This window comes from Stegastes partitus, unplaced genomic scaffold, assembly GCF_000690725.1.
Source record: "Stegastes partitus isolate 25-593 unplaced genomic scaffold, Stegastes_partitus-1.0.2 Scaffold1513, whole genome shotgun sequence".
Lineage (NCBI taxonomy): Eukaryota > Metazoa > Chordata > Actinopteri > Pomacentridae > Stegastes > Stegastes partitus.
In genome coordinates, this window is record NW_007579244.1 from 1 (window position 1) to 58,348 (window position 58,348).

Below are 58,348 nucleotides of genomic sequence, written 5' to 3' on the forward strand. Positions count from 1 at the left end.
AAGGTGGCGCTGTGGAGCAATTTTTCTATTGAGGTGTGTATTGTTCTTCCAAATTATAAAATTTTTCACCGGGTCTGATGTACATGGCAATTTTGGTGAGTTTTCGAGATGTTTAGGGCCTCAAAAACGTGTCTCTTTGGCACGAATAATAATAATCCAAGCAGTTCCAATAGGGTCTTCGCACCCTTTTGGGTGCTCGGACCCTAATAATCACAAGGGTTTCAATAGGGTCCTTGCACCATTAGTGCTCGGACCCTAAAAATAAGATAAGTTATATATACAGTATACACTAAGCTTTCTTATGTTAATTTATTGCCTTAGAAAACAGTCAAATCTCATTACAGCTCAGCACAGGAATTCTAAAGGCTGTAGATAAATGTTCTATAATGATATATACCGATGTTTAATGAAAAATAGAAGGCATTATAATAAATGTGATGTATTAACTAACACTGAAGGAGAGGTGCAAGACAAGCACGATATAAAATCAACAATAAAAATAAAACCACAGGTATAAAGAAAGCAGATAAGACAAGAAAGAAAACTACAAAAACACCACCACATAAAAGGAAGGTTTTAAGAGGATACTGACATCAACACCTGGGGAAACCTGTTGAAAAAAGTACAATCACTATCAATGCCACCTACTTTAAAGGAACTTAAATTATATTTTATACAGCTTAAAGAACAGCAATGCAGCAGATTTGGTTTGATTATTGTTTGTTATTTATGGTGCTCAAAAGACACTTTAAAAAAAAAAATTTAGTAGTAGAACCTTTTGCTGCAGTTTCAGCATTGAGCCTGTGTGGATCGGTCTCCAGAACTGACTGCAAGGGAATCTTGACAAAACAGCCACAAATTCTCTTTTGGACCGAGGTCTGGGCTCTGACTCGGCCATCCCAGATATTCACCTTGTTGACATTAAACCATTTCTGCAGTTCTCTTGCAGACTGCATCAGGTTGTCCTCCAGGACATCCCTATAAGTTGTTGCCTTCATTTAACCCTCTACCTTCCAGGACCTGCTACTGAGAATCATCCCCACATCATGATGCTGCCACCACCATGCTTCACAGTGGGGATGGTGTGTTTGTGATGATATGCAGTGTTCGATGTCCACTAAACACAGTGTCTAATCTGACAGCCAACAAGTTAAATGTTGGTATAAACAGACTAAAGATTCTTCTTCCAGCTGATTTCAGAGTCTTCCACATGATTATATACTTAAAGTGAAGCACAGAAAGAAAGTGGGATGATTTTTTTTTTTGCTAAGAGCACAGTGTCTTGTATTTCATATTCCTCTTAGTCTTAAATTGTGCAACTGAGAGGGTAAAACCTAGAGAATTGTGGGCTACGTTAAGCCCCCATGTTTCATTTTTTTTGCCATTCATTCAGTTCCATAAAACACCAGAAAAGTCAATAGAAAGGCAAACATACATCCAAAAAAAGACATTAGACAGAAGATTACTCTTAAGCTTTTATTAATATTTAAGTTTGCTTTTTTTTAGGATGTTCATTGTGTTACACAGAGAAATTAGTCACACAAGTAAATTTGATTGTATTCTCTTTACTTTTAATCTTTTTTTTATCGTTAATTATATTATTCTCCCTTATAAGCGCTAATGCTAAAAAAGTTACACAAGAACTATCACACAGATAACTAACTTGTGAGCACATCGGGACAGTAAACTAACACTTCATATAGATAAAACAACCAAATAAAAATAAAAAATAAAATCCAAAACATTGAAGGGGAAAGAAAAAATATGAGCAAAAGCAAAAAGTAAGAGACGAACAAAAGACAAAATGGACAAGCATTTACAATCACACAGCCCTGCTCAACTCTCCAGAAAGAAGAAGTACCGCTTCGTTTTCCTTATTTGGTAATTTTCTTTTCTAGGCTCCATCTGTTATCCCTTATTTGGTAGATGATCCATTTGTTATCTGCTATTAATTTCAGCCTGGGATGAGCAAAACATTTACATTCTACACTTCAGCCCTCTGGACAGTCACCAAAGTGGCATCCTGGTTCATCATCATCATCATCATCACTACCGTTACCATCACCTCCAAGCTCAAACGTGACGCCCTTCATTAACTTTCCTTTCGCTCTCATTAAACTCATCGCTCCATCTCACCTTCATCAAGGGTAAGGAGCACTAAACAGACGCAACCTCCATCTGACTCATAAAAACATTACTGCTTATTAAAGAAGAAGAAAAATAAAAATAAATCAGATGCTAAGCTGCATCAGGACATGCTTAAAAATGCACATGCACTCCAATGATATCAGATTGGGTTCAGACACGGGTCCTTGGCCTAATGGCTACACGTCACAGGGCAGTGGTAAGCTTTGTTTGGAGGGAATTTTAGCTAAATCGAGACACTATACATGATCCTAAAAAGGTGCACATTTAGCCTCACAGCGTTTCTGATGACAGATTTTGGACTAAAAATACCCCCTATTCTTTCGGAGACCTCAGTTTTGGCAGTACGCTTAAGCTTAAAGTTCAGATATTGGCCGATCGAACAAAAAGGAGAACTTTTACCTCTTATGACAACAACCAACATTTCTATAGTTTTTTTTTTTCAGAGTTTGGTGGCAGTGAAGGGGCTGGTTCATTGTCAATAATAAGTCACAGGGGGTTTTGTTGGTCTCAGAACTGACTACTAAACTTCCCTAGAGGACCCTGGTCTTTCCTCCGTCTTTGTGCTTCCCGGATACAAACACTCCCACACATGTACTTCAGAACAATCACCTTTTCTCTCTTGACCCTCCGTCGCTTGAACAAAGTTGAAGGAGTGTGTGTTCATTTTACCTCACAGCGCACATAAACTCAAGTATGCCTGCTGGGTTTGTTAGGAGGTATCCATGCGCGGGCAAGGCTAAGAGATTACAACCCAGGTGATAAACACAGTGATCCCTTCTGGCCACAGCTGACATGCAATATCCAGACTGGCATGCTACTGCTGGAGAGTAGCACTCTGGCGTGGATATTAGGACACGCAGTGCAGCAATATTGGAAGCACTATTAAATGTGCGACTAGTGTTAACGATAGGGTGCGAGCTAGCTGCAAAGCTAAAAAAAACAACAACACCCTCAGTCTCACCTATGCTTACCTTCAGACCAAAACAGCACACACATTCTCACAACTCATTAGCAGAATATAAAAGAATAATAATATTCACAGGGGCTGATACCAGGCATGCATCTTCCAAACAGTCTAGGAAAACAAAAAAACAAAAAAAGCTTCCGGCCCACTTCCTCAAACCCAACGGGGGGGTAAATAAAACAGTCACTTATAGACAAGGGGGGCAAATGGAAGACATAAACAACCTGGCGACATCAAGGAGGGAGTAGTCACTATAAATGCTCTCATTGGCTGTTTCCACGTGGCCGCTCAGCCAATCAGTAGCCGTCGGCCCCTTGCTGAGACAGGTTACAGATAAGAAAATAAAATCCAATCGAAGAAATAAAAATAACACAATAAAAACTAGCTTAAAAAGTAGTAGACACACATTGTTGTAAGTATCTCTGCTATAGTATGTTTTTTTTTTCTTTTTTTTTAATCTATGTCATTTCATTAAAGAGAAAAGTGTTACGTTTTTTTTTTTTCTTCTGTTATTTCATCATTAGCATCATCATCATCAACAACATAATCATCAGCATCAACAACAATACAGTTTTCAGAATTATTACTATTGGTTAAGGTGTGCGGCGTCTATATTTGTCATCTATAGGCTGCACTCTGTGTCTAAATTAAAGGGCTCTATTGGCTGAAAGAGGCTCCAGTGGAGGGAGGGAGGGAGAACTGGTCGCCATTCTTCACCTCATCCCTTGTTTAATAATCTCTTTTTGCCTTCAAAAGACTGCACGTCTCATATTTACTAGAGAACAGCCCAGTCTACTGTGTTTTCAGCTGGAAGGGGGATGTGAAGGGTTGGACTTGTATGTGGTGCAAAATGTGGAGGACAGCTTTCTATCGTCCACTGAACTCACTTCACTTCCCTTCTCCCTCCCTCGCTCTCTCAGCTTCCTATTCTGCTCCTGTGGGGGAATGATGGGAGTTGTTTAGTGACAAATAAGTAAGCCATTCGTCTTGTTCCTGCATTATTGTCATGCTTCATCTTTCCCTTCCTTTTCTTTTTTTTATTTTCTTTGCTCCCTCTCTTTTCCCACTCTCTCTCTCTCTCTCTCTCTTTCTTTCTTTCTTCGTTCTATGTTATTTCGCTTCAGCAGGACACCTCCATGGTTTGGGAGGGGCTGGGCGGCATCTGTCCGCCCTGCGAGCCCTGCGACAGGGTGCGGGAGCGAGAGCGGGACCCATCCATGGAGTAGGAGGAGGACAGGGAGGTGGTGCGGGAGCGGGACAGGCGGGTCATGCAGGAGGAGGCCACTGTGGAGAAACAGAGAAAGAAATGCAGAGTGAGATTACATGTAGAAAGTACAGAATATATAAAGTACAACACTGTGGTTACTGTGCATTTTTAGAGTCATCGTGTCCGTGTGTTTTTTCTGTCTGTTAACAGTCCAGCGCTTTACAGGAGAGGAGTCTGAACCTGAAACTTCATACATGACCTCAGTATGGTCCCTTCTCTTAGTGATTAGATTTTGGGGTCCATACATGCATTGGTGACCGCTACAGAAGTCAAAGGTCGCATTTCCCCAACACAACTCTGTGTGACTGAAAATGCACAAAAAGGCATAAGTGTAGTAGACTAACTTAGGAAGACATTGGAGGCCTATACACTGGTGATGTCAAGGTCAAAGTCAAGGTCATAAATCTTAGGTGCTTAGCCGTAACGTAAATTACAGCAAAACGCTTCCCGTCCATGCAACATATCTGTGTTACATGACAGACTGAGCTCTTGTTACATTATGGATCATTTCAAGGCAAATTCAAGGCAAGTTCATCCTCAAGTAGGTGCACAGAATCAGGTCAACATGCACACATTGGGCAGCTATGTCCATCTACTGAGGGCTCTCTAGTTTTATTGTCATCAGTCGCCTTAAAATACCAAAATAAACACATAAGTACCATCTCTCAAAACTTTCTGACTTGATGTTTTTAGCTATAAAAAAATATTTTAAAAAACAGTTAATGGTGTTTATTAGGGACTATTTTCAACAGCGGAGTCACACATTATTGGTGCTGCTGAATGTGGGATTCCAAATAATCTCCCAATGATGATAATTTAAGTTATTTATCTTTTTTGTTTTTAGTTTTGTGTTTTGGAAAATTCCTGCTAGTGTGAACATGATGAAATCTATTGACAATACTGTAAAACAGAATAGTGCAAGTTATATCCTTTTAACAAAATGCACATTTTTAGGCAAAGCTGCACACAACAGGCAATGACACATGGTTCATTTGTTCATTCTGCTTTCTTTAAACAAGGAATGTATTGACATTTGGGGGCCTTATTCAAAACACAGCTGAGTTAGAAACTAAAGATGTAGGCGCAAAAAAAGAGTTAAAACTAGCAAAAATAATAAAACCTATACAATACTTATAGAATTTAAAACTTTAAGCAAATAAATCAACTAGAACAAGAACAGCTGGAGGTAAAATAGGACAAAGTTTCAAGCTTAAATCGCCTGAAGCACAAAAATAAATGTAGATTTTTGTGCATGTCGAGTAAAACTGGATTTTCCAACCTCAGTCAAAACAGACGGCACCTGCAACATCATCCAATCAGCGTGTTGGTTGAGGGCTCACATTAGGAGACGGTAAGCAATGAAGTTACGTAAGAGGGTAAATAAATAGTAAGAGCCTTAGAAATGACGAACACTCAGAGTCTATCAGGACTCACAGAAAGCGAGGGAGTCCAACCTGAGTACACAGCTCCCAGTGATGAGTGTTAAATGATAACAGACAGCATCCAAGAGCTCAACAGTCACAGCATGTGTGTATAAATGTACGCATTGCGTCGACAACAACATGTCAGCATGAAACACATTAGAGATGATATTTAAAATGTGTGCAGAAACTTTAAAATCATTGATGAGAGCAGAGAACTTACTGTAGCCCATGCCTTGGATGAAATACTTGAACGCCTCAGTCAGTTTAGCAGGCTGCAAGCAAAAACAAGATGAGTTACATACTGCATCAAAATGACTGTTACCTGGTGATGATGCATGTGAGTGACCCCACGTGGCAGCACAGAGGAAGTACAAGACCACCTCGGTGAGCACTCTTCATGGCTGCTGCCTCTTTTGTCCTCCTCTTTAGTGTTAACACGGGACGGACGCTGAACACGTTACTTTAAGACGCGACTGGAGTTTCTGCTGCTGGTTCAAATTCAGTTATAATCACTTCACGTGCAATTAAACAAACTGGGGATGCATGATATTGGATTCTTACTGATACATGTGCATATTTTTAACACCCAGTTGCACGTGACATCCCGTCTCTCCCGTAGTGGAATTAACACATTACTATGTCTGGTGCAGACATAAAATACAACACTCACTGGGAAAAATATGAAAACTGCTTAAACCTTCACGTGAAACATTTCAAATGTACTTTTATGAGACATTTTTAAACAAAACTGTAAAATTTCAGCCTGGCAGGCATTACTGGCCTGTCCGTGAGTCGATGCTGATGTTTCATTTTAAAGCAGCCAAATCCAACAGAGATGTCCTCATCAGACTATTTTTGGGCGCTCATAAAATTTTTAGATATGATTTATCTGGATAACGCACACGTCAAGTCTGCTACATTAGCTGTTGTACCTGGTTACTGTTCGATACCAAGCAGAGAGCATTGTGGAAGTTTAGCCAGTGGAGGAGCACTGAGATAAAGACTTCTGAGAGTTTTATTGACCTTAGGCCAGCAGAAAGTGTCAAATTAAGCATGGATAACCGAGGGCAGTATTCCTACATCACAGTGCAACATAATGACGAGTGTGATAAGGTTAATTTTCTCTGATTACAGGTGTAAGATCAAGGAGGCCAAAGAAATCAGGAGGCGAGCCAAAGACACCATGAACCGTGATGAGGGGGCATTCATGCTGTCCCACACATGGGACCACATGGACATGAGACCACCTAGCAGCAGGAGGCGTGGCCCGTCTGGCAAATCTGACAGGTTGTCAGGCGAGTCACGCCTCCAGGCAACCATCAGCTGATAAAGACACGTCACCACAGACGTCAGATGATATTTCTGTATAAACATAATGATTGGCTAACAATTCCCATGAGCAACCCCCATCTCCTTGGTTCATGATGCTAGAAGATGTTCGAGCACTTCAGCCCCACTGACTGAATGTGTATATTTTCACATTAAAATCTTGCACGGTGCAGCTTTGACATCCATGTTGTGTATGTTATAATTAGCTATGTTTTAAACTATCATGTATTCTGAATCTGTATTTCTCACTGAACCTGTGATTCTGTTTTGCTTTTTTCTACTGAGCACAATGTACGTCCCTGAAGACAACATGGTCGGTGATAACTGGGAGGCAGCGGACACTCCTCTTTTCTATCAGTTACTTTAGATACACGCCTTTTGGACAGCACACACACACTTTGTATTGATCCAAGCAGGTTCTGTTCACATTTCAGTGAATTTCCATGTGGCTAGCCTGTTCACATCACAGTAACTGGCCAATTAACCTCGGTTGCGTACAAGTCCAGCCTCTACTCAGGGCAGGCCCAGCTCAAGGAGATATCTGTAACCTGAACCCGCTGGACATGAGATTACTCTCTGTCTCTCTGAATCCAGCGCTGCCTCACCTAAATAAATTCTACATCTGTGAACTGAAGATTTCTCCAGTTCGTTCTTGGGCTTCCAGCTAAAGAATCGAGCGAACAAGTATCAGCAATGTGTGGTATTTAGGAGGTTTTCAGGTGTTGTTCTCACCTGAGTCAGCTGAGGGAGGCCTCCAGCGTCAGCCATCTGTGATGAGAAACAACATGTGAGTAACAGAACAGAGAAAGAGAGGCTGTATAGATGCAAACTAAACAGACATGGCGTTCACCTTTAGGAATGAGGTTGTTGTTGGGTCCATCTTGCTGTTGCACTCCACCTGGTGGTCACACAAAGAAAAGCTGTTTTTTTTTTCTACAAAACATGCATTAAAACAAATTTATTTTCCTATTGAAATACATTTTTATTGCTTGTTAAACTTACGGCAGCATCCTCGTACGGAGCTTGGTCGCCCACCACCAACATGACTGGACACCTGAGGGAGCCACAGGTGGAGAGTTCAGGTCAGACAGGTGGAGTTTAAACGACTTAGAGGTTTATGTTTAAATTTAAAAAAGGGTATTTACTTGAAGGTGCTGTTGCGGTCGATGTTCAAGTCTCTACGACTGGAGGGAAGAAAAAGATCCTGGTCAGTGGTGGTTTGATGTGTGGAGCGTGTTTGTGATTGTGTGTTTGTGTTTGTTTACCTGTTGTAAGTCTTCCACAGGAGCTCTATGTTGACCCCATTAGAGGCTTTATTGATACGGTCTCTGTGGGACTGCACTAGATCTGTGTTTGATGACAGCTCCTCCTGCAGAATGGGTTCAGAATTAGTTGAGTGCAGCACAAAACAATAAAAAAAATTATCCAACTCCATGACCAACAACAGACGTAAGAAATTTGTAGAAAACGATGTACCTGACTGAAGAGGTGGGACAAGATCTGCTCTGTGAGGGAGGACGTCACAGAGCTCAGCTAAAGAGGAGCAGAGAAATCAATAATATAATATAATATAATATAATATAATATAATATAATATAATATAATATAATATAATATAATATAATCAATAGTGCTGTAGGACACAGACCACACATGAAGCCACGTAATTCTATAAACACATCTAAACTTGAATTGATGAAGAAACCGCCTCAGGACTAACTGGATTAAAATACCACGTTTCTGTGCGCAAGACAGTCCGGACTCATTCAGCAGAAAGAAGGAAACTAAGCAGACGCACCTTCTGAGCGGCCCAGTCTATCCATCCTCGAGCGTTGGTGTCGATGTTGATCAGAACCAGACCTTCCACTGAATCTGGGTTTGCAAGCTGACGAGAGAAAGGAAGCGACGCAGATGGTGAGTCGATAAGGAAACCGAATCACTTCAGATTAAAGATGAAATATTCAATGTATGCGTAGAAGCGCCGAGACTTTCTGTTCCGGGTTTAAACACACTTTGGCTAACCTCTATAAACACATATGTGCGTATGAATAGAGAAAGATTTGTACTTTCTTCACACACTGTTTACCTGCATGAACCACAGCCGACTGAAACATGATGGATGAATTCTACTCTGACATGAAAGTTTCCAAAGCCTTGTCCTTTGCCTACAGATTCTGCATTCGTACATGTGAATATCTGTTCTATGTTATTTTATTTTTTATTTTTTGTATTTTAGTATTTATTTTATTTATTAAATTGTTGTTCCATGCTGCTTTCATTCTGTACAGCACTTTGGTCAACCCCGGTTGTTTTAAATGTGCTCTATAAATAAAGTTTGAGTTGAGTTGAGTTGAGTTCTGGGTATTTTTAACAATCATTTAGTGAGTCTCTATTTCAAATGAGGAAACATTTCATTGGAAGAAAACTGTAATTTGGGACTAATTACTGTAAAAATAGGGACATTTACTAGAGTTTAATAGCTGTGCTGAGTTCAGCTGTTGATTTCCAGATGTAACTTTGACATTTAAACCCATGTAAATATCTATTCAGCATTTCATTATTTCAAACTTAAGTATGTTTGCCTGTATGGAAATGTCCAGTATTAGCTCACCATAAGGCACCACGCTCTAAGTTGTATCGTAAGTATTTTCCTTCTAATTAGTACCAAATAGCAGCTTTTTAAGAAAACATCCAAGAAAATGACAAACAAGCAACATAACTTTCAAATAAGACACTGGCACTGATTCCACTAACATGAATGACAATCAAAGATCAAAAGACATGAGTTCATTTCAGCAAACACCTCGACATGCTTCTATATTCTGTTTTAACAAAAACAGCGGAAGATATTGACCGCTGCCGTCTTTACGTTAAAGAAACACAGAGCTCTGCGAAGCGCTGCTGCAGACAGCGAAATGAGTCAACGTGACAGCTTTAACAAAAGACGACGCTCACCGTGAACTTGGAGAGGATGTAGGCTCCGGCTCCCACACCAACTCCGATTACAGTGCGGAAGCTGAGGAAGGAGACACAGAGTCAGTAACACGTACACTGAATACACACACATGCAGGTAAACACAGAACACGCTTTGACATGAATCAGCTCCAGATGGAAAATGCTGATTAGTTGCATAATTATCTAAACTATAACTCACTGGTTGAGTTTGACCAGGTGGAGTCACATGAAGTGTTAATCTACATGGTAAATGTTTCTTTTAATCAATCCCAAAGAAAATGAATGAATGAATAAAATAAAATTTATATTCAGATTGTTAAAACGTTTAATGACCCAAAATGTACGAACAGTTGATGAACTACCTCTGCTGTATCATCCAGTGTGTCTGAAGCTTCCAGCAGCGGTGCAACACCCATAATAAAACAGACTTTAATAGCTTTGTCTGGCTTGGCTCTGAGACGAAAACACAACCCCGACACGTTGATTCACCGACCTGCTGTGTGGGTGCGATGTGTTTATGTCAAAATAAATACCGTTAACTCACTTGAAAAACTGCAGGACAGCAGGGATCATCTCTGCTATGGTCTCCATGGACGGATACTGGTAGCTGCAACGGCAAAGTGGAACAAATGAGCAGAAAAATGATCAGCTGGGACTGTTTTCTAACCTTAGATCTCACTAAAGTATCTGCAGCGACCGGACATAAAACGCAAGGAAAGAAAATGATTTCATGAGCACGCGCCGTGGCTCACTTCTATCCGCTGGGGATTTTAAACAAGACCTAAAAGAGAATGAGCCTCAATCTGCGGAATCAGCGGCGGGAGCTAAGGGTCACGGTCGAGATGCCGAGACAATGCACGCAATGAAATCTTCCTGAGCCACTGAAATAATCAGGAAGAGGAGCGATAAAGATGTGTGGAGAGAGAAAAGGGAAGGATTTTGTTTAAACCTCTGACAAGCGCGCATTGGAGAGCACAGAGGGGGGCACATGTGAGAGATGTTAAATATTTTTAGAGGAGATTAGGTTTAAGCCTGCACAGAAGATTGTTTCCATGTCTGAAAGTTTACTTTAAAAAAAAGCGAGGTCACTGCAGCCGTGATGAGTGAACGTCGTACCCTGCAGGGTAGGCAGCAGCCCCCTCCTCCTGTCCCGGGGCGTCGACGTGGATCAGGGTGAAGTTCTTGACGATCTCCTGCATCTCCTCGAACTTGAAGAGAGTGGAGAAGCAGCTCTTACCTGTGGAGACAGGAAACAAGTGCATGAGAGGCTGAGACAAAGATATGAGACCATGGAGAGGCTGAAGAGGGATACTCACTGTCCAGGCCCACGTCGTGGAAGGTGAGGATGGCGGGCCTACGGGTGGTTCGTGTGCCGTGGAGGGTCACGTGCAGGACGCCGTGTGGGGTCTCAACACTGTGCTCCTGCAGAGAGAAACGGAGATGGTTCGTCCAGATGAAGTTAAGCTGGTTGTTAACATTTTGGGATGGACTGTGTTGTTTTTTTGTGAAGAGAAACGTTTTATTAACATTCTACTACTGATTATTTTGAGTTGGTCAGTCGCTCCTCGATGCAGGGGAGGCCAGCTGACTCTTCATCCTGCACTAAGTTCATAGTGGCACTGCACAGATGTTGTATTATTCAGGTCCGACTACATCCCTTCATAATGGCGTGTTGTCTTTTTGAAAAACTGCCAGAATTACATCATTTATTAGAGATATATCAACGTCCACATCGGTATCGCCCGATATGAGTGTTTTTTCCAATATATCGGTATCAGTCCGATGAACAAATTTAGCCGAACATCAGCGCCTTCGTCTCTACGTTTGATATTGCTGCTATTTCACAGATGTTTTTACTTAAATGGTCCTTTAACGTTAAATATGTTAAAATAAGTTTAACTATGTTTTACTTTTGTTAGGTAATAAAGAAGATTATGTGGTCTAATTAGTTTTCACGTTCTCACAGTGATCACTCATTTTTCGGTGTGAACAAAAACTGAATATCGACATCGGTAATATCGGTTATTGGCGATATTAATAGCCGATACAAAGATGATGCCAAACGAAATGAGCTGTATTTTTGAACAATGACAATAAAGCTTCTTCTAAGATTTTTTACTAGTAAAAAAAAGAAAAAAGCTACTGCAACACCAATAATAACATAAAATACTTAACCCAAGTTAATAAAAACATTAACAATAAAGTCAACGCTTGAACATTTACCAAATGATGCAGATGTCAAATATGTACAATATCATAAAACACATTTTGTCCTAATGTATACTTCATACGGTCTCACCTGTCCTTGGTCCAGGAGTATCCTGGCAGCCAGTTCAGCATCCTGTGACAAACAGAGGAAGGTCTTATTAGCAAAAGCTGCACAATGGACATGTGAATAAATCACTTTAGACAGAAAAGCAAGAGAGAAACTAAGAATCAAAGAGAGGGCAATATTCACTTCTAAAACCAACACAGAATCCATGATGTAATGAACTCAAGCCTGCAGGAAACTTCATACGTTGTTCTATTTTTGTCTTGTTTAAGCTTTTCAAAGAATCTTTATAAAGTTTAAAGCTGACTTCTTCTTTCTTTTAAGTGCCCATAAATGAAAACAAAATCTCCAAGAGAACAATCTGAGCTTTATGTTCTTTCTTTTCTTTGTCCTTTCATGTTAAGCGACGTCTTGCTTCTTAATTAACGCCCACACGGGGAGGACGGGTGGCTTAATGCTGCTCAGGAAGCAGCACAGAATCTGTTCAGAGGAGCAGGTGGCTGTTGCATGCTGGGTAATGTATGGAGGCAGTCTGTCAGAGGGTTTTATATGCAACCTTTGGTCCATTTACCCAATCGATGAACTGTTCGCATCACGAGTTCTTAGAAGTGAGCAGAGTGGGTCGTTGAAGTGGACTCAGTGAACAAAGGAACTTCAAATATAATGCAGGACGTCCAAAACGTCATTACAAGGATTTGTCGGTGTCACACGGCTGATCTTAAACAAGTTTTCCTCCTGTTCTCTTCCATCCAAGAATGAGCTTTTCAGGTTTTTTTTCATTTTCAGGAACTGAGCACATAATCAGTGAAAAATTGTACCAAAATAAAGGTCGTCCACACCTACAACGATACAGCACCTTTCAAAATAAAAGTTTCTCCTTTTATTGCTTTCAACAGTAAATGGTGGTCCATATAATTTGACTTTTTTGACAAGAATTGAGTTTTACAAAGATTTTTTCAAGTCAAAAAGAAACAAATTTCTACAAAGTCATGGTAATTAAAAATACATAATGTCAAATAACGAGTATTTAAAGCGACTAGTGAAGGAGGCCACGAGACAATAATGACAACTCTGAAGAAGATGCAAGCGTCAGCGGCTGAGATGAGAGACTGTGCTCACATCAGCTGTTCATCACCAGTTACATGAACAGACAACACTACTGGGTAAGGAAACTCATGATAAATCTTTAATAAAGTTCATCAGAAGGCACGTGGGCGACTCTGAAGTCAACTGGAACAAGAAGGTTCTTTGGCTGGATGACACCAACATTGAACTTGCTGGCCGTTAGACTGGATGCTGTGTCTGGTTGACACCAAACGCTGCACATCGTCACAAACACAACACCGTGGCAGCAGCATGACGTTGGGATTCTTCTTGGCAGCCCGCCCTGGGAGGCTCGAGAAGGCACAGAGGAAAATTAGGGGACGACAACCTAATATAGTCTGCAGGAGAACTGCGACTTGGGAGAAGGTTTGTTTTCCAGCAAGACAAGAACCCGAATCACAGAAATGATTTAAAGACGACCAAGAAAAGGTCCTGAAGTGGCTGAGTCAGAAGTCAGACCTCAATCCGACTGAGACTGAGTTTGAGCAGTTTTGCAAAGAAGAACAGTGTAAAAAAAACAATTATATGGACGATGATTAAATGTTGAAAGGCAATAAAAAGGAAAAACCTTCCCAGTGGGGTGAATGTATTTAATGCAGGAGGCTCCAGTTGGTCAAAGTGAGTTTTGGCGACTTGTTGCTGTTGTGCAGAGAAACAAAAAGAGAACCAGAAGGATGTGTGTTCACAAAACTCTTAGCAGACGTCTGTTACAAGAAGTCAGATCAAATTTTATTCCTACTTTGAAAGCCAGTAACAATCTGATGGTATCTGGTCGAAAGACTCCAGAGACCCCATCAGCACTACAGACCGTTTGACAGTATGTCTTTAGTAAACTCACATTTTAATGTAATTTAAAGCTTATTATTTGGTTGGATAAGCCACGACTGCGTGACTAGAGCACCTAAAACTACTCTGTGCCATCAATGAGCCACAAATTAAAGACGTAGAAATTGAAGATGTACCATTAATATAAAGTTATTCATCTTATTACTGTGATCAATAACAATATGAATAATAAGAAAAGAGCTGAAAGTAACTGTTTGCTTATTTCATGACGTGTGAACAAACTTTATTGCAGATAAATATGATGAAAACGTTTTTTACTAACGCTTGCTCGCGTGTGGCACAAACACATCTTCCTGAGCACTATGCTTCACACAATAATGAACTATTTTATTTTCTGTTGTACAAAAGACAGAAAAGCAATCAAGTACTTTTGTATCAAAGACCAGGATGTGTTTTGACTGGCTGTTAATGTTTCCTGTTGTTCATCAGGTCGTTGTTATAGCTGTGGTGTAGAATGAACCATTTGAGTTAAAATGATTTTTGAAGCAATATAACTACAGCTGACATTGTGGTAATTACACTTGCTGTGGATGGCTGCTTTTTCTATAGGATTAAAAAAATCACTTGATTGATTAAAAAACTAATTGTGATTGTCTCATGTATGTACCTTAACGCAAAAACAGCACAAGACTTTCAACTCTTCTTCAAGCTTTTCCTCTCATATGTGAGGATTTTCTGATTTTCTTAGTTTTAAATCACAAAATGACAAAGTAAGACGTTTGAAGGCGTCACTTTGGGCTGCATTTTTTACTACTGTAAAATAATCTATTAAAATAATTGCTAGTTGCAAGGGCTGCAAGGTGGTTAGTGGTAAGTGGTTAGCACCGTCGCCTCGCAGCTAGAAGGTCGCCGGTTCACGTCCCGGTGAGGACACCCGGGATCTTTCTGCATGGAGTCTCCATGTTCTCCCTGTGCAGCGTGGGTTCTCTCCAGGTTCTCCGGCTTCCTCCCACAGTCCAGAAACATGTTGAGGTTAATTGGTGATTCTAAATTGTCCGTAGGTGTGAATGTGAGTGTGCTTGGTTGAGTCAGCTGGGATAGACTCCAGCCCCCCATCACCCTAGTGAGGACTAGGCGGTGTATAGATAATGGATGGATGGATGTTAGTTGCACCCCAAACCAGCACAGTTCACAGACTTCTTTGAAAGCCAACGTAAAAAGGGCGCCCCGGTAGCTCAACCAGATGAGACGGTGACCCATATTCAGAGGCTATAGTCCCAGACACAGCGGTCGTGGGTTCGACTCGGATGTTTGCTGCAGGTCTTTCCCCATTTTTCACCCCTTTCCCTTTCCTATCTGTCCTGCTAATAAAGGCAAAAAAAAAAAAAGCCCATAAAAGAAAATAATTTTAAAATGAAGCGTTGGAGATGAAGGTTTTTATCTAATAACAAATTCAGTGTGTGAATACGCTGCACTATAATTAGAATATAGAAGTTCTGCCTCCTTTTTATTTCATACTTTCTGAACCAGTCTCTCTCTCCTGCCTTTGTCCTTTCACCAGCTCGACATCAAATCAAACTATATAATCCATTTAGCCCCTTTGTAAATCTGGGTTGTTTTTGTTGTAGCCCTGCATTTCCCCGTTTTCCCACCAGGTGTCAGCAGTGAGCAGCAAACCCGTCGGCTCTGCAGCGCTGCATCTGCACGGCAACATCAGCGCAGCAGAGCAGAGGAGCTGCTATCGCTCCCTCTGGGCTTTGACGTCAACCCAGCAGATATGAGCCAGCGCTGCAGCTGTGCGCAAACACACACAGCAACACACACTCTCACACACACACACGGGCGTGCACACAAGTGCTTGGAACACATGTTGTCTCATGTAGGTTCTGCTCAGACTCAAACACTTGCAATCATGCGCATATGTGCAAAGGACACATGGCAACACTGCTCTTGTTTTTCTGCCTCTTGGGACACACACGCATGCTCTGGCAGCTTTCTGTGGTTCCAGGTCGTGTCCATGTGTCGTCTGGATGACGTTAAATCAGCATATGTGCACATTTTTGCATGCAGCCTACATTAAAAGCAAGTTTCTGCACATGGTACCATCTCTGACCTTGGTGCTGTCAGCCTGACCCGTGAGCAAAGGCTTCTCCTCCGTGATGGCGATCTCCTGCATCTCTGTTGTCATGGTGTCGCCTCCTGTGCAGGTAAAACACACCATGATGTTATTTTCACTGTCATCCTTCGACAAGCACTCACACGCGGCGCACAGATGTGTCAAACACGCCGATTTATGCACACACAGGCACACACCGAGTGATTAAATACTGTATGTAGCTGCTATCCCCTGGGGCGTTGTTTGGGCTGTGGGACCTTATGAAAGTTAATCAGTAATTAGTGCCAGCAGAGATGAGCAGAGAAGGATTGTGGGGCGGAAGAAGCTAAAAGAGAAGAGGAGGGGTGCATTCTGGATATTTTACAAATTCTTAGCAAACGATTCTGAGAAATGGGTGAAGCAAGAGGACTGAGGGCAGGTGGAATAATGTGACACAAGAAGAAAAATAAGAACGAACAGCCACCTGAGGGGAGGACTGACAAACAAGCGCCTGATAGGGGAAAAAAAATTGCATTACATTTCCTTTATCTGAGGAAGGTTAGTCGAGCACTTAATTCCAGACACCTTCACACTTTTTCGGTGGTCGTCCACCGCAGCAGCTCGCCCAAGGGCATCTCAGAGGTGATTGTTCAGAGAGGAAGAGCGTTTCATTCCTCCACCCTGATCTCCCCACATGTCTGGGAAGTGAAGCTCTGACAGTTGTGCCATTCTCTTCACGCTGAGGTGCTGCTTCACCCTTTGAGTTTCTTAAAATGTCACCCAGACTGAAAGATGGTCCTGATCATGTCGGCTAAAGAATTAGTTGACTGTGGTATTTATTTTGTTGCACCGTTGGCATCTTTGACATTCAGGTGCTACATCAGTGACATTTAATAGCCAGATAACCGCGAGTTTATCGGGTTTCACGCAGCTCCCTCTGGACTGTGGTGTGTGAAACATCTTGGGTCTCCAGCGTTCGCCAGTTGTGCAAATATGGTTGCCTGAATGTTCAGAATTGAGCAAGACAGCCTCCACAGGTCACGGAGACTCCAGTCCAAATTAGCCTTGCTACCTCAAGCTTAGCACCTTCTATCAACAGTTCAGACCGTCGCCTGACTTGCCCCCGCACCTTGGCCCACAAATTCAACAAGTGCCAGACGAGGGCCGGGCCAAGAGAACAAACAACCTCACTTACACAGGAAGTAGTTCTGCTGTTACAACAATGCAAAACACACACGTTCAAAGAAATCACAAGAGGGGTCAAGGAATGACCTCACTTTCATACATATGGAATCAAAAAAAAACAAGCAAAACCAGGACCAGGTTCAGAGTGTCTGGCCTGGACCAGGTGTACCCAGACAGGACCACACACCAGTTTGTCAGAACTTGAAGCAGAACACTGGAAGTGTGTGGAAGAGTTGGGGGGCTACAGGGTTGTGGGTGTTTTCAATTTACAATTTCATGTAGCAGATGCTTTTATCCAAAGCGACGTACATCTGAGAGTAGATCACATTCATACACCATTGGTGACAGAGCTGCCATGCAGGTCGCTGCCTGCCATTGGGAACAGATTCAGGTTCAGTGTCTTGCCCAAGGACACTTCGACTGTGGAGGGGCGGGGGATCGAACTGCCAACCTTGCGATTAGAGGACAACCTGCTCTAAAACCTGAGCCACAGCCGCCTGTTTTCAGACTACAAAGCCCACCCATCGGTCTCCATCAGGGTGATCTGTGGTGCAAACGGGGGGTGACGGGAGGCCCAGGTGGCCCCGGACCAGCATGCCCCAGCAGACCTGCATGGCGTCCAACAGTGGAGGATGAAGGGGCTCCATTATCAAAGTATGGAAGTCCGTCTATGAGCCAGAGTTTTGTTGTGGAATAAACTTGCAACAGTTTGCATTTCAGTGAAACTATCAAGCATTCTATCAAACGATATTCTAATTATACTGATAAAGTGTCAGTCGGTGGTACGATAGACTCTCGTTTTATGACCCAGACCTACATCAGAAGATCTCCGTGAGGCAGAGACTGTGCAAGTGCATCTGTATCCAACTTGTCTGTACAGTGGGACAAGGTGTTCAGTTTGTCGCCCACGGCTAAAAAACAAAGAACGGCAAAATATTCCTGCAAAAGCGACACTATAGTTTTCAATGTTTCGTACAAATTTCAGTCAAATGCTTTGCTATCATCATGGGCCGACATTAAATTATGTATACTTGTACTTCATGGCTGTTTGATTCAGATAAAAGCAGCTGCAGGCTGATATGAACGGTGCAACAATCACGTCATGGTTGGCAGTGATACCTTTCAGGTGTCTCGTGAGCTAGTGAACTAGTGCAGCCCCACTTTGTCATTTTGTTCTGGAACCGGGTCTGCACTCACATGAGGAGAACTTCAGTCAGCAGGTGCTTCAGGAGGAATTTGGGCATTTTGAGGTTCACCTGTGTCCTACTTCACTTCGTCGCTGCATTGTGACGATCAGACTTTTTAACTGGAGCTCGACCTGAATCATAGAAACAAGCCAGTGGAAGCTGGAAACACAACAAGCGTCCAGGCCGGTGGTGTGCAGCGCAGACGACTGCTGAATCCTTCAGTTTGTGTTTCTGCTCTCGAGTGCAAAGCTAGCTAGACAAATTGTTGCTTAGAAACAAAGGAAACGGTTGACGTTGTGTCATGTGAAGCAACTAAATGTCTGCACAGCAGGTTTGCATAAAAAGAGCAGCTTTGTGTTACTGCTGTCCTTCATTCCTACTGTGTTGCGTGCATCCTCCTGCTGCATCGTCGAGTCATTTAGGCCTATTTCTAAATGTTGCATTTGCCTTTTACAATTTGTGTTTGTCCTGTTTTCAATGACTGCTTTTGTAGACTGCGAACAAAAAAACCCATCAGCTTTGAATCTGCATCAACAGCGTATCAATACAAATCTAATGCTGTAAAATGACCCACGCTGAGCTCCCCGTTAGTGGCACGACAGCGTTTTGAGTCGTGCTTTCAGACTTTATTAAGTCAAAAAGGAAATATTACAAAGCAAGTGAGCACACTCAGGTTGTTATTGTGTCCGTCTCGCAGCATCGTGCTCGGTCTGACATTTAAACCTGAGATATGGGACCTTCTGACATGGCTCTCATAAAGCGATGACTGTATTCTATCTGCACATTACATCAGAGGGGGGGCGAGGCCGCTCGTTGTGTGTTTCTGTGTGTCGGCGCTCGTGTTTGTGTGCGTGTGTGCACTCATCAGAAAATGAACTACGGCCTCGGGGGAGTTGTGTCTCTCTGGGTCTCAAACGGAAATGATTAGTCACCGAAGGACCCCAACACACACCAACACACACACACACACACACACACATACCAACACACACTGCTCCCATTGTTCAGCATCCATCCTCCTGCCGTCTCTTTACATTCATCTGTTTATTAGCCTCCCAGATATTGCATTTGTCAGTGTCTTTTTTCTTTCTCTGCTACCTCTACCAGTGTCTTTGTGTCTCTCTCTCTGTCAGATTCCAACCAAAAGGCACTCGACGAGCAATCCTCCACCAACTACACTCGTTTTTGTAATACTGCAGCCTCTGTAAATACTGTTGGTCCTGAAAAATAGACAAAAAAATGAGCATAAAGTTAATAATCTAATGGAAATGCTGCAGCTGACGGATCTCTGAGCCAACTATCAGTTCATAAAACTGCTCCCAAATCCATTCAGTCGCCACCTATCGCTTTCCTCATCAATTAATCCGCTGAATGGAGCCCGGCTGGAGTTCAGGCAGCTCACTTCCTGGTCCCACGTTCCATATGTTGTCCAATCGTGTATGTCCGCTTTCTATATGTGACACTATCGCATATAGGCGGCCCATCTGTGCATTTATTCTGTCTGCACATTCTTCAGTCGCTCTTCTGCATCATCGCCAGCAGCTCTCTAATATCTTAAATGTTTCTTAAAGTGATGAATTCATTTTTATGAACATTCATTTAAAATGTAATCAGTTTAAAATCTTGGAAAACAAAGAAAAGTAACAAATCATGAAGGTTTATGAAGCTGGAGGCCGTAAATGTTTTGCCTGACAACTGAGCCGATTAATTATCTTAATCATTGTAGATTGATTTTCTGTCACTTGACCGATCAGTTAAACGACCACTGATTGACAGAGACCGAGATAAATACCACAAATTTCTATTGGCGAGATATTTAACCACTTAAGAAAATACACACATACTTAAAATTATCTTTGTCTGCACTCCCATAAAGTGTAAAACACCATCGCATAAGAGTGTCTCAGTGCACAATGAAGACAAGCAGCAGAACTAACAAACAATTCAAGTGGCAAATTAAAGAAACACAAATTAAAATAGTTGGAGATAAAACAGTTAAAAGCAGCAGACTGCAACGGGAGGATTAAAACAAATAGAGGTGTGGAGCCGAGCAGATAAATTAGACGCTGCAGGACAAACAAAGCGTTCTAGATTTGTTCTAAATTGAGAGGTTAGACGGCTTCATAGGAAAGAACCTCAGGAGAGGATCGATTGGTCCAGCACCAGGAAGCAGAGCTCTGGTAGATGCTGCTGTACGCTGCTCGTCCGTGTAGTGCTTCACGGTCAACTCTAGTCTGTTTCTGCTAATTATATAAACATCTGAAATACTTCCGGATCTCCAATGAAGCTAATATCGACAATCACATCCACACATGGCAGTTAATTGAGACAAACGCGACAGCCTGAGCTCAGCGTCCTGCTCCATGTCCAGCGGCTTCATCAGGCCTGTTTCTGGACCGCGGCTTTGCCAAAGACTTTGGAGGCTCCACTGCAGATGAAGTGCCTTCAGCATGAAGCACATTAACACATGCAACGATGCAAACGCGTGACGCAAGCACTTAGGCTGGATACGACACTGAAAAAACAAAATCTATTTATTAAAAAAAACCGAAAAGCAAGAGGGGCAGAAAAATAAACTAAAAATGATGAACGACTGTTTTGTCCAAAAATGGTAGAAAAGCTAAATTAACAGCAAATATCTGTAAAATAAGGATATTTTTAGCTGATTTAAATACAGTAAAACAGGGTTATGCAAACAAAAAGGCAGGGACGTGGAAATGTTTTTTTTAAAGATTTTCTCTGTCAGAAATCAGGTAAAAAGTACCACCAGCATGTGATTCTTTTTACCTGATTTCTAACAAAGACATCTCTCTTTTCTAATCCACAATCTAAATGTAGTTCGTTAATCTCACACTGGTCCATGTTCAAGCAGAGGAAATGAAAGCAACATCCAGAGCTGGTCGGACTTCAGCCTCAAAGACACTCGAGCAGGCAGCTTGTTGACACGCAGCCTTAATCCGGACTACGATGGGCTCTGGTTTCTGTTTCGCCCGCTGCTGTCACTACAGACCAGCCACTCCCACCTGCCCTCAGAGGACTGGAGCACATGAGGCCAAAACACTGAAACACAGCACAGGCTTTTGTAGCATGTAAACCGCTTCTCATTTCTCTATTTTAATCCTCCTCTGTCCTCTATGCTCCTGCTCGTGACCCGGAATCGATCTCAGCGCACCATCTCGAGGGATTTCTCCATTCCTAGAACGCACTTCGAGCTGCCAGAGGAGCTACAGGTGAGGATGCACAGGTACATCCCCTGCAGGAGTCTCTTCCACACAACATCTGTTTCATTTCATTTCACTTTAAGCAACAGCTCTGGAGCCAGGATGTCTCATTTTGGTGAATACCAGCTGCCTGGAAGCTTCGTTCCTCGTGGTTCTTCCTCGCCTCCTCCACTCGCATCTCAGGAAGGATGCAAGCAGAGGACTCGAGGGAAACCATTTTGTAATGTTATTAACACATTTATAGTGTTGTTCCTAAGCCTCATATGAATGTAGTGTGATATTCACTCTCCTTTTAGCTCTCTTTTGGTCTCCACCACCTCGTCTTTTAGCTGCTATAACATTCCACGATGCTAGTTCGCCACTGGCATCATCTGTAATCTGTTTTTTAGCCGACTGAGCAGTTAGGAACCAGAACAATAAAGTTAAAGATGCTAAAACACGAAGGGAAATGAAGATTTTGGTGATAACTTTTTGTTTGTTTGCCACTACACTATATTACATGTTGTTGTTTCTGTCATTGTTAATAGAAAAATGTCGACTGGTGCAGCTTTTAACCATTAATTAATTATCAAAATCAATGTTATATAATGATCTGTTAAATATTAATCAACAGTTTGTTTCAGCACTAATGTAGAACACATGTAGGACGTTACCATGTGAGCAAACGTCCATAAGATGTAGTTTAAAAGAAAGAGCCAAAAGCTACCACCACGAAGTTAAAGAATAACCATCTGACAGGCTCAGAAACCAGGTTTAGGATGAACTGATCCTCTGCAGGCCAATTATAGTCTGAACAGGATGTCACAGAAACACATTGATTCATTAAAATGCTATTAATTATGACAGGGCAGCTTATTAAAATGCAATTTGTGACATATATTAACCCCAATTCTACCTGAATTCCCAAGCAAATGAGCACATCTGTCTCATATTTTTTGCTTGTAATCTTATAGAACCTTGTCAATAGTATGAACAGTTGGACAGAACACGTGTAAATGGAAGGTTTAGGCCTCTGAAACATGCACAGTGAGGCAGGTTTCAACAGCGCTTGTTGTATTTAAATGTTAAGATTCTCTTTTGAGGCGGCTCCGGAGTCTTGGAGGTTCAATCAAGAGCAGCCAAAGAATATTTGAAACCATTTCTTTTGCTCAAATCTGACTAAGAGAGCCAAATTAACAACAGGTTGTGGGTCGGAGTCCTTAAAAAACGCCACAAAGAGCTAAAAGCTACCATACGAAAGTTAGACAATAAACTGTTCTGCAAAGATGCTCGTAAGAATTCACAAAATATGTTTCGTATTTGTTGTACATGTAATAGTAATGATAGTATTTGCTGTATTACATCAGCTCTTTCACTTTAACATAACGCTGTGGGAACACTTAAAGATATTTAACGTAGGCCTGTGGAGATAAAAGCCACTTTAGCTGAATCCTGATGAAAGATCTCGTGGCGGTGAGAAATAGGAGCAACTAAATTACGTGCTGCCAAAAGCCTGCAGACGGACGAGGAGGCAGAAAGAAGCAGTCACGTGACCACACTGTGCGTTAAGCAGCATTGATACGGGTCTCACGTAGCTCCACCATCGTATTTAATCTGCTCACACACACACACACACACACACTGGTCCACGTACAGTTTCCTGACGCTGGAACGTTTTAATCAGCTCCCTCCATCATCCATCCATCTCTATCTGGGCCTCTCTGAGTCAGTGTGTTTCAGAGCGTGTAATAACTGCTAAACTGCACAGGAGGCACCGTCTGTCACCGCGGAAGGAGGAATACAATGATGGAGGGAAAAAGACAGATTTGCATGAAGAGCAGGACGGGAGGGAGGCTGGAAACCAAGGAGGAGAACATGTTCGGTCGCTGAGAGAAAGAGAGAGAGAAAGCTTGCTTCTCATTTGCCTCAACGCTGCTTCCACATTTCAGCTGTCAGACAACAGTTGTTCACTTCATCTGCTGCAACAAACAGGTTCCACGTCTCAGATATCAGCCCGCCTCACATAATTGCTGCGGCTAAATGAATCCGAGCTCGTTTTATTCATAATCACACAGAGCGGTGGCCTTTCATTCCCGTTAGCGGGCCACCTCCATTCAGCCTGTCACAATCTGTTTCTGTCAATCCTCCTCGTCCTCCTCGTCCCTTCCCCCCCTTCGGTTTCCTCCTCATCCCGCTCCGTCACGCTGACTCCATCTCTTCGTCCTTTGACGCAACGCAATGTCATCACACGGGAGCCGTGGATTCGGGCTGCCAGCGGCCGCACTAAACTGTGCAGAAGCTGATTTGAGCTGCATCAGACCTGGGAGCTGCCAGTCTGCTGATGCTTCACTGGAAAGCTTGTGCAGCCACAACACAACACAACACAACACAGCACAACACAACACAACACAACACAGCACAACACAACACAACACAACACAACAACACAACACAACACAGCACAGCACAGAAACGAGCATCAGACTGTTTTTGTTTTCTGATTTTAATTCTAGCCTTGGAGTCCGTCTCCTCTTTGACTGATCTTTGAATTCATCCAGTCAAATTCTCATTTATATGAAGTCATTGATTCAAACTGACAAACTTTATGTTTTTAAATCACAACTTTCTGAATTTGTTAAAGGTGGTTTGTAAGAAAAAGCAAGGGGCGTCAATTTCAGTAGCTGCAGATTTAATCCAGATAATAAATAGATTTTAATGGTGGCATCATGTTCAGGTGTAGCTTCTTTTTTTTTCTTCTATTTTTAAATAAATACTTTTTTTCTGTGATTTTACCTAAAATTTGACAAAATGGGGGGAAATCGTTAAAATAATATGTTAAAAAAGTGTGCAAATGTGCGCGTTTATATAATATATATATATTTTTAACATTTTTTCAGTCCTTTTTTTTGGTTCAAGTAACAGCAAATATCTGTACAACAAGAGTATTTTTGCTGATTTAACTACAGTAATAATTGTGTAATTCAACAGTCAACCAGTTTGGGTTTTTATCAACACAAATCATACTTTTTGTCTGTGATCTTATTAGTAATTATTTGTATTTTACCAAAAATAAAAAGGAAACAACCATGAAATACCATTAAATATTGTTCAAAACTATTTTTTACAGTGTACTGTGGGAACATTGTGGCCCAACATGGTGGGATCTGTAAATATAAAGGCTTAGTTTCAGCTAAAGAAAACACTACAGTGTCTAGTTACAGGAATGAAAATCTAAATATAAATGATTTCTACTCATAGATCCTCCCTAAATCCACCACACTGATGCTTTAAGGTCCTTGAATCACTACCTGGAATGAAGAACTTGACTGCGATCCCTAAATGGTGAGAAATAAATGGTGATAAATACACACTATTAGTTTGTTATCTGGACAAAATGTTGGCTAAATATTCACCACTGCTACTTTTTTTTAGTTTGGCATTTACCAGGTCTAATAAAGGCAGCCTCGCCTCGTTGTCTCCGACCTACTCAGCTTCTACATTACTGCCAAACGAATCACCACAGTCGAATAAAAACACTACAGAGCGCCACAAGCTGACGTGAGCCGCCCCTTCAGGCTGGATGCACCTGCTGCTGTTCAGCGCTGCTACATCATATGTTCACTGTTCCTCTGCAGCATCGAGAGGCTCCAGCTCACAAACGCTCTGTGTTCAGGAGCTGAACTGCCAAAAAACAAACAAACTGAAAAATCCTCTTGGTGAACAACACTTCAACAATACTCAAAGTCTTTTGGGCAACACAAGGCTCAAACTTCCTGCCAATGATTCGCAAGCAGCTCTGGCAAATTTTCATTTTCATATCTGCACTGATTTGTTTTCCGTCTGTATCGTTTTCCTTCAGATGCATGAGGCTGTCAGAAGGGACGGTCTGACTGAAGCTGTGGTCTGGTTCAAGGTCAGGGTCAGTCTTCTGTTACTCTCTATTTTAAGTTGTCATTATACTGACTCTGTTACACACAGCAACTTCTGAGGAAACCAAAAATGTGTCTCTCCATTTATATAGTTTCAGTATCTGTGATTTGGGCGTGTGCACATCGAATGAGGTGTGATCTGTCCTCATTTGCAATGACCAGATGATTCACACAGTTTAAGGGCTCTTAGACACACAGTTGTTTCTTATTCTGCTCCTTTGAGAGTCATTTTTGGTCACACACCTGTCTGAGCTGCAGTAACTGAGCGGAGACTGGAGGCTTCTCTGGGCACGGATCTAAGATATTCACTTCAATTTTAGGGTTCTTGGACACACAAAGTTGTTTTATTTATAATTTTTGGTCACACATCTGTCTGAGACCTGTGACTTTTCTTCCGCCTGGCATTTAGAGATCACTTGTAGTGTCCATCGATAGGCAGCGAGTGAGGAGTTTTGTGTACAATATTATTCATAATTTGCTTCAAAGTACTTGAATACAGAGTTTTCATTAAAAACGTTCAGTCGGTTAACGTGCAGGCTTTGCATGTGCACTGCAAACTGAGAAAGGAACTAGTAAGAGACACTAAAAAGGAAGGTTTAGTCGCAAAACTTAAATGCAACGTCAGCTGTCGGGTTGTAAAATTAATAGAAAATTAGCCAGGATCAAGATGTTGAGCAAGATGATGAGCTTTCTACACCTAAATGGTCGTGATTTACCACAACATGATATACAAAATGCTCCGGGCACTCCGAGAAAAAAGAAAAAAAAACCCTCTTGGTTTCAGCTTGAATAAATCTGACATCAGAGCTGTCTGAGCTGCTGAGAGGAGACTAGAGGCTTCTCTGTGCACAGACGCCTTCTTCTGCTGCAGCCTGCATGTGAGGCGTTTAGGGAACACCAGTAAAATGCAGCGTCTGAATTCAGGAGCAGAAGAAACTTATTTCAAGTCTTATTCCGACAAGCAAGAATGTAGCCCAGAGTGAAAGCAGCACTCTGTTTGTTTAGAAATTAACTTTTTTGCGCATAAAATAAATGAATAATTGTGATGAATAGGCTACTCATGATCTAAATATTGATCAGAATTATCCTGATTAGGATTTCAGCCTGAATCAACTCTAGTATGGAAATGTTTCTGCTGCAGGAAGGATGATGTCGACTAAAAACAGGGACTGCGTCGGCAGTGTCTTGCAACTGTTGGCGACACAGGAGGCAACAAGACTCATTTAATTTACTAAAAAACTAAATATCGGTCCAACTTTGTGCAGTTTTACTCCAAACGTGTCGTCTAAAAGAAACTCTGAACAGACCATAATAGAGAGAGGTCACCCAACAGCCACGGTTCCTGCCAGCTCACTGAGCTGCCAGCAATCAGGAGAAGCCATTTGTTCCACTTTTTTTTCTCTTGTACAGTAAAAAAAATGCTTTCATAGACTGGAAAACCAAAAAAACCTCAACGCAGACAGAAATAAAAGTACTTGAAATTGCTCTGATATTTTCCTTCAGTCACTCATCAGCCGCTAGATTGTTGTTTGTGGCGCTGATAGAACAAGTCGCTCTCGAAAAGAAAAGCTCTCTCCCTCCATCTGCCCTCCTCCTTCTCATTTTAATCTCTTTGCTCTGCACCCTTCCCCGTCTCCCTCCGTCCATCTTTTGTCACGCCGCTGACTTCTCGTCCGTTCCTGCCAGTCACCGCTCCTCGTTCTCCGTGTCACTGCGGGTCTTTGTCTCATCCCTGCCATCCTCTTTCTGTCTCGTCTGCTTCGCCACCCGACGGCGAGCGACGAGGAAGAAATGGGCAAACATTCCAGCGAGCCGCCTCCTTTCTTTCATTCGGTCTCACTCAGCTGCCAGCAGTGTTTGCAGCGCTGAACAAAGAGGGGCACCCAGACACTTGGAAACACAAACCCAGACACATAAACAGTGGTCCAAAGTAGGGCACTGAGCATTAAGGTCACCTAAAATGAGAACGTAGGCTTAAGGCCGAAATGCTGGAAGGTTAAACCTGCGGCATTCGGAGGACGCGGGCGGGCGTCGCTATCGAGAAGGCGAAGAGTCGTAAAATATTTGAGGTCAAACACAGGATAAGTAGAGACCTTCATACTTAATTCCTCTTTGTCTTTTCAAACATCTTCATGACATTTGAGAAAGAAAAAAAAAACTTTGGGGCTTCGTGTTCTACAGATTGTAAATGTCACGTCTTGCGTCATAAATGTTTGAGTTCACTGTCATGATGAACACGTTTAAGCAAATTTTAATTAAGTTACTGAGCTTTTATTTATTTTCTTTACATGTTTAACTCACCTATTCTTCTTCCCAACTTTAACACCATTTTTCCCAACCCTCCACTGCAGGACTTTGTTGAAATGTTTTGACACCATTACTTGAGTTTTAAACCCCCTTTTATCATGTAAAATTGCAGTAACTTAGATTCTGGCAGCACAACATGGTGTGAACCCAACATGCTGTAATGTGGGAAACACCGAATCTATGTAAATAAAAAGGAGGAAGTGCATTACGACAATGCAGACATAGAAACCTGAAGAAACTCTATGTGATGTGGTGCACATGCATGTCACAGTTAGATGTGTGCAACATGTGCCAGCAGTAACTGGAAGTCAGGAGACTGTGATGCAGCTATCAATAGCTGGACCACAGCGCACTGTCAAGGATGTTTTTTCAAGTTTTTTTTGGCCACAACACACGATCACGGCTCCCTACTGGCTCTCCTGCTTGTTCCTCTTCCTCAAAATGAAAAACAAGTTGCTGTTTTAAACACAGTAGATTCAGTGCCCATGATACGTTTCCATAAGTGTTGCAGGAGCACGTGGAGCAGTGCATCGCTGCACAGGAGGGATACTTCAGTGTGGATGGCAGCTAATTTAAATCGGGTTTGGTTCTTGAATGGAGGTTTTTTTGTCTTCTATCACACCTCATATTGAGACTATTTGCCTACGTTATATATTTATGTTAAAAAGATGAGTATTGCAAAGTAACTGCTGGCAAAAATCAAGTTTTAAGCTACAATAACACTTGTATGGTACATTGAATTTGGCCAGTTGACAAACATATGTATATTTTTTCTCTTTTTTTTTCTTTAAAACAGCTAGTCTCTATTATTACTTGCTAGTGTGTTCGTCACAGCATTTTTGTTTTCAGCTAGTAGCAGCTCAAGACAAAAGTGCAGCAAAACTGTAAAGTTATGGCCCCATAAAAACTAAACAACAAGCTCAAGAAGCAACAGTAAAACTGGAGGAAACGACAGTGAAATGGCACAAAAACAGGTGGATGTGGTGGTCACAAGTAAAAACAGACCACATCTACCTGTGATGGACGGTCAGGGTGGTCAGAGGTTGGCCAAAAGATAGAATCTGCAGTTTTTTCTTAGTGAGGAAAGAACGAGAAAATAAAACTCTGACAAAGATGGATATAACATACTTTGGATAAAAAAGTATCGGGGTTCTGTTCTAATTTCTGCTCAAAAACAACCATTCTCACAAGAAAAAACATTAAAGTTTGATGTTGCTGGGGTTTTTGTTGTTGTTTTTTGGGGAGTTTTTACAATGAAAAACTAAAATCACAGGAGATTTGCAGGTTTCACTTGACAATAGCGAAATGCAGACACACAACTTTATCACCCTGCTGACACACACACAAACAAACACACACACACACATATATATATACAAACCCGGTGAGGAGACCCAGGTGTTGAGGACATAAACACTCCTAGGACTGAATCTGTTCTCTGTCCTGAAATAAATCACGTTCGTCTGCAGTCCTTCACTGCTGCCACAGCTGGGTTCCACTACGGCAGCTCAGAGCGGACAGCGGTGATGTGCAGCTCTGGTCCGTCTGCTGGGGTCACAGCGTCCTTCTTTACAGTTCATCACAGTCATACAGACGGTAAACACATGAAGAAAGTTCTGCTCTTCACTCGCTGTCGCTGAGCTGAGCATTAAGACGAGGAACAGCAACAAGCAGATAGTCCAGAAAAAACTGCTGCAAAAGTGATGAAAGTGAGCGACTGTTTCTTGGCTGGACACGGTGACTTCCTTGAGTCCTGTTGTCACTGTGAAACCTCCTAACCTGACATTCCTTCTACAAATCCATCTTTAAATGTGTAAGTAAATTCTCGTAGATTAATCACAGCTACTGGATTTGCTTGAGTTCCTTGAAGACGACCAGAACTGATGAAGGCTCTTGGATGAGAGGTGAAACGTCTTCAGGGAACACAAGCAAGTCCAGTTGCTACGATTAAACTACGAGAACAACCATGACCTGGATGACTGAGAATCTTCACAGACATGCTTGTAAATGCAAATCATGAAAAAAAATTGCAAATACTGCTTCTGTTTCTTATTCCTCGGGCTGCAAAAGCTAATTTCTACATGGAAATCAATGAAGCTCCATTAGATCACATCCTCATAGGGCACAGCAGAACAGATCGACATCAGACTTTAATAACCCTAAAGGGAATTCTTGTGTCAGATATTGCTAAAATAATAACATAAGAAATGGAGTGTCTAAAATAAGTAGAAAAGCAATAAGATAGAGCTACGATGCAACACTGAAATAAAATAAGAGCAGAATAAAACAGAGAAAACTAATGCTGGCAATCATGCTGATGTAATGTGTAATATCAGACATGATAATGAAATATTGCACCTAAAAATGAGATGAAAACGAAGTACTGCACTGAAGTACTGCCCCCCATGTGACTGCCAGAGGCGTCAGCCAAAGACAAAACATAAGTTTCTCTGAGCACCAACTTGCTGAAGCGTCTGGGAGAGAATTCAATTTGTGCTTTGATGCAAGAAACAACCTTATCAGTGAGGGAGCAGCGGCTTACCGAACACATGGCGCCTCCCATTCACAGCTGCTTGTGTACATTTCCAAACACTCTCCTGCAGTCAGGTTAACTATCGGGGCTTGTCGCGGGGGGCCCGTTGCTAGGTCCGCCGGACAAAACGCAGCGCGAGAAAAATGAGCGACAAACGTCTGGAGAGAAAGGAAGCACAACAGCAGCCGCCATGGAGACCCAGAGAGGAGCCAAAGCTGCCCTGGTCTCCTCGCAGAGCCAAAGCCTTCGCCTCGCTCTGGGCTCTTAGAAAAGCCTGCTTTCTCTCTCCGTCTCTCAGCACATCACTTTGGCCTCTTGTCTCCTCGAATTCTCTGTCGTCCATCACTCAACGGCTCGGCTCGGTTCTTCTTTTCATTTTCAGGCCACCTATTATTCCCTCCATCATGACCTCACCTCCACTCAGACATCCAGGCTCTGTCTGTCTAAGGAGGTGGATAAACACTCCACAAAGGTTGTTCACTGCACATGATCCATCACAGCCTGAGAAAGATCACTGGGAAAGTAGCTAGATTAGATTATGAGCTAAGCTTCATGGGTATTGATTAGTCGATTAAAAGAAAAGTAATCAACAGCGATTTTTATTACCGATTGAGGTCCTTTTTTGAAATTAATCCAAATTAAATTTCATTTTTGCAACATAAGTCACTGCAGCCAGTCATTGCACACTTTATTGCAATGCAGTTTACAGTTTAGTTTAACATTTTTGTAATAAATAAAGACTTCATTAATTGAAACAGACAAACTAAACCCAGACAGTTATCTATTTTTTGGGGGGGTATCAACAGGTTGTGCAGAATCACAGTACGACAAGTGTTTTTTCTTCATCTGATAGTTACCTTAGCTTAGCATAGCAGCAAGAGTCACTTTCTTACACTCATGTTAGCTTAAAACAAGGATTACTTCCTGTGATGAGTCCAATTCAACACATCTGGAGCAAAACATTTTAAAACACCTTTTCACCTTCCAGCTTTGATTTCACATTTCTTTTAATAGAACACAAAAAGTAACAGAGAAGTTTTCTATTGTTTCAGCTCCTCTGCGATATGGAGGTGGTGTTGAAGCATCCAACATGGTGGGTGAAGTACCTACATGTATTTATCTATGGCTTTTTACAGTCTGAGTACTGCTAATTAGATGCAATATCTGTGTGTGTGGGCACTTCATCTACTTCAGTTTCAACAGCCACTTGCAGATAACAAATTGTGTGCTGGACTTTAAGTTTCTCTGTGATTCTGTGCATGACTCTGTGATTTGAAATCTTGGGGTAACAGAGGGACTGCTGATGTTACTTATTGCTGCTCATTTGTTTTTTCCACAGCTGGATGCAAGAATGAGAGACGTCCATCCAAACACTGAATTCAAACTCTAGCTGTCTGTAAAGTGGAACAAACACACAACTGAGTGTGTGGGAACCGTCAATGACTCAAACAGTGTTAAGATTCCAAAAACGAACGTCTAGTGGGACTTATCACGAGCTTCATCAACTTTTGAAGTGGGAAACACTTACATTTCCCGATGGAAATGCAAACTTAACCACACAACAGTTCCTCCCAAATGTTGAACGGAGTTGAGGTACGGATGGTTTAAAGTGCTGGGTGGTAGTTAGGATGCAGACCACATGGGTACAGGTGCTCTGGGCAGCAAATCCCTGGTTAGAGACCAGTTGCAGACCATTTGCTTCATGCCATTCCCCTGCTCTCTCTCTCTCTGCACATTCCTGTTCTCTCCATACCGCCACTATGAAATGAAGGCATGCAAAGGCCCCCGAAAAAAATTTTACAAGAGGAAAAAGAAACAGCTACTGATGCACAACCTACACTGTTCAGGCTTGCTGAGAAAGGGAAAAACGTGCCCTAAAGGCAATGAATAGTGTACCACAGAGGACCGCCTGTGTCTGAATGCAGATTTCAGTTTCATCCATCCATGTTGTTCCACTTCTCCGGGGTTGGTATGTGGTAGCAGCAGCTAAACGAGGTATTCCAGATGTCTAACTCCACAGCAACCCTTTTCCATTTCCTCCTGGGGGATCCCAACGCGTTCCCCGGCCCAATGACATGTGTAACACCTCCCGTGATTTCTGGGTCTATCCCAAGATCTCCTCCCAGGTAGACGTGCCTGGAAAACCCTAAAACTTCCATCCTAATTGGACGCCCCAAACCACCTCAGCTGGCTTTATTTCAACATGAATTTATGGCGTCTTTACTCCAAGCTCCCTATGAATGTCCAAGCTGCTCACCCGATCTTTAAAGACCAAACCGAGCCTCCTTAACACCTGGAAGAAACTCACGTTGGACACTTGTATCGTTCTTTCGGTCATGAGCCAGAGTTCCTGATCATAGGTTGGCGTTATAACGGTGCATAACTGTTGCCGCTGCACCAATCCATCCGTCCATCTTGCATCCCATTTTCGCATCAGTTGCGAACAAGATCCCGAGATACTAAAACTCCTTTACTTGGGGCAACAACTCACCTCCAACCCAGAGGAAGCAATCCACCCATTTCCAGCAGCAGGTCTACAACTTGGAGGCTTGATGCAATGGACTTAAACAACCACATGTAGTCTAGCTTCTCTGTTATTTTATGTAATTTGAAATTTTCTATCAATGAGTTAAAAGACATTTGAAGACGTAACCTTTGGCTCCAACCATTATAAAACCCAGACAATTCAAATGTTGCTCCTAATCAAAGCTCATGAGATGAATAATTAGCAATGTTATTAATTTCTTTGTTAATTTAATGCATTGTACAAACATGAACTTTGAGGATGTCTAACGCACCAAACGGGGAGAACAAAGTGCTTCAACGACAATGAACAAGCATTGAGCTTCTTGCTTTGTGTCCTGCTCTTTTTGTTCATCTATGAAATTCAAAGTCTCCCATTCAGCTTCGTTCACCCCCCCGAGTGTTCGGTTCGCCCGCTCAATAGCTGTGAGAATGTATCAGAGTGGAGCATGAAGTGGGCCGGCAATTACCTTGAGTAATGACGTGACTGTACAGCAGACAGCGGCTCATCTTGTTCAGGTCAGATATGCGAACGCTTATTCAGCTATTTAAAATAAAGAAAGAAAGACTCAGACGGCTGAATCGATCGCTTCGATTGGGGACGAGGGTCCACAGACATCATCACATGCAATCAGACACACACACACACGCTAATTGACCTTCGAACGAGGGTAAATTGATATGTGGGAGCCACTGGCGGAGAGCTGATAGAGATAAATAGGCTGGTGATGGCATGCTGAATTTCTGCTGCAACCAAATATGAAAGAGCCTTTCTTCAGGCAGAAACTCCCAAAACACTTGGCTTTAATAATACATTCATGACTTAGACATAGTACTTTCTGCTGATTTTTTTTGGTTGTCTTTTGAGCTGTATATATATATATATATATATATATTACAGCTATAATGTCCTAAATCTTTTAAAAAATAAAATAAAATGGAAACTTTTTTGGATTATTTATTTCACAATAATTTAAAATCATGTTTTTTCAACATTTTTCAATTAGGTGTTACCAATACTAGAAAAAAATGTGGCTCTACATACGCATACATTTCATGTTAGACAGGATGTGGCTGGAGCAAGTCCAATTTTTCGCAGAATTTTTAAACAAAATGTGTCGAATAAAGTACTTTAGATGAAATATCATGATTCTGAGCTTTGATTCGGTTAATTTTTCAAAAGAAATCGCACGTCACGGATGACTGGTTCAAGAGCCGTCGGACTGTTGAACATTTCTTTCTGTTTTATCAGGTCCAGGCTTCGATAAATGGTGTAATTTTAGCAGCTATATTCAAAGATAACACAAGTTTGGGGTTCAGAGGGGGTAAAAACAGGCTACAGGGAGTAAAGGCCAAATACTTTGGTCATATTGTTTTGTTTTCTTTCTCCACCACACAAGCCACACTGACGAGCTGCACTAAACGAATCACACCAAGATGGCCGCCTGCTACTGCGTCATCACTGGTCCATCCCAGTATCCTTTGTTTACAGCTCCTGTGCCTCTGTAACAGCTGAGGGGGGAGCTGCCTTCATGAAATCATTATTAGAGCAGTTACTGTGCAGAAACACGACCAAATGATGTCAGTCAGCGCCGTGAACTCAGATATGAACATTTAATGAGGAGGATTACCATGTTTGTGGTTGATTATGCAGATTAATTTAATATGTATAAATGAATAATAGATTGGCTGTCCAGACCCAAAGGCTAAATGTACACTAAACATCTCCTCCTCTTCAATCACAGCGTCGGCCTGTAACAGAGCTTATAGCAGATAAAAACAGAGCAATCATGTGCTATTATTACAGCAGGTGTCACATCGCACTGATTGCTGTTTTCTGTTAGCGGCTACAGATGGCTGCAGAAATCAGTGAAGGTCCCTGCTCCCTTAAGTCAGGTTGGATTTCAGCCTTTTTATTTTTATTATTATTTTTATTTTCTAACTGTGGGGGTTCATGGTGGTCAAATTCATCAATATGTCAGGACTCTGAGCTCCACTCATCCTGATAAATGTTCTAATCGATGATTAACTGTTGATTTTACTTCTCAAAAAGCTGAACATATCCTATTCCCATACCCTACAAATGGATAAACTGGTGCAAAATGTAGATATTTTCATCAAAACATGCACTCTACATGGAATCTCGAGACCAATTTAACTGATTCACTACTTTATGACTCCTTGTGGTGAAACGAAAAAGTAAAACCAAGTCAACTAACCTGCAGCAAAGAAGAAGAAACGCAGGGAAAATGACAGATAACTAACTGAAAATGACAACTTATTAAAGCTGAATATCAATAATACACAGGAAGACACCACAATGCAATGAAAATAATAATAACATATCCTGCTTTTTGCTTTAAAGGGGTATTTTTTCTACTTCAATTACAGAAAACACGTATCGTAACAGTAACGTATCGTGACTCTGCAACTACTGATGTTTCCCATTTTTGAATATATTCTTGTGTCTCAGGAAATATTGTTAAACTTCCACTAGAGTTCTCAGACCAACAAAGAGACCCTTTAAAATTGCTCGTTTTGTCCAATCATCAGTCCAAAAAGTGTAAATTTACAGTGTCATAACAAGAAGCAAATGATCATAATTTAGGAACTGAGGATGTGTTTTTAAAACCCGACTGAGATGATGTTGACTTTTGGATTAGACGCTGAGTTCAGTGGGCGGTTAAACATTGATTTAAGCACATTACAACTCCAAAAGGGGGCTGCAAGGTGGGTCAGTGGTTAGCACCGATGCCTTGCAGCTAGAAGGTCGCCCCGTGCAGCGTGGGTTCTCTCCGGGTTCTCCGGCTTCCTCCCACACAGTCCAAAAACATGTTGAGATTAATTGGTGATTCTAAATTGTCCGTAGGTGTGAATGTGAGTGTGCTTGTTTGTCTGTCTCTAAGTGTAGCCCTGTGATAGACTGGTTACCTGTCCAGGTGAACCTGCCTTCACCCTGAGTCAGCTGGGATAGACTCCAGCCCCCCGGGACCCTAGTAAGACCCTATTAAGCGGTGTATAGATGATGGATGGATGGACGGACAACTCCTTAGTGCTCCCTCTCCTGTTCATAAACAGCCTGTCATAGCTTGATAATAGAATCCCTTTACATTTAGTCACTCTGTACTCACTGCTACACATGTCTTCCAAAGCCCGCTAGTCTGCCTGTCCTGCCCACAGTGTTCCCCTGCTGGAAGCTGCTGCCAGCGGTTGCAGCCACTGGTTTCTCTGGGCTTTGCGGTCTGAACACACCTACGACACACCTTCCCACCTTCTTCACCTACATGATGCACTGCCTGCTCCATGGGGGTCCCGTCCAGTGGAACCTGGTCCACCATGCTTCCACCGTGCAGCAGCTCCGCCCTGATCATCCTCAATGCAGCTTCTGTTTTTAATGTGTGAAGGTGAAAATATTCCTTTCATCCTTATTTGCTAATTTAAATGTGTAAATTTTTTGCATGCAGGTTTTTTTTTTCTGCATCAGTGAGACATTCACAAAGCTGGTGATGTGATACACTCACAATATTATGTGTGATGTAAACACTGGATGGTTGATGACTGACGGGTCTTACACTGGTTCCCCAGCCACCTGTTCAGGCAGCTTGTACCTGTCCACTCCTGTCCTACAGCTATACCTTCACCTCCTTCCTCCGTTGCTAGGAGAACTGCGACACAACCTCTGACAATCCACTCAACACCAGTAGCCTCACATGGACAGCGTACGTGCCGGCAGGGAGCAAAATCATCCCCGCTTACATGTTTGTGCTGTTCATTTTGTGCCCCGCTCAGCTCTTCCTCTGCCCCTGGATCTATTGACACACACTCCCGGTTATGTAACACACACGTATTGTGAAGCATCACCTCTGACGGCACCAGACTGGATGCACATTTAAACACATTTAGGTCACAAACCGCAACCACACAGTTAGAAGAAGGAAGATGCACTCCAACCTGAGAAATATGAATGGAGTTTGGGCAGAGCGTTTGTCTATAAATAGGGTGTTGTGGAGGCCTGTTTGGACTCGTGGGAACAGACAGGGCATTGTGCTGGCCGGCCTATCTCTATCTGGCCTCTAGCCATCAGGCAAAGGACTGAGCTTCCCCCCCACGAACACACACACACACACACACTGGCCTGGATGCTTACATATGGAGACCGCTGTAATCTCAAACACCTACACAGTATAAAATCCATACGGGCTGACCCAGATGCTGAGACTCTTACGCTCACAAACGCCCGCGCAGAATATAAAAAATAAAAATCCATATTTGTATACCCAGCAACATGTCCAAGACACAACCGTGGTCCAAATCTGAGAGAAACAAGCAAAAAAAAAAAAGGTTCCTCACATGGTCAGAATTTATTCCGACTAGACTGATTTCAAACACCCACGCAGCGAGCGTCGTTCCACGCTGTCTCAGTCATCAGCTAATGCGCTCTTCTTCACTGTACAGACAGTAAAAACACAACCGAGCTCGCGTTACAAAAACCCGTATGAGAGCTCAGTGCTGCCAAACAGAGAAGGCAGGAGTCATATCAAAGCAAGTGGCCTATCTTCAGCTGCACAGGCAATGTTTCAACACAAGAGCTTTTATATCCCAAAGTGTTTTTAATATTTAAACTGGCAATATATTTCAGTGTCTAGGAATTAATCCAGAAGAATATTATTTTCGGGGCTTTGAAAAACTAATTTATGAAGTTACACTGACAAGAATGTCTTGAAAGTCCTTCAGTGGTTTCACTCGCTGCCCAAGATGCGCCGGCATGTCCTGGGAAAAGGCTGAAACACCGACTGAAATGACTTTGCACGGTTGAAACTGCAGGTCTGAGTGGGAAAGCATGTTCAGCAGCTTTGGTTGCGGTCCAAACAATTCGTTTTTAGTAGCCCGTGAGCTCAAATTTCAATGTTTGTTTTACATTTTTAACGGTCTCTCGTGCCAGGCCGGCCGGGATTTAACACACTGAGCTGCATCTGCTGTCAACAGAGAAAAATCAATGTTTCAGTCGCTGCCAACGGGCAGAAGTGCAACAACACTAGACAGTATTAGTTACAGTAGCTGCACTCAGGTGGAGCGTACAGGACGCAACTGGAGCGTGTAAGTAAAAGACAGAAGGGAGGTTGCATTTTATACAACCCATCAATGCAAGACGACAGATTCAGCTTTTATCTTTTATCACAAACCACAATTGATTTGAAATTTAGAGCATCATCTTAATTTACAACTAACTCCAAAACCCACAGGATGGATCAGAGCCAGATGCTGCAATAACAGAGAATCAACTGTCAGTTACTCATCTGTGATGTTTGGTTCCCAACCAGCAAATGTAACCAAATAAAAGCTTCAAATTGTGCTATTTCGTCAAAATTCCTTTTTTCTACATGTCTTGTTTAAAATTTAACCAAAAATAGAGCCTTCCCTCTAATCAGAACCTGTAAAAAATGAAAAATTCTTCATTTCCTGACACAACTGCGACGCCTTCAGTGACTTGGTTGTAATCAACAGTCATGCGGCAAAAATTCAAGGACTTTTTGGTGGGACTCGGATGAACCATAGGATGTGCTGCACTGTAAATAAAATAAAATCTATGAAAATACAATTTAAAAAAAAAAAAAAATACTGTAACATTCAAAATCTGTAAAAACGCAGGCTGCAGTTTTAACCCATGTCAGATGAAAAGTCCCGTAATTTTCTCTACGTTGCTGTTGCTGAGTCAGTAAAGGCATCACCGTTTAATTTTTTATTTTTTTTTACAACATCTGACAGAGCAAACAGTTTGTGGAGATCTGTAGAATAACATGGTTTAAACGAAATGTCCCCATTTTAGGGTCAGGTTTGGTCACATTTTCTGACTGAACAGCACGTCACACAAGATTAGTTCAAAGACTGTTGGAAAGTTTAACATCTGCTGATTCCTTTTGCTTTTATAAATTTTGGGCTCGATAAATATGATTTTGTAAAGACAACATATGTGTGAGCAGGTTTTGGGGTTTAGAGGGTTAACCCATTGTTATTTAAAAACATGTATTAGTTAGTGCAGTTTTTATAACTTCCCTCTCATTTACTTTAAAATGATCTTTGTTCCAGTGGCAGAGAGATTAAAACTGGCTCTGCTGTGAATGAAGAGCGGTCCTTCCACTCAGCCTCAAACAAATCTGAAGCTCAGAAGAGGCAATTACACCCACAGACACCAACATCATCTCCATAGCAGCATCAGCACTGAAACGCCATCAAACACCAACAACACAGTCCACTTACTACAACAATACTTCCCATTTACTCAGCCGCTCAAAGCTCCGCTCGCTGCTCACGCTGCATCCCGGCGGGGGCTCATGCGCCCACCGGCTGGCAGGAGAGCGCCTCGGTGTCGACGACACCTCGACAGAGACGAACACTGTTTCCGAGAAGGCGAGATGACAACAGCGTCGACGTTCCTGATATTCTGGGACCTGAATCCACCTCTGAAGCAATACTTGGAGTCCAATTATAGCTGTTTACTGGCCTAGTTTGGCTGCATATCCACACATTCATCTACCTTTCAACACCGTTATCAGCGACTTCAGAGCAGGAAGGAGCCCTCGGAGCTACTGCGATTTAAGTTGAACGTGCAGAATATTTGGTCAGTTTATCGTCGCTGCTCAGTTTAAGGCAGGAAATTAGCTCCATCACTTAATACTTTCAAATAATATAGTGTTTTATTGTCAAAACCCTTTGGAAATAGATCATGGAACAGGTTTCAGAGGTGTCAGAGGTGGATACGTGTTAAATTTTCCACTTTTCTCAGGTATTCAAGGTCAGAAATAAGCCGCAGTTTGAACTTCACTCCAGCGCAACCGCTCTAGCAGGTCAAGCATATCATCGTTCCCTGCAGTCGACACTGATGGATGGGCAAACACGGCGGGAGTAAATGTTAATATTGGTAGAGTAAACAGGCAAGGTGACAGTGTGAATATGCTCGAGTAAGTTTCCAGCGATCGCAGAGCGAAGTGCATTTGTGCTTCGGCAAACGGAGCGAGTGTGCAGTGTTTAATGTTCAGAATTACAACCCTTCTTCTATTTTTAATCATCCGCTGGTGCCGTTGTCTCTTTGTTTCTCAGCGGGCAACGTATTTCCTAAACTCTCAGCATGTTACCAGTCAAACCTTATGCAACACGATGCATGTTGGGAACCCTGTGGATGTTTGAGTCGACCCTGTCTGGAGTGCAAAAGGTCAGACTGTCACCGACGATCCAAATGAGCACTGGCAGAGTCCGGTGATGGCACAGCGAGCCTGTAATGAGGTCAGGATGGTCAATAGCCACCAACAGGCTCAGTGGTGCAGAGAGAATTTAACATGGCTGCTGAGGTTAACAAACACGGTCACCATCCACAGTCGTCTATTTATCCAAAGCACAATGTGCAAAACGAAATCCACAGCGAACGGCTCTTCCTGATAGTTTCATTTAGTCTCTGGGTGGATTTACGAGAGTGTGTCAGCTCAGAGGAAACTGTTCCCGTCCGCCACAGTTTAATGATGTCAACAACTTTATCTCCTTGGATTATTAGTCTGGCCCAAACGCAAACGCTCGTCGATGCAGCATCGGACCAGAGGACAACTGTTCCAGCTGAAGATTTATTTTCGGCCCTGACAGATGCAAAACTTAACAAACCTCCGCTGTGACACATCAGCTGTCTCCTAAAGCGACATCGTCCTCGCTACAACCTGCTGCCTTGTACTCAGAAAGAAAGGCAGCAATAAGATGAAGTCATTTCACTCTTTTTAGTACAATTTCAATCCAAATGTATGTCGACATAATCATGTACAACTTCCTCAACTTGTTGGGATTATACTGTATCTGAATCTAGAGCAGGGATCTCCAACTCTGGTCCTCGTCAGCTACTGTCCTGCAGGTTTTAGACGTTACAGTAGCTGACGAGGACCGGAGTTGGAGATCCCTGATCTAGAGTATGTCAACAATGAATGACACATTTGTGTGTTTAAACTTCTGATTTAACGAGAGTTCAATAAGGAGCACCACAATCTTAAATGCAGGGATCAACAGTTTATCAACCTGGCTGATTATCAGAGTCATTATTCAGCTTTTTATTGCAAACTTTAAACAATTTTCTTACTGAGGCAGCCGAACCATCAAGACTCAATTAATCAATATCGCAAAATAAACTCAGTGGACGTCACGTTGTGTTCTGAGGTCGCTGTTTTAAAACATTCGTGGCTACCTCGACCTGTGTCATGTATCGAGCATCACTCTAACAGCCCTCTAATATGGCATTAAGCAGCACAGGAGGCTTCATCATGGCGCCCCTTCACTTGCTGAACCCCCATAATGCTCTCTGCTCACCAACCCAGAACCACCTCCTGAGGTCGCTACAAACACCAACAGGCACTACAGCTGATCTACAACATCCAGCTTCTTCTGCCTTATCGGTTGATATATTTTTAATCCATTGAATTAGTGAAAACTATTAATAAATTATTCATCCTTTTCCCCGACTGATTCCCAGTAAAGTAAGGCTCTGATGCAACAAACCATCAACACTGAATAAAGAACAAATTATGACATTTCTTCCTGATTAAACACAAGAAACAAAAGACATTTTAACTAAATACGGTGATGGAGTTTGTGCTATTCTAAATTTTAACACTAAGATTTTCATTTTCAGTTCCAAATACCGTAAATTCTGGACTATAAGCCGCTACTTTTTTCACACACTTTGCACACTGCAGCTTAAACAACGAAGTGGCCTCGAGACCAAAGTGACATTGAGAACGACAACGAAAGAGAGACTGAGGAAGTGTGTGACGAAGTAATTCTGAGGCTGTTCAACTCTGACACTGAAGAAGACGACTTTAGTGTTTTTTGGAGGAAGATGAAGACAGCGATCAGTGACTTTTCCTGGTAGGCGGCTGTATTTTTTATTTTCTTAACCAGCCGTGTTACAGGAACTGTTCGGGAAAAAGCATTTACGGTATTTGTGTATGTTACTGGTACGTATTTAATTAAAAGTTTAAAAAAGTCTTTCTGTGTAAATATCTCATGTTACAACGTGGACACCTGCAGCTTATAGACAAGTACGGCCTCTATACGTACAAATTAGTTTTCTTTTAAAGTTAGTGGGTGCGGCTTATATTCAGGTGCTCAATAGTCTGAAAGTTACGGTACTGATTATCAGTCTGTTTGATTACTAATAATCAATATCTGGTCTGCAAAAAAACCATCGACCTCTTACGAAATAAGCCAGAAAAAGCCCAATTTCACCATTTTAGTTTAACTGATTTCCTCATGATCTAAAGCTTATTTTATCAGCTTCCTGATATATTAATTGAAAAATAGCTTCAGAACAACAGAAGCTGAAAAAATCTGATTTTTATTGATTGCTGGTGTGTTCTTTACGTAGCCGGCATCACTAATCCATACAAAGAAGAGGCGTCACTGGTATGTCAGTGTGACACAGTTCCTAATCATAATAATGCTAAAAATGCACAGCAGAACAATCTGTACTCGTGACCTCTATAAATAACCCATGATTTATAATTTGCTGAAGCCGCTACAGATTAAAGGGCCAGAAATCCTTTGAGGTCTATAAGCATGTCTTCCCACTGACTCAGAGCAGAGACACAGTGTGGCTCCGCTGTGTTTAGTCCAGCACAGGGATGCAGAGAAACGCTCATCAAGCTGGTGTCCACTTGAAGCTACAGAATCAAAGCTGTCTAGACGAATGTGTGGCTCAGAAATCAAAGCGCTCATTGAGAATTATTGATGTCTTAAGCATGTACACGGGGGTTTAAAGCTGCAGCAGATAAACGGCTCCATATATCACCGGGTAGTTTAGACTAGAGGCTTGTGTTTAAAGTCTTAACGTGAGGAATGACTGCAGCGACCAGATATATTTAGCAGAGCAAAAATGAACATGGATCTACAATATGCAATGGCGCAAATGGAAAACTCTCACAAAATGTAGAAAACACTCTCTCTCTGTGCTCAACACGCTTGCTCTTCAGAGATTCGTAATGAGGTTTTATGATATCAGAGATTTCTGCTTCACCCCAGAGGCGAACGCAGTGTTGTTGTTTGTGCTGCTCGGAGCGCCCAAATGTGACATTGTTAATGTGGCATGAAAAATGTGAGAGAGGCTACTCGCTCACAGAAATGCCAAAGCTTTGTGCAGCTCAAATAAAATGCCATGCACCTCTATTGTACCGGGGCACAGGCACAAATGTCAGAGGCAGATTTCTCCAAATCGCAGCTGAGATCTGTGACCCTTTAACCCCCAGTTCTTCCAGTGATCCAATGTCTTCCAGGAGGCAAGTTTTCCATCTTATCTCCACTAACTCTGCCACAATAATTTCATTTGAGATCAGCTGCTGCCCCAAACAGCTTGATGAAAACATGGCTGCTGGTGACACCACACCCACCATTGATTCCAGCCATCAGACAACACACTCCTGTTTGTGCGCTTCTTCATCTCCGCGCAGCTTCCTATAATTTGGGACAGCTCGTGCACGGCCGCCTGCATTTCCACATCTCAATTTCTGGAACAATGTCTACTCTCACAGGAGCCCGTCTGCGCGTGCACGCTGCAGTCTGCGCGTTATCAGCAGGGGCTCCACTTCAGTCACAGAGCAGCGAGGCCGCGAGTCTCCAAATGCGCTATGACTCACTGAAGCTGCGTGCGTGCTTTGGGTACGTGCGTGCGTGCATGCAGCTCAGTGCAGCACAGTCAAAACCTGTGTGAGGACAAGTGTGTGTGTGTGTGTGTGTGTGTGTGTGTGTGTCCTTGGTTTGGCACGACACACTGAAGCAAAATATTTCCTCTTGCGCGCGAGGCTCCGACTATAACATGATCCATAGAGAGACTCTTATGAAACGCACCTTTTCTTTTTTTTCTTTCCACTGCTGCATCTTCTTTTAATCTCTCAGATGTTTTTCTGCGAGCCAGCACAGGGGCCAGTGAACACACACACACACACACACACACACACACACACACACACACACACAAGGAGACACACCTCCATTTGACATTGACACATATTATATTCCCCCTGGCGCGCAAAGAGCCCCTTCCTCGACCACCACCACCACTACACCAACCAACCACCCTCCTCTTCCTCATATTACAGAAAAAACAAACACACACAACCTTACATTTAAACAAAAAAGTATTTCACCGTGAAGCTGTAGGCATAACTGCTGAAACACCACAAAGGAAACGGCACCGATGCGCGTTTTGGGGTTGGAACAAAAGAGGAAAGGATGGAGCGATTCGTGCAAAAATGTCAATAGTGGCCTATATTCCGTTGGCTGTGGATGTGAAGCCATGCCATTGAGCTGTCATGCTTGGGTCGCTTATTATGGAGAGAGAAAGGGGGAAGGGGTGATGAGGGGAGGGGGAGAGCAACAAAGACCCGCTGGCGATGCCACATGTGCGCGTCAATAACACGCACTCTCTCTGCCACAAGCGCACTCTTACGCACGACAAATGTCTGTTTTTTTTGTGCATGCGAGGAGACATTTAAGGTGAAAATCCTTCCAGAAATGTGAGAATCTTTGCCACCAGGCGTGCAGCGTTAAATCCCACCTTGCATCCTTGTGCATTTCTACAAAAACACCTTTTATTGGCTTGTTGCACGACTGTTGAATGACAAAATCTCCACCCGTCTGACTTTCTCCAGGAGAAAACACTTGTGTATGGGGAGGTGAGAAAAACAACAAAAACAAACTCACCTTTTTTTTAAATTCCGCAGATGGGGAACAAAAAGAATCTTCGTGCAAAAAAAAATAAAATAATCAAGGACTTGTAGAAATCAATGGCAAGTCTCGGTGTCCAGTTTTCTTCCTCTCGCTCTTTCTCTCCAACCTGCCGCTCCAATCTTCCCGCTAATCTCCTGTTATTTCACTTTTTTCCTCCACCTCCTTTATTTTCCTTCTTGCTCTCAGTGTCCCCCCAGTCCTATGTGTGTGTGTATGTGTGTGTTTCTGCTTTCTCCAGCAGGAGGAAAATTCAGCACAGAAAAAAAAAATGTAGCGGTCAATCAAACTGGCAAGATGGAGCCAGGGAGTTTTTAGGGGTGATGAGAAGTTAACTCCTCACAGTAAGTACGATGAAGTGGTTTATTTTAACTCTGACGCATAAAATGCGGTGTTTCAGAGGGATCGTGGCAGCTACAACGTGGGATCAGACTAAATCCTGGTGTGATATCAGGAGAAAACAGCGCGCCTCTGCTTCTGGCCACCCCTCCTCAGGGCTCACATTGGTACAGTCCAGCCTTGTTGAGATCGTGGAGCGGAGCCGAACGCGCGAGCCTTCCCGCCCTGAACCGAGCCGTCAGGTAAATAAACACACCTGGACTTAAAACGTGGACCGGAAGGAAAAGGAAAGGGAGGGTTCTGCTTAAAGGAGCCCGACAGGAAGCCTCCGCCCCGGGGGACAGTCTGAGGGAGTGGAGGGGGTTCTGGTTCCAAGTCTGGATCACAAACTTTCCATCTCATGAAGTGACCTTTTAGATTTACATTTAAAACACATCCTGTGACTTTATAAGAGGAAGGTGCATGAAAAGCATAATGAAGCTATAAAATACCAACATTAAAAGTATTAATACTAAAAAAAAACAAACATGATATATGAATGTCTAATGTCTGCAACACTCCCTGCAGGTATTAGAGTTTGTAAAATAAGTTTAAATTAATTAGTTTAATTATTCTTATTAGCATGACCAGATAATGGCATGCATGCATTGTGAAAAAATTAATAAGAAATCAGTTTTTAAAAAAGTCTGGCAGCAAAGGTGCGAGAAATCTTTTTAAAAAGCAGTGAAATATTGTAACATGTTTTTTTTTAAAGTAAAAACAGTGATTACATTTAACTGTTATTAGTTTTATTTTATTTTATTTTTTAGCAGATTACAGTGTAATTGTGCAGTCACATGCTGTAAAAGACCAAATTATTATTTGTAAAAAACAAAAAACAAAACAAAACAAAAAAAAAACAATGTTGATAATCTACAGTTTTGGCCTGTTTTCATTTTGTTTGTTTGTTTTTTTAACCGTCAACATGTGAATTAATACCTTTTATATGTAATTTTGCCAGAGATTATCTGCAATTTAGTAAAACCATAAAAATCTGTGAAATAACAGTTGGGAAAAAAGCCACTTAACACAGAATTTTCCTTTTAAATAACAGCAAATGTCTATAAAATGACTTTTTTTCTGACTTCATACATTTTTTTACAGTCAAGTTTTTAGAAAAAGAACAAAAAAAAAAAGTTGTTTTACAATATGTGGCAAAACAAATTGCAGTTGGAGTCCTACTGATCCTGCAGCTTCCTCCCACTGTGCACTGCGACAAACCACTTTAACATTCAGTAGCTGGACTGGATATGTATTATAGATATATATATATATATATTTGCAGTTCAGTTCTTCCCGTAGACAACAAGAGCATTTCAGAGATCCACAGAGTGATTCTTCTTAGGACAAATGACATCACTTATCAGAGATACAATCCAGCTGCAGATATCTGCGGATGAATTATAACTAGTTGAAATTAAAATTTCAGAAATCAACAGTTTAATTCTGACTTGTCATAACTCCAGTTTAAGATATCTTTAACTCCCCGCAATTCAGGACAGCAACATTTTTAAATATCTTAAACTAAGTTTGGACTAGTCTAAGTGATGTCGTAGATATCTCAAATATGAACTATGACTCATCAAAATGTAGCTACACATATCTTAAATCAGTGTTTGATTAGGCTGATATCTGCAACCACAAGTGGAGCCGGAGGCGACCAGCAGACTCTGGATCTGTAACCAACGAGCTCTTTTCCTGCCATGTCGGAGCAGCGTGAAGCCAAACTTCTAGCAAATTTCCACCACAAGCCTCGAATGAACGAAGCGCTCCTTCTCCACAAACTGATGATAATCTAATCCCCCGCGGCAACCGCAAAAGACTTTCATTACTTTGCTGCACAAGTGTGACCTTTAAGTCCAGTGCAGAGCACACAGTGGACTTCATGTTAGCTTTGGTGCACGGCTCGAGGTCCAGACATGCAACCAGAATAATGGAACACCTTTAACTTGTTCTTCAGTTGAGCACATTTCCAAAGAAACTTAAAATTCCAATTAACCCATGACCTTTCCAGCTGTTTCTCAAATTAAAAAGAAGTTCAGAACTGGATTTTAAACTTTATCATAGATTGACTGATTTCGATTCATGTTTGACATCATGCAAGCTAACACTGGATGCTCCAGTTTTCAGATTAAATCATGAATTTTACATATTAATCAGACACTAACAGTCATATAAATACAATAAATCGTAAGTGGGGTTTGAAAAGGAGCCCTTGATGTCTCACTTGCTGTCCTTTATTTACACTTTACTTCTCTCTGCTTACTTAAAGGTGGATTAACCGACATGGAGAAAGGCTCATTTGATGTTCCGTTTCAGTTTATGGTAACCTAATACTTTATGTTGAGCCATAAAGTACACATAAAACCTCGGTGAGTATAAACACTGTAAAGCGTTTGACCTTTAAGTGGTGAACTTGCATAAGTCTGTTTTTATATGGACTCCACAGTGAGCTCTTTCATACAGGAACAGAGGGAAAAAATAAACCTGACATATGTAATTCCCGCTGAAACTGTGCCGTACAGTGAACCGAACCCAGAGAAGCAGAGCATCGCTCATCAGGTCTGTGGTTATGTAAAGCAGGTCATAGTTTCCCCAAGTGACACGCTTACTCATGTTTGTGTTGCCGATGGATGACCGCATTGTTTCCTGAATGTGTTTCCCGGCTACATTTAGAACGGAAAGAGACAAGAAGATGACTGAAACATTCCTTAAGGGGTTTAGAACTAATCTGTGGTTCCATGTAGGGATCACAGGGTTTAATTGTGATATTTAGAAGGATTTCTTACAGCTATTGTGGCTGCATGATGTTTATCCTATCAACCACTATTAGACCATCCTACTGTGTGAGTTTTAAATGCTACAAATAGCAAACTACACGGATTCTTCCGGGATGAAACGCACTCAGTATGTTCTGTGCATCATAGTTGGCCCTACATGAACCACCTTACATAATGATCCTCCAGCCGGAGCTGCTGTCATGCTGCGGCGAGCCAGATATTTGTTCCACCAGATTCAAACAAGTTACTGTGTCGCTGTGAATTCAGTCCAAAGCGACACATACAGTACGAGTTCTGAAACCTGACTCACTCCGCCATACGCTCAAACTTTATGCCTCCGTTTCAGAAGAAGGTCTAGATTGGTGGTTGAGAAAAGCAGCTCTTTTTGTCAGCTGACTTATTTGTTTCATTAAAAGCTGAGACGGCATGTGGAGAGAAGACACAGCAACAGTTGGTCCAGTTGTATATCGATGGTTGTTGCTGATCTCGGCCCACCAGCTGTGCAGCACAGCTGGATTAAAGGGCTTTCAGGTGACGTAACACACCCTCTGGCGGTCACACCAAGAGGTCTGACATCAGCGGTAAATACGTTGTTGACAAGACGCGAATCAACATCCTCAACAGGCGTAGCTACATTTTTGTCATTCCACCAAAACAGAGAAATTCAACCATTTTGCATTTACATTAGCTAGTTCGCCATTTTGATGGTTGCCAAGCTGTGCTCCAGTTTAAATTGAATCTGTGATTGAAGATTGTAAAAAAAAAAAATAACGAAATTAAGTAGAGTGCTGTTTGGTGAATGACCTGGTCACGGCCTACCTGCTCTTATGCTACTTGTCAATCTGCTTGGAGGACGTGTTCCAGACATTCATGGTATCTTAAAGTCTATGTTTTCCAGCACATGCTGAGTTGGTGCTGATGTTGCGTAGTGACAAAAAACTGGAGGGCACACACAGACACTTGTGTACAACCTTTGATGATGAAATTTTGATTTAAATTCATGTGGAAACTAGAACAGTAGCCTAACACCTCATTTCTACATAGTTCTGTGTGCGTATGCGAGTCAACTCATTTCTATGGGAACCTCCCTGATCGCTGACGTGTTTGCAAAACTCCTCCTTCCATTATTTTTTTTCCCGTCTGGAATTTGCCTCAAATATGTTGAAATGTTTTTAAATTTTGTCGTGGATTTCAGAGAGACCACACTGCTTGGAAGTAACAGGCTAGCAGCTGCCTGACTATGAGACTCTCAAAATGTGTAAATGTATAATTAAATATAAACTAGTTTAACACATGCTAGCTGCATACTTTACAGCGTGCATGCAAATATTGCACAAAACTGGAAGCAGGCCAACGTCAGCACTTATTTCTCACCATACATTCTTGGTCCTGTTACTCTGTGTACATATTCCAAGAAATTGGATGATTAAAAATTAATAAAGCTAGTTTTTCCTCAATGGCTGCGGTGGAGTTTGTATCAGCATTCCCTTACATTGAACACCAGGGGGCAGTATCTGTATATTACGCACGTTTCACAGTTGTGTGAAAACAAACTCTTGAAGAGTCACTGAGGAGGTGGAGGTGTACTCCAGCATGTGAAAGTACCTTGGACTGTAGATAAAGATGGTCGAACCCTCGGTGATGTCAGCGTGTGGCGGCTCTGGTGGTCGTCATGTTGGCAGTGCCTGACTCCTCCTAACTGCAGTCTAATCCAACAACAAGCAAAGAGATTTAGACCTTAATACAGAATAAATTCTGCAAAAATTCCCCTGTACAGTTGTCATGAAGAAGGAAGTTAGTTATAGAGACCAAAAACAGGCTGTAAACACGTTAATTCATGCTGTAAAGTTGGACATTTTAGTATGAGGATCTACTGGGATTGACTTACTTTGGAGCCTCAAGTGGTCACTGGAGGAACTGCAGTTTCTTGGAACTTCCCCACTGGCTTCGTTTTTCAATCCTGGAGGTTGCTGATTGGTCAGTACACGATGACATCACCATTGCGTGTGGTCACAGGTGAAACTTTTTCTACCCCAGAGGGCAGCCAAACACTGTTTTTCAGCTGAAGTTAAACTGCAAGTAGCTTATCGTAGCCCAAGGCCTCTGTCCAAACGTAATGAAATACGCCTTCAAAGCTCACAAATTAACGTGCTTCTCCTTGTCTGTAATCCCCAAACAAGCTCAAGTGTAAAAATAACCGTTTTATTTGGGTGTTTCACAAATAAGCACTTGACCCAAACTGTCAAACTATTTATTTAGCCTGTATTGAGTTTCTAGTGAATGCTGGGTACGTGTCGGCCGCCTCTCTCAGCTGAGTAAATACACACTTGTTGTCAGATTCAATTTCACAGATGATGTCAAATATTGAATTTGTGCATGTCTTCTCCGTGCCTGGCCCTGCCTCCTCATGCGTATCTGCGGCTTTATCAACAGTCATTTTCAGTCATTTCTCAAAGCCACCGAGGGGTCAGTCCGGTTTCACCAGGCAGCTGAAATTCATTTGATGGGATGCGGTACATGAGTGTTTTCCTCCACGTTGTCTAGACCTCCGTGTGACCTGAAGCCACCCCAAACTTTAAATCAGTGCTGGGCTGCTGTGAAAGCAATCACTCTGACACAGCAGGAGCCAGTGATTGATCGGCCGAACTCTACCAAACAATATGTCTGCCGGTGAGGTCGCGACAGCTTGACTGGTTCATGAAACGTTTCCTCCCTCTCCACGTCTATTAAATCAACCGGTCCTGAAAATAAAATATGTGCGCTTGTGGTCTCGGGGGAGGAGGATTTCTGGCACGTTTCGGCTCTAAAACAAAAAGACAGATACCTTAGAGTGCAAACGTGTCATTTAGTTGTGCACAGGCCAATAAAAAGGTTAGCGACAGGAATAAATTGTGCCCGTCTACTGTAATAACATACACAAACAAAACGTTTGACACACAATGAATCACAGGACACATAGAGCACAATCAGCCTGGAAATGGTTTTGTTTGTTTTCTGATGAAATGCTGGCTGCCGAGCTACAAACACAAGCCAACAGCTACGAGTTGAGCAGGATGCAGCATTACAGAGAGCCCAACTGGCACCGCAGGGAGTGTTGCATTCAAACAACAATCGAAATTCTAAAGCATCCAGAGGCACCAGGGTCACGTACGTTTTTACATTTTGTAGTGAGTATGTTTTAAATTTTAAATGTTTATATCCCATTTAGACCACGCTGACGCCCACCCTTCCATTGTCATCAAGTTATCCCACTGTGTCAATCCAACAGCAGCCTGTGTGGTGTAATTCACCATAGTGCTATTAAAATGATGAGATGTGAGTTTAATCATAATTGGGGCCACAGGGAGCCCGAGCCATAGGAGGTTCAGGTTGCCGGTCACGTAATGAGCCACAACGGCGGAGAAAATTGTCCATCACGCATCCAGTTTCAACACAAACCCAGCAGCAGGTGAATTGATTCCAATTTTGTACCCTTTCATCGCCTCGTTTGCCGAAATGCTCAGGACCGGAGCGTCAGATCAGCCAGACTGCAGCTGGAGGTGGTCACGCTCACGTTGTGATTGGATCAGAACCAGGTGTGAACGAAATCCACACAGCGTGACCACATTTTGAAGAAAAAAATGGTTCAAAGATTGCATAATTCTACCTCTTAAAGCCAACTCAAGCTGTCGGCTCACTGAACTATTTCGCATATTGAAGATTGAGGACAGAATGGAGATAGTCTCAGACAGCCAGAACTCTTCACAGCACTGGGGAATGGTCTGACTGCGACCATTAATATTCGGCTGTAGGGGTCAAAGAAAAAAAAGAAAACAGTGACTTGTTTGTATTTCTTGGAACTAATCACTTTGGGTGGTGCTAAGCCCAGGATGCAGCGATGGTGCCCCAGCACAGTGGAGTCAGGGGGAATGTTCTGCCAAAAGAACCAAGCACTCCTGCCTTGTTCCAATATTGCAATATTTCCCAACACTTGCCATGTGCTGCATGTACAGGAGGCTGCTGTTCTTCCCAGAAGCAATTTTGAACATGCAGATAGTGGAAAGGGAGGAGAGAGCCATGAGAAACGCATGGCTGATATGGCAAACTGATACCCACAGTCTACATCCAGTGAGTCAAAAACCGCACATCAGTCCAGGTGTAAATGGGGGTCCAGAACAACATCAGCACAGTTGTGTTTCTGGCCACCTGATGGATCAAAGTCCAACATTATTTGTCCTTTTAGCTATATTTTGGTCTCCAGCTTTGAGAAACAGCTGATTCTTTACCCGCTAAATGCTCCACTTGTTCATCACCGGTGGCAGAATGCCTCCAAGTACCTTTTCTGTATATTCATTGTTTACTTAGGTACAATTTTGAGGTACTTGTACTTCACTTGAGTGTTTCCATTTTCCATTTTTTATATTTCTAATCCACTACATTTTGGAAGCAAATATTGAACTTTTACACAATTACATTTATTTGATATTTTAGTTACCTTGCAGATTCATATTGATACAACATGATGGTGTGCTTAATGGTATTTATTATAATTAAGATGAGCTCCACCTCTACTGGTTACACTATGAGCACATTAATGCATCATTTACTTATCAAGACATCTAAATACTTCTTCCACAAGTGCTGATCACTTTGTCTGTTGGATATTTGGTGGACTTTTAGAGATTCTTCTCCCCCCCAAAAAAGCCTGAGTATGAAAACAACACTGATTAGATTAATTCAAAACAGTAAGCTGAGGCCTGAAAAACCCAATAATTAGCCGAAAGATGCGATAAACAATCAGAGCAGCTGCATCGTGATAATCCTCTCTGGATGCTCCACCATGAGTGAAGCCTTTCTCATTCAAACACTGTCATTTGATCCATTATTATATGAAAACACAGATTTTTGCAGCTTAATGAAATATTAAGGTCAGGAATGGCAGACTCTGTAAGTAAACTACTAGACTGAGGGGTAATTATTAAATTATTGCCTTCTCCAGACTGCTGCAAAAGTCAAAGAAACTGAGATGACGATAAAACGTGCTTCTCATCCATCATCCAGGAACAGCTATCCACAGAACTGCAGCAGTCATTTCCAAACATGGAGAACTTGAAGTTTGTAATTTAGATAAGAATCCACTCATTTAAAGTGCTCGCTGAGTTACTGCTACAGTCACAAGATTCTTTAAATGATCACTGCCAGTTCAAAACCAGTGAACTCCTCGTTCCTGTTCCACATCACAACGAGCAACACCTTCAGCCTGAGGGCGACAATCACCGTCATCATCAGCAGCAGCTTTTCTGCATCCTCTTCCTGAAAGATGAAACACTTCAAAGTGGTTTCATCACTTTTAAATCTTTGATATTTCTTTTACAGTATCAGGAAGGACAATCAGCAACATCAAGGCCTTTGATCCTTTAGATTTCCAGCTGTTACTTGTCCAGTCAGACGTCGGTATGATTCCTTGTTAGTCCAGAGTCTGCTGCAAGCCTTCGTCTCCTCCATCCTGGCTATCGTGTGGATGCAGAACCAGACCTAAGGGACCTGCAGGTTTAGACTTTCATCTCCTCTGTGCTGGCTCCTCTTCAGCAGTTTTGTTGCTTTTCTTGTCCCTCTGCCTTTGTTTGGCAAGAAGCTCTTTGTGAAGAGCGTTTCTTTGATCCGACGTCTCCTCCTCTTTCTCTTGACGGGTTCAAGCCAGACTGGCTGATGTGCAGCAGCTCCAGTCGGTCACTGGTGGCCCTCGTCGGCTAAACCGGAGCTCCTTTTAATCGCTGCAGTTGACCTCATGACCCCCTCTGCCCTCTGAACACACACACTCTCATACAATCCCATGTACACGTACCTCCCACTTCTACCCTCCACAGTCGAACTCCTGCTGGCTGCAGTCCACAAGATTAATGCTCGTGGAAGGAGAAGAAACAGGAGTGGAAAAAAACCCTTAATGCTAATGACCCCAAGGCAGTCTGGCTTTCTATTTTCCAAATTAAGAGTTAACTCTCACTAGATGCATATAACAGCTTGCACATGGCCACACAGGAAGAGAAAACATAACTTTTAGGAGACATAAACAGCGGAAATTCTCTTTAAAATATATGTTAAAATTCATATTCAAGCACCTAACCTGAAAAATTGGAAAAACATTAAAACATTTTGCAAAAAAAACAAACTCTTGGCCAAGTGGCATCTTAATAAAAGTTCTTCAAGCAGAAAATAATGCCTTTCAGATATTTAGAATCACTTTTCTGATCTACAGATTGTAATATTGCTGTATTGTTTTAATGACGCTCACAGAGACATCCTCTAACAGAAGCGTTTCCTCCACAATAACGTTTAGCTCCACTCGCTGAGCTGACACACTTATCCGGAGTGATTAACATCGGCCGCTTTTAAAGCGAGGCCGCACCCTTGCTCACACCATACTCTGATTACTTTGGTGAGATTATGCTCTTAGACAGAGGGGATGTAATTGCAGTAACATATTGCATCCGTGTACAACAAGCCCCACAACTGTGAATTTGGCGTGAACTAATACATCCAGAAAACACATTTAAACTCCATTAAATAAGTAAAAAACAAATGTGTATCTTTCTGAGCAGTCAGCCAGGGAGCGTGTCACTTTACAGATTGTTGTAGTCACCTTGTAGTTTGACTAGAAATAGTCACAGATGCAGTCGCTGAGGATGTTCCTCAAGGACGGCCGGCTCCTCAGAGAGACACCTTGTTCTGTTCTCTGATTGATCTTGTGACCTGATTAGAATACGATGAGGACACTGAGTACAACCGGCGGAGTCTACAGACTTCCTTCTCTGTGCTATTGCCCTTAAATGTTAAACACACCATCTGCTCTCCATTAATGCTCAAAACTCCGGTGGAGGTCTTTTCTTTTGACGTAATCAGACACAAAGGGAGCAGAGCAGCGCAGAGGAGAAAGTGAAGTGCAAAGCAGCGGCATGGTTGTGCCTTCGAAACCCAAATAGACGATGAATGTAATAAATAACATGGAGCACCACAGATGCTTTGACTGCTTACGTAACGGGGTGAGTTTGCAGTGCATTACTCATGTGGCCTTAATATTATGAATGGTGCTTTTCTGTGTTTGTGATCTGCAGACATACAGCGTCGTTTGTCTGCACATCTCCACACAGAATGTTTCAATTCATCCCCTCGAACCCACTTGATCTCACTCACAGGGTAAATATAGTGCCTCCTTTAATTAATCTTGATTGCAAAACATAAATAAGCAACTTAACAGCCACGATGGTGAGTGTGCACCGAGATGCAGCTTCTTTTCTGTCTGCACCCAGAAATGGGAGCTACAAACGTGACCCTTTTACAGCTACTCATGCTGAGAACATCTGGTCTTTGCTGAGTTTCTTCAGCTCAACATCAGTGGCTCTCTGCTTTCTTCAGTCTATTCTGTTATTCCTTTGAAAGCCAAATAATACGTCTGGGTTCCCAATAGCTGAATACAATGTCCCTGAGCGAGACTGTAGCTGCGTGTTGCTTGGAGACTATATAAAATAAGGTGTGTAGAAAATGTTTTAGAGCTGCCAGTGAGGCCACTCAGCCATCCAAGGTGGTGCAGATAAACTGACCTTGGCACTGGGCACTGATTGAAACTTTAAGTACTAAAATGAAAAAATGTAAACTGGCATCTGCAACATGATTAAAATAATAATAATAAAAAAAGAGCTTATTATTTAGGTAATCAAAGTTTCTATTAAACCGCCCAACCAAGTGAAACAGTTAGATGTCTGTATATTTTATGGATATTTTTTACAAGCACAGATCAAATAAAGCAACTCCTCGTTCTCTAACTTTGGTGGGAGCTTCAAATTTTATGACAGTATCACAGGATTCACAGCACAGCCGACGTCTTTAACTCGTTTTTGGTGATTTTTAGTGCGACTTTAGTGGTACAGTTTCACTCCCTATTTCTCAAAATGTGTATATAAGAGAAGCTTTAGTGGGAATGTTCAAATCCAGTATTTGTGAGCACAGGGAGCAGGAGAGAAGCACATGTTGGATGTTTTCTCTGCAGGTGTTTGTGTATTGCTGCTGTTGTTCTGCTATGTCTTTCTACCTCCATACTTTAGAAGCCTCTAGTCTTTGGAAACATTTGCACTTAACTAAAGTCAGATTTAGCTTCTGCTGCCATTGTCTCACACTGTTGCTCTGACTGAGGGACGTCATAGTGCAACAATTATATAGTGAGACTGAAGAAAAACACTGATTATAATGAAGTAAGTTAAAAAAACAAAGACGTGCATCCATTAAAAACATGTCGAGCCATTCTGGGTCTGCTCAATAATCCGGCTCCACTTACTGCACCTTTGTGTATCATGTGTTTATTCATATTTGTGCTTCATTTGCACTCGGAGCTTATGGGAACATCTTTTGTATTTCTAGAAAACAAATCAACTCAGTTGTGCATTGGAGCGATAATTAAGTTCACAGCTAATGCCGCCGCCTCATTCGAGACGACTGCAGACTGTTTTTCTGCCACTTTGACCTCGACTAATGGAGCTCACTGGTGTCCTACCCACATTATTATTACTGTGTTTTCCTTTCCTTTTAATCTTTTTTGCTCCTCTTCCCCTTTTTCTAACATTGTAAAATTGCCTTGGCAACATAAACCTATTGTTAAAGTAAGCCGACAAGGTTTTTCATCCTCTGTCGCTGCCAACTCGCCTCAGCCGCCGGCTCTCTATAAATCTGCCTCCACTGCAGACTCCAACACACACACACTGCCTCATACACAAACCTAGACTTGAATGCGTCGCTATCAAGTGTTGATGAAGGGCAAGTGGATTTGTTTGATGCTAAAAGTCAAAAGAACGTCAGAAATAGCTCCACTGTAGTCTCAGATGTCTTCTCTCCTGCCGTCAGAGTGAGTGAAGACGCTTTGGTGAGAGCTGAGGAAGCAAAGGGGGGGAGGAAGGAGGAAGTCAGCCAGGAAGAGAGGGGGGAGACAAGTGAAAGTTACAGCTACTCCTCTGGGATTATAGTAGTCTACTGTTACTACCAAGCGTCTATGGCGGCAGGAATGCATGCATGCCTGCGCGGCTAGGCGTGTGCACGAGTGTGATCCGAGACAGCTGCAGAAAACGGGGTGAGGCGGGGGTGCAGTTTGTTTTCCCGTGGCGGTGGAAAAAAGGGGGTGTGTCCCTGAACGCGATTGGCCCGGTGGGCTGATTCCAGTGTAAGTGACATCACAACTTCATGCTTGACCTACTTAAGGTGGCCGTGACGTCACAGCTGTCTCTTTTGCTCTGTCTCTCTTTTTTTTTCCTCCCTCCCTGGAACAACTCCACTGACTATTCCTCCCGTCTCTTTCCATCTTGATTCCTTCTCTCCCCTCTTTCCATTCCCTACTTTCTGCATGTATCTGCACTTTCTCCCCCCTCCACCTCTTTTTTAGAAGTATGCAGAGGCAAACACACAGTCAGTGGAGTGAGGCAGAGAGGGAAGAGGAGAATCATCGTATCGTTGCCAATAACCCAATTTCTGGAGATTAAAGCTATATTGATGAATATTAATGTGCTGGAAGGCAGCGCTGGCCCCGATGACGCGACAAAACGAGGCGGCAAGCTTCCACCATATGGGCAGAAAGGCTCTGTGGGATCTGAAAAAGACTGAGATTTACTGCTGATCTGTGTGTTTTCAGGAGACATGTATTTCAAATGACGATTTTATAGAAATAAATGAAAAATAGCAAACCCAGTGCTGGTGTAGAGTGGATATACACACAACCCAGGGCTGTGGACTCAACTTTTAGTCACATTTTTATTATAATCTGATTTACTGACTGTACACATTTCTATGTATTGTGAGTAAATGTAGGTTATAATTTAGCACATTAACTGTAGACAGTATAATAAAGTGACAAAATATATTCTAGGTGGCAGTAAAATTAACTATAAATACACTATGTTTGAGATTAAAGCTAGCAAATCCATGATTAATACTTATGCTGGGGTACAACCTCCTACATTAAAATGGGATGATGTGGGTCACATGTTCTGCTAAAAATAGAGCCCAACTGATATATCAGTCAATACAATCAACTAATATCACAAATATATTGTTATCAACATATGTCGTTCAACTATGAAAACTGTTTTGATATAGGACACAATGCAGAAAAAGACAATTTAGCAGCTCCAAGTCATTGCATACAATACCTTCAACACTATCTGCAGCACATGTAGCTGAGCTGATGGTGGTGCGGAGTCAAGTGGTGTCTTA

At 42.2% G+C, this 58,348-nt stretch overlaps 1 protein-coding gene across 2 annotated transcripts; it reads right to left on the bottom strand.

Moving 5' to 3' along the window:
* Positions 1 to 1,462: 1,462 nt before the first annotated feature.
* ndrg2 (NDRG family member 2) lies at positions 1,463 to 45,162 on the bottom strand. Of its 2 annotated transcripts, none has more exons than XM_008300231.1 (16): positions 44,940 to 45,162; positions 16,364 to 16,451; positions 12,388 to 12,429; positions 11,405 to 11,510; positions 11,205 to 11,325; positions 10,633 to 10,695; positions 10,088 to 10,148; positions 8,931 to 9,017; positions 8,609 to 8,665; positions 8,398 to 8,501; positions 8,278 to 8,316; positions 8,135 to 8,186; positions 7,983 to 8,030; positions 7,865 to 7,900; positions 6,024 to 6,075; positions 1,463 to 4,396 (listed from the first exon to the last, which is right to left on the bottom strand). In XM_008300231.1, exons 2-16 carry the CDS (start codon positions 16,436 to 16,438, stop codon positions 4,233 to 4,235), a joined length of 1,107 nt encoding a protein of 368 aa, XP_008298453.1. In that variant the 5' UTR covers positions 16,439 to 16,451; positions 44,940 to 45,162; the 3' UTR covers positions 1,463 to 4,232. The 2 variants fall into 2 exon arrangements, with proteins under 2 accessions (XP_008298453.1, XP_008298452.1); XM_008300230.1 differs by having other exon boundaries at positions 16,364 to 16,449; positions 44,937 to 45,162.
* Between the last annotated feature and the right edge of the window lie 13,186 nt (positions 45,163 to 58,348).

What these genes read in the sequence shown, in the direction of transcription:
- ndrg2 (XM_008300231.1), bottom strand. Translation starts at nt 16,438, where the DNA reads ATGACAACAGAGATGCAGGAGATCGCCATCACGGAGGAGAAGCCTTTG. An exon ending in GCTGTCCTGCAGTTTTTCAA is followed by an intron (nt 10,149 to 10,632) that starts GTGAGTTAACGG and finishes CTCCTTCCTCAG; the next exon opens with CTTCCGCACTGTAATCGGAG. An exon ending in CTGTGGAAGACTTACAACAG is followed by an intron (nt 8,317 to 8,397) that starts GTAAACAAACAC and finishes TCTTCCCTCCAG; the next exon opens with TCGTAGAGACTTGAACATCG.